At 43.0% G+C, this 67,815-nt stretch overlaps 1 protein-coding gene across 1 annotated transcript; it reads right to left on the minus strand.

The window, feature by feature from the left end:
* Nucleotides 1-46,842: 46,842 nt before the first annotated feature.
* Nucleotides 46,843-56,129, minus strand: LOC149308825 (syntaxin-3-like). Its single transcript, XM_089536526.1, has 2 exons — nucleotides 55,051-56,129; nucleotides 46,843-47,147 (listed from the first exon to the last, which is right to left on the minus strand). The coding sequence occupies exon 1, from the start codon at nucleotides 56,037-56,039 to the stop codon at nucleotides 55,140-55,142; it is 900 nt and encodes a 299-aa protein (XP_089392652.1). The 5' UTR covers nucleotides 56,040-56,129; the 3' UTR covers nucleotides 46,843-47,147; nucleotides 55,051-55,139.
* Nucleotides 56,130-67,815: the final 11,686 nt, after the last annotated feature.

Below are 67,815 nucleotides of genomic sequence, written 5' to 3' on the forward strand. Positions count from 1 at the left end.
GCACTCCCAAGCTTTCAAGAAGTGTTTGCGCAAGTGGTACAAACCTTGATCTGCATAGCTTGGTGACAAGGCAATTGTCACGCAGAACTGTTTGCAGAAGGTTCCAGATTCAAACTCTGTCCAGCTCCGTACAATGTCTGACCTGTCCAGCCAAATAGGATTGGAAAGTAGCAAGTGATGGCAAAGAGCTCTGTTTCAGAACCTGGATAGGCAGCTTCCAGTCACAAAAGACAACTAACTACGGAGCTAGATTGACTGACAGTCTCCCTCCATAGAAGGCAGCTCCAAACATGTTCAAGGGCTTCACCATTCCATACAATGTAGAAGACACCAATTTGAACCTTTGACTCCAGAGTCATTGCTCAGCACTCAAACCACTACACCATGCTGTCTCTTTCCCAGAACAATTTGCTATGTTTACATACTGAATTTCTGCCAATGCACTTGAGTCTAACCACCTCCTTCAAGACTGGGCAAGTTAGTGAGCAAAAACCAAATTAGAGGAATAGAAATGTATGATTTTACAACCACGGTTGTCAGTTGTTGCTCGAAATTTTCTCTTCCCCCGTACTCTGAAGGCACCAGATCCTGTGGGATCTAGGAAGCTAAGCGGAATCAAGTCTGGTTAGCACTTGGAAGGGAGATCTCTGGGAATACCATTAGTGTAGGCTATGTTTAGAGGAAGGCAAGGGGAGATCTCTGAAAAAAGCTTGCCAAGAAAATGCTATGATGCCGTCACCATAAGTCAAAATGCATTTGACGGTACCTAAGAACAGCTACTACCAATTATTTCCAAATTTATTCTGTACAGTTCCTTTTCTGCTTTGGAAAAGGAGGCATTCCCCATTGGTAGGTTGTCCTCTGAGTCTCTGACTATATGCTCTAGCTCTGAATTGGGAGCCTTCTGAAACAGCTGTGTGCTATAGCACTGACTTGGGAGCTTGGGAATCTGCCATGTGGAGGTGCCCCGATGGATGATGAATTAAGCCCCAAATCTGTATTGAATGAATCATGACAGAGAAAACGTGTAGGCGGTAACTACAAAATACTGGGTTCTCTCCATAGAGCAGTCTTGCAAATCTGACAGCTCACTTCTCGTTTTCATCAGCATGGTTTGTTTTTTTCTGTACTAATATCAAAACCAATTTAGTGCTCTGGAAATGAACTGTACTGTGAGGATGTAATTCACTCAGTGTGCCATCTAACGTAGTGCAAAAAAAGATAAAATAATATTGTAATGCTGAAACTTGTACTGATCACCTCTCTTTGTAGGTCATTTGTCCATATGTTGACTAGTGCCTTTGGGTATTTGGGGAAAGAATATTAAAAATGACCTGCTTTTAATCCAAGTTGTCTTGTTGCTTTGTAAACACGTTCATTTCTTGGGCAGTCTCTGGTACGTTGCTAGGGCTGTGTAACTGGTAAATAACTATCCTGCGAGGAGGAGTAAGGCGAGAGAGATCTTGGTGATATTTCTCCCAAAGCCTTGCCATTTGCAGGACAAAGTGGTGTTTTGGGGGGGACTAAAATAATCCTCAGACTCTCCCATGTTTTTAAAATATGGCCATTCAAAACCCTTGTTCCCTTGATAGCCTGCTACTGGTTCACTGTTTCTGTTCATATTGGGAAAGGGGATCTTTTGCCTCCTTTGGGTGGCATCCTGTTAGTAACCCATGCAAGTCTAAGTCCTAAGTAACCCCACCATACACACTGTTGTGTTACAACAACCCCCTTGATGGAGATGAGAGTGAGAGATCAGCTTCTTCTATCTGCTAGAGTAGAAGGTCTGTCCCGTCGATATAAACTTTTAATATGGTTGACTTCTTTTGGAAGGGATATGGAAGGAAACCAAGGGTGGGTCTACACTGGGCAGAATATTGCAGAGGCTATTCTAGCCGCAAAGTTGCCCTAAATTTCCTCCATTGCCTCCACATTTAGGAGCAATGCCAGGTGGCTGTTTATACAGTATCCCACTGTGGCACTTAATGGTGGCACACTACATGGGTCACTCCCTCTGAAGCCAAAAATGAGGTGTCCAGCATCAGTCACAAGGCTGGGCTCCTTGTTGTGACCTCAGAGGGAAAATCCAGAGCAAAAGGTAGGTCTTTTAAAACCATGCAAGGCAAGGATGGTCAAGATTTAATGCAGAACTGGCCTCACGTCATGAAGATAGTCCATAGCTGAATTGCATCTTGTGGTGAGTGTGCAGAAAAACAGATTCATTTGGCCCATATAGACATGCTCCAAACCACCTAAAGGATCATACAACACAGGGAAAGGCTTTAACTCATAGATGAACAAATATGTGGATATTGATATTGTTGGACTGCAGCTTCCATGGATACTCTACCCTGGATGATGGGAGCTGGCTTCCAGCAACACCTGCAGGCCACCTTCTCCAAACTATATTAAACCTTTCCTCTTTGCATCAAGGGGAGCTTCTTTCCCAGAATAATTTTTGGAATACATTTTGGAGAAAGAATTTTCTGTGGGATCCTACAGTAGTAAGAAGATATCACCAAACCCCTCACCCTGTGATGATAACAAAGATCGAACACATAAAATACATAGATGCCAGTTACAGCGTCCTTTTTAGTCCTTCCTCCTCTGTCTGCACATATCTATGGTCATGTCCCCTCCTTTTCATCTCTTGCAGCCACTTGGATGCTCTTGCATTTATTCTACAAGCTCAACCAGCTTTTCTGCAGGCAATCAGAAAAGGATCTCCTTTCCAAAACAATCCTGTACATCTGCAGGCTGATTCAATATTGAATCATGAAACTGATTCAGTCCCAACCTTAACTTTGGCAGCTATTAAGTCTGACTAAGGACAGCAGAATGGGAGGGTAGCCACCCCTTCATGCACAGAAAAGACAGTCTCTTTGACTTCCCATTCGCCAGAGACTCCTTTCACAAACTCTTTAGAGCTGGCAACAGCCGTCAAGCTACAGACCTATATCTTACTTGTTCTTTTCCACGTTTTATAGTGGCTAGAATACAGAAGTCTAGGTAAATGCTTTATGTGAACGCAGAATCATAGGGTCCTTTCACACTAGGCAATCATAGTGCTGCAATTGTATTTTAATGCCTACGGCTGCAGTTTATATAATCCTGGAATTTCCAAACACTAAAGCTCTTCGGCTGAGAATTGGGAACCATATTGCAATGAGAAAACCAGATAGGAAGAGCATCGACTCTTTTGAACAGTGGTGCTGGAGGAAAGTGCTGAGGATACTGCAGACAACAAAAATCTAAACATCACTTTTTCAGTTCTTCTCAATATGTTTTTCTTCCCCCACACAGCCAGAATCTATACGGATATATAAATGTACAAATATATATGGATACGTTAAAAATGTTGGTCCCAGTATTGACCCCAGAGGGACCTCCCTCCTGCTCACATCCTCCATTGTGAGAAGAAATTATTTATCCCAACTGTGCTCCCAGTTCTTTGTCCTTAAGACCATGTCCAAGATGAGGCATTCAGAAACCATCCAGACAGTAATAGGTCTGGAAACAAAACTCCGTGAGGAACAACTGATACAACTGAGTACTTGGAGAAAAGATTGTCATGAAGCAATTTCCATGGCCACATACTATTTATTTTATCATGAAGTCGAAGGCCTTCATGGCCGGCATCCATAGTTTTTCACCTGCATTTGTGGCTGCATTTGTGGCTGGCCATAGTTTTTCACCTGCATTGACGTTTCACCTGCATTTGTGGCTGGCATTCTCTGAAGATGCCAGCCACGGATGCTGGCAAAACGTCGGGAATAAACTGTTCTAGAACATGGCCACATAGCCTGAAAAACGCACCAAAAATTATTTCTTATATTATTTATTTATTGCTGTGCTGTGCAGATTTTAATGCTCATGCTGTTTTATATACAGAGATAGGGTCTTTCAGATAATCTGGACCCAAATCATAAAGGGCTTTAAAGGGCAAAACCAGCACTTTGAATACTGTTCGGAAGTGGACTAGTAGCCAGTGCAGCTGTTTCAGCAGGAGTTACACAATCCCAGTAGCCAGCCCTGGTCCACAGCCTGGCAGCAGCATTCTGGACTGGCTAAAGTTTCCAAACAGTTTCCATAGATAGTCCCATGTAAAGCAAGTTACAGTAATCCATATGGGTTGTAAACAAGTCATGTATAACTGTAGCCAGATTTGACTGCTCCAGGAACAGGCGCAGCTGGAGCAGTATGCCATCAGAGTGTGCCCGGGATTCCTTCCATACCATAAAGCCTTCTGGACAGACAGGGTGCATGCCTTCTTCCCTTCTGACACCCAAAGGAAGCATAGAATACATTGATGTGATTATGTTAGCTGTAACATAGTTTACACCAAAAGCCCATCTGAAAGCACACAGGAGAAAGCCTTGCAGATGCACTTAATAATAATAAAAAATAAAATGGGAAGGTTGCACATGGATATTTGTTCAGTCTGATGAACTAGCTCAGCATTTCCGGAAACATATTGGAGCCAAACCATTGCAGTGCGCAGACTGTGATCATAGCTTCTCACGTTCAGACTATCATGCCTTCATAGAAGATGCCACATACTAGTCTGAATCTCTCTTCATCCATATTTCCTTTCTTTTCATTTTTAACTTGTTCATTTTATTCCACTGTTGGACAGCACCCTGACTAACAGGAGAACAGACCTACGTGTTCCAGCTCCTGCCAGTATTGCTAGACACCATTCTGCTGTCAAGAGCATCATGTTGTCCATATGCTTTTTTATTTATTCACAAGAAGGAAGAAACTGACACTTTCAGATCCCCTTCAGCTGTCACTGTTGCTGTTTTCTCTGCTGTTTCTCTGGCACATTATTGCAAAACCATACAGATCGAGTAAACCTTCTTTGGGGGGGTATCACTGACATACCCTTATTAGAGGATCAGTCAGAGCCAGAGATGGGATCTCCCATCTTTCTTAAATTACACAAGGTATTTAAAATGTCTCATTGTGTTGTCTGTACAAAACGCACTGTCCAGAATCCTGTTGGTAACTTACGCAGATGTCAATCCAGCATGACAGCCTGGCAGGTGTAGTGGTTTGAGTGTTGGACTATGACTCTGGAGACCAGGGTATGATTCCCTGTTTGGCCACGGAAACCCACTGGATGACTCTGGGCAAGTCACACACTCTCAGCCCCAGGGGAAAAAAACCATGATAGGGTCACCTTAAGGTCACCATAAGGAGCCCTGGTGGCACAGTACATAAATGCCAGTACTGCAGCCACAAGGTTGTGAGTTCGATCCCAGGGCTCCAAGGTTGACTCAGCCTTCCATCCTTTCGCAGGTCAGGAAAATGAGTACCCAGCTTGTTGGGGGCACTTGGCTTGCAGACTGTAAACTGCTTAGAGTGCTAAGTTCACTGATAACTGGTATAAAAATGTACATGTGTGATATTGCTAAATGCTATTCCTACCATAAGTCAGAAATGACCTGAAGATATGCAACAACAAAGTCCAGCGTACAGCTGTGCATGGTCCCTGCAGAGGGCAGAATTCATCCCTCCTGTACACACTCAACCTGATGCTTGACTTGACCTCTTCTGGTGCTGCCTTGTCCTCTCTCATAGCCATTTGGTGGCAGTGATAACATACAGGGTGGCCATAGGGGCTCTTCTGTGCTTCATCAACTGGCCACAGGACAACCAAGGCATCCTTCCAGATGCCCAGATTCCTCTGAGGGTCTGGGAGGCTGGCATCATTTTCCTGCAGGTGGTTGCTGAAACGTGCCGTGGCCTTTGTAAAAGTTGGTGAAAACATCTGTGTTTCTGCCTAAAGAGGCTGTTCCCATTCTATTTTAATAACTGGTATCAAGCAGTTGGCTGACATCACAATGAGCCATCCTTTGACCAGCGGCAAGCCCTGCTTGTTCATTTCTCGCATGTAGTACCTCTAAACAGACTCAATGAAGATATTCATTTCAATCCAATCAACTGCCTTGGCGTTTATAGATGTCCTGACTGATTGCCAGACAGTAAATAATGCATGTGAGTGTCACTGTGACCTGGGGAATAAAAGACAGGAGAGATGAGTTAATCCATTGCTATGCCTCGTGATGGGCTCTGCAGAGGGCATAAAGGATGTCATAGAAGGGTTGAGTATCAATGAAGCTGGAAGCTGGAATTTAATTGCCACCAAGGATGGATTAGGAAAGAATGGATAATTTGCAACAATTAATAGTAATAATAGATTGATTAATAATCATTTGACCTAGAACACTAGGGAGTTTATCACATGGGAGGGAAGTGCCCAAATTCCATGGATAAATGGGGTTTAAATCCGTGAATATCCTGCAAGAGCAGGATTGTTTTCAGACAATGTCGCATGACTTTAGCATTAACCAGACATTAACCAATGCAAAAAGCGGCAAAATCGTGCCACTTTTTAACTATGGGAAAACTCCAAAGTTAAAAAATGGCATGATTTTGCTGCTTTTTGCATGGGTTAATGTCAGATTAATGCCAAAGTGACCTGACATGTCTGAAAACAATTCCACTCTTGCAGGATATTCACAAGATTTAAACATTGTTTATCTATGGGATTTGAGCACTTTGCCTCCCGTGTGATAATCTCCTAAGGCAACATTGTACATTGATTTCTTGTAAATTAGTCTTCTGACACTCTTCTTCTAGATTGTTCTTTAAATAAAGCTGGTCACCATTAGAGGCACATGGACCTGGCTTCTCTCTGAAATAATGGCACACATACAACACATCATTTTAATGTCCTTAAGTGATGCTTTACAATTTGCATTCCAAAGGAAATGAAATAGAAGCAGGGGTGACAACAGCTGCATGGGATGCACATGCTAAAACTTGGGAACATCCTTTTTTTAGTGATTGACTTTTGGTGGGAGACATGGAAAACAGAGGAGGGTGGAAGGCACTGGACTTGATCACACCAGAGAAAATCGGGGGCATTTTCCTGGGACAGTTGCATAATCGCAGCAAAGATTTTCACACACTTTGTGATTAAGGAGGATTTATCCCAGGAAGAACTAGGACTGCGCCAGCAACAAATCATTCATGGGATTTCCCATCATAAGTATGATAAAGTCCAGTGTCTTGAAAAGGGGTATGACTGGCTACCCGAAGAAAAATGTTCCACACGCCAATGTTTTGTTGCAAGTTCAACTTGTGGATTCTTCTGCCAAAAGAGAATGTAGAAGCGAAATGTCTTGGCCATCATCATTTTGGGTCCATCACTATAATTGGCCTGTTTCCTTGGCTTCCTTTATCATTAGCGGTGGCAGCGTGTATGGCTAGAAAGGTCACGCTGCAAACAATTTTATATGATATTCTCAACAGGGTCGCTGGGGTTTTATAACGTCCGCGGGTGTCTTAGCGGCAGATAACTAATGTAACAATTTACAAGACTGTTCATTAGCGGCATTGGAAATGTGATCTGTTGCCCTTTCGGTAACACTGGAAGGGGAAATTTCAAAACCACCACGATGTGAGCTCTGTCCTAGACTAGGCGGCCAGATGGATTGCAGGGCTTGTTTATACACAGCTTTCTAAAGACCAAGACAAATGCAGCGTGGTCATAATTCATATGCTCTCTGCATTCACATATAAAATGGGTGAGGATAACTTCATACCCTCCAACATTTCACAGATTAAAATCTGGAAGCAGGTGGACAAGCAACATCAGAGTGTGCACAAGATGGCAAAAGCTGCAAATGAGGAACAATACAGAAACTAGAAGAATCTGCAGCAGTTTGATTTTACCTGAGTTTACTGGGAAGGGCAGGGTTGTGCCATCACCTCTCCTATTGCTGGGTTAGTTGAGTGCAAATAAGCTGAGGACCAAAGGGGGAATGAGAGGAGAAACTGGAGCATTTCAAAAGCAGCTGAAAAAGTGGCATGGCAGAGGGTTAAACCATTATGCTATGCTGGCTGCTATCAGGATGACAGCTTCTATTGTTTCATCGTCGGCACTATTTGGATAACTGCCACTAGTTGGCAGGTACTGTTTTTATTTGCCCTCGATACCTGGAGAAATATGGTCAAGGGCTCTGTAGAAAATTGAAACTTAAAGAGCAACTTCCCTGTGCAAGGAATGTGTGTGTTGGAATTATAGAAAGGTGAATGGCAAAGACTGGGTAGGGGCTCTGCCATGAAAACAGCACTCCAGCCTGTGGATGCCACACGGCGATGCCAGTTTTGCAAACGTTTTATATCACAACATCTTTTCCTCCCTTCTCTCCAATTTGGCTTCACAGCCCACATACGTTTAAGGCCATCTTCCTAGGCCACAAGACCTAGAAATTTTGCTTTTGCTTTTGGGTGTAGTAACATAAATTTCTCTGTTTATTCTTCCCGATCCTGAGAACGGGCAAGAAAGGTGATTATTTTTGCTCCTCTTTGGAGAGTGAAATGTTTCAACTTGGCCAACCCTCACATGCAAGGACACCATTCCTGAAAAAACCCTGAAGAATGAGGGTCATAAAACACTCTGCTGTCTTTCCCTCCCAAACTTTGCTTGCAGTTAGTAGAATGAACCCAGTGTTGAACAAGAAAGGATGACCTGTGTTTATTCCCTCCCCGACTTTGTAGTAGGAGTAATTCAAATTGCCCTGACTGAGACACACAATTAAAATGAATGAATGAGGCACTCTTACTTTTATTACTTAAGGGAGGGAAATCCTGACTATTGAATGTCTCAGTGAAGTGCCCACTTCCATTGCTTCTTTTGCAAATGAAGTGTCTGCAAATTTGCACGCCTCAATCTAGCCAGTGCCAAATTTCAAGCTTGTAAATATTTGAGTGGAGCGTCAAGAAAACAAAAAATGTTGTATGTCATACATTGGGATTTGGTTTTTGGGTTTTGTGGGGGGGGGGGGTGTTTGTTTGTTTGTTTGTTTTACAAAATGGAAAATGATGTTCTCTGATGGAATCAGAATGTGCCATCACAATTTCTACACTTGCCCCAAAGCATGAAGGGATCTGCAAAACACGCAGTTTACTGTATATACTCGACTATACGTCAACCTCATGTATAAGTCGAGGGCAGGTTTGGTGGCCAAAATTATGCATTTTGATATGACTCATGGATAAGTCGAGGGTAAAATTTAGGGCCATGTAACAAAGGATCTAAAGATGAAGCAAAGGAAAACAATGTCAAAGAACATACAAAATTCCAGGAGGCATAACTGTTTGTGTTCATATTAAAAGCTGGATTGATGAGAGAATAGAGGGAAGTCAGTGCTTCCAGGATACATTACGCTCTTGCTTTTCACCATATATATATATATATATATGAATGAGTTAAAGTACAATACTTACATTGACCCGTGGATAAGTCAACTCAGGGTTTTGGGGTCACTTTTCTGACTAAAATTTCTAGACTTATACAGGGGTATATACTGTACCCTCTTTTATTGCTTTCACTTTACACACCTTGAAGGAACCCACAATCTGGTTGCTTTCTCTTGGCTATCAAATGAGGAACATCCTTCTGTTTGTATGGCTTCTCATTCATTCATTCTTTCTCTCAGAGACTCGAAAGATCTTTCAGGTTTTAAAAGTTCCAATTTAATTCAAGAGAAGACATTTAGATTCTTTAAATATAGCAAAATATACCATGTATATTAAAAAAACCTCAACAAGCATATTAATAATATTCTTGTGTGAACAGAAGCCGTCCGGACAGAAACTGCTGTCACAGAACTCTTGATTTACATCTTAATCTATTGGTTAATCTGTACCCATTTGTGTTGATCTGGAAAAAGTAATTATATTTGATTCATGTAAAAAAGGTAAGGTTGATTCATAAGGCATCATTTTCATCGTTGGAGCTCATTAACATGTTACAAAGGGAAACAGGTTCCTCTTAGAAGCAGGCTCAAGCTTTTAGCCAAATTGACGTGCAGCACCAAATATAAACGCGGTGATTGCTGATGTGGGGATGTAATGAATTTTAACTCGTTGTTTATTATTGTACCGGACGCGTTAAGAGCTTTTCTAAATTAGGAGCGAGGCCAATTGACAAAGAGAGCTCTCGCTGTCACTGGAAAGACTCAGTGGGAAGCTGGAGAACGGGCGTGCATTATGTTTTTGATGTGGCTTTTGTAGTTTGCCACAACAAACTACAGTTCCCAGAGGTCCATAGCACTGAGCCATGGCAGTGAAAGCGGTGTCAAACTGCATTAATTCTGCAGTGTAGATGCAGCCATCGCAACGTGATCCATGTTCATCTCAGCCTGTACAGTGGTCCCTCCACTTTCACTGGGGTTAAGGATGAAGGACCCCTTTGAATGTGGAAAAAAGCAAATAAAAAACCACTATTCCTTTTACCTTGGAGAACACATCTATGAATCTCCAGGTCCTCCAGTACAACTCTATGGTCAACATTAGGCAGAAGGTAATCATAGAATCATGCTGGAGGACCTACAAATGCCTAGAGAAGTGTGTTCTCTAGGAACTTTTAGGTTCTCCAATACAACTCTATGGTCAACTTCGGGCAGAGTTGCGCTGGACAACCTAGAGATTCCTAGAGAGGAACCAAAACCGCAAATAATCAAAGCTGCAAAAGTCCAAGCTGCAAAGGTGGAGGGCCAACTGTACATATCCCTACATGCACAAGTGAAGTTTTAAGTTCTTGCAGTGATAGAAACTTGAGGTGGAATTCCTATTGCCCTTGATTTAGTTGCACAAACATACACTATGGTTAATAGTGACAATATCTGAATGAAGGAAGTGGTTGTTATTGGCCAGAGAACAACCAATCTGTGTAGAACAGCATCACACACACACACACAAATCATATAAATGGACTTTCCATATCTCCCATCGTACTCCATCACATTTTGGCACAAAGCAAGGCCTGTTGCCAGGGTCATTTCCATAGCTACTGTTCCAGAGTTAGGCTGCAGGAAGGTTTTTGCAAGTTGTTAAGGACGGCTGACTCTAATGACATAATTAACCGAGTTAAAAGTCATGCCTGGGAGCATCTACTCTGTTTCCAGGGCGACCGGAAAGCTATAAATATAATAAAATAATAAAAAAGAAGATCCAGGGCTGCCATTTCCTCCCATCTATTGTCCGTCACAAAAGGGAGGTGCAGAAATGTTGCATTCTCTCACCATTCAGCCAGCAGTCATATTAGGTTGAATGAATAATGAAAGGAATGATAGAGTTCTTTTTCCCCCCATCGTGTTTCTCAATGAGACCCAGGCTGCATCCATATGGGGAAATAATCCAGATTGACACCGCTTTAACTTCCATGACTCAGTGTTAAGGGATTCAGGAACTATAGTTTGTCCTGGCACCAGGACTCTCTGAGAAAGAAGACGAAAGGTCTAACAAAACTACAAATCCCAGAATTCCATAGCATTGAGCCATGGCAGTTAAAGCAGTATCAAACTGGATTAATTCCGCAGTGCGAATGCAGCCCCAGTGAACAGAATGGGAAGGCATTTGGCTCAGTATACGGATCGCAGCAATGAAGTCTTCTTATACGTTAGGAAACACTGAAAAACCAAAAAACACTGAAAAACCAAAACTGCACTGGCAACGGGATTGGCTAACCTGGGGCCTTTTGTTTTTATGTTTTGTAATATTGTTATGATGTACGATTTTAACATGTATGTTTATTGTGTTTTAACTGTTGTAAACTGCCCTGATCTGATGGAAGGGCGGTATACAAATAAAAATTTTATTTATTATTTTATTAAAAATGCACATTGGGTTCCCCATTGTCTGCACATTCTGTGCAGAGTCTATCTAACTTCAAAATGAAATGAAGTGTAACAACAATTTTGGTACAGATGAAAGCCAAGTGGCTTTGTGTACAAACAGGAAAGCAAGCTAGAACTGATCATCCATTGACTTCTCTTAGATCTACTGTGGCATAGGCGCCCCATGGATTAGCATTTTACAGCTGTGGGTTATTTTGTCGTACTTCAGAATTAAGGAAATTATGAAAGTAACTCCAAATGAAACACGAGAGGCATTAAAAACCCCATTAAAATGAAATGACTTCTATGAAACCCAAAGCATCATTTTCCCCCTTCTGTTGAAGCTCTCTCACCATTCCATTAAAGCCCCATCGGCATATAAAACGCCACGAAGCACATGTTTCGAATGCACAAGCAGACTTGGAAGAATAATGATGTAACCAAAAATGAACTAAATATGAATTAGGGCATGATGCTTGAAAATACACAGTGCTATAAAGCGGCATATGGTCCAATTGTCCCTGCTGAGTATTTACTGAGGACTGTCCATATTGTATAGAAAATGTCCTTGGAATATTGTGCCCAGTTCTAAACTGGAGCCACGTGTCCAAAGGAGGGCAACTAAAATGGTGAAGGGTCTGGAAACCATGCCCTATGAGGAACGACTTAGAGAGCTGGGGATGTTTAGCCTGGAGAAAAGAAGGTGAAGAGGTGATATGATAGCCCTGTTTAAATATTTGAAGGGATGTCATACTGATGAGGGAGCAAGCTTGTTTTCTGCTGCTCCTGAGACTAGGAGAATGGGAAGGATAGTAGAGGTTCATCCATATTTGTAAGGACACAAGTTTCCATCCTTGTGCAGGGAACCTTCTTCAGAGCTTCTCTTTGGTCATGAACACACTCTTTCCTACTCTATTTTCATGGCTAGATTAGTACCTTTTGTCTTTTTTCTTTTTTTACGGCAAAGGAGTTTTTCTCTCTCAAATAGAACAACAGGAAGGTAAGAAAATTACAATGCCTATCAATATATTTAATACCAAAAACTGTAATGCAGGAGATAAAATGATCACTGTAACAAGGATTGTGACATTTATACTACTAATACTGATCATGTATACCAACAAAATTAAAGCCAGCCCACTTGGTTTTCGATAGCAGCTAAAAGCTCCATGACATAGGTATGGTTACAATGAATGACCAGCACATTGGCAGTGCAAAGCCTACAAGAAAAAGCAGACACCAGACTTCATCCAACTCTTAGTCCCAACTAGAGCTGGCCCATTAAATCCATATTTGCTTAACAGCCAAGTCCTGACCCATTGAATTTACTTCCAGATTCCCAGGAGTTGTGCATAGGTTTGCAACTTAAAAATCATGGCTGCATCCATTCATTTCAGTGCAGCTTGAGACTCTACTAATCTAAGAGTGGAGTCTTAAGAACAGACTGGGAAAGGGACTTCAGAACCAAGGAAGACAGATGACAAGGCAACCAAGGAAGACACAACAAAAATATATACATTTCAACAACAGGACTTTATTTATCTGTCATAAACTAGGACCTGCTCTAACTTCTGAGTCTCCCTGGGCTGGACCCTTCTAAGGAGGAGCCCCCCAGAAACCCCCTTTGAGCTCCTCTTGAGTTGCAAAGCAAGGTGAAGCATCTCAAGGGGAAAGCAGTGCAGAGAAGGCAAAAAACCTGTTTCTCCTCTGGGCCAATTTGGGATCAACAGGGAAAAATTCCTTCTCGGCTCCAATTCAGGCAACCAGCTCAGCCTGCACTGCCAACTCAAAGGGCGGGTGAGACGTAGTCCCTCAACAAGGCCTGACCAGGATCCAAAGGGACCCCCTTGTCAGGTCTACCTGCCTCAGGTGTCTCAGACCATCTGTTTCTGGGTTGTACCACTTGTTTTATGATCAGAGTTGTAATCTAGAATTGCTTAGAGCAATTTTTCTCTCTCCTATGGAGTCAGTCCTGTATTCTAAAGGGGTACAGCCCAAACACAGATGGCACTGAGTACCTCCTAGCACTGGGCCTATTATGCCAACCAGGATGGTTGGCATTGCTGTTGTCTTCTCCACCGGTCTTTACGACGAACCTGTAAGGGGAAAAAAAGAAAGAGATGTGTTATGCACAGAGCTCAAAGGACAAAAGAGGGGACAAGGTAGAACAGTCAGAAGCCACCACAAGACATCTCACATGGACACTCATGCGCAAACATACAAGAGAATGGCACAACCAAACAAGGCACACGTAGGCAGAAGAGCGGGAATGACAATGCCACACAGAGTATGCCACACACGGCGACAAAAGGATGCCCACTTACCAAACTTTGTGTCCAGATTTCTCCTTCTTCCTTCTTCCCAATGTTTGGTGTCTCGTCCGGTCTTTACGTTGCCTCCTATAACATTATAGGAGGGTAGGAATCGGCATTGCTCAGCGCATTTTTCTAGTCGCCTCTCAAGAGCCTCGCCCTTTGAGAAGCCAAAGGCAGCTGAGCCGTGGCTGGGAAGTCAAAGGCTGAGCTTGGCTCTTGCTCTGCAGGCTTTCAAACGTATGAGGTTGCATTATGACACGGGGAGAGGAGGCCATTGTGAGTTGTTGAGGCAGTTGAAAGTGGGAAGCTGATGGCTTTCAACAATCTAGAATCTTCTGTGCAACTGATGGCCTTCTGTGGGCAAAGGGAGTCAGAAAGGCGTGTTGAGAGAAGACCTGAACGGGTCTTCTTTCCACATACTTCAATCCCTTTCAGGTCTTCTCTCATAATGCAACCTCATGTATTTAAAAGCCTGCAGAGCAAGAACCAAGCTCAGCCTTCGACTTCACAGCTCAAGCTCAGCTACCTTTGGCTTCTCAAAGGGCGAGGCTCTTGAGAGGCGACTAGAAAAATGCGCTGAGCAATGCCGATTCCTACCCTCCTATAATGTTATAGGAGGCAACGTAAAGACCGGACGAGACACCAAACATTGGGAAGAAGGAAGAAGGAGAAATCTGGACACAAAGTTTGGTAAGTGGGCATCCTTTTGTCGCCGTGTGTGGCATACTCTGTGTGGCATTGTCATTCCCGCTCTTCTGCCTACGTGTGCCTTGTTTGGTTGTGCCATTCTCTTGTATGTTTGCGCATGAGTGTCCATGTGAGATGTCTTGTGGTGGCTTCTGACTGTTCTACCTTGTCCCCTCTTTTGTCCTTTGAGCTCTGTGCATAACGCATCTCTTTCTTTTTTTCCCCTTACAGGTTCGTCGTAAAGACCGGTGGAGAAGACAACAGCGATGCCAACCATCCTGGTTGGCATAATAGGCCTAGTGCTAGGAGGTACTCAGTGCCATCTGTGTTTGGGCTGTACCCCTTTAGAATACAGGACTGACTCCATAGGAGAGAGAAAAATTGCTCTAAGCAATTCTAGATTACAACTCTGATCATAAAACAAGTGGTACAACCCAGAAACAGATGGTCTGATACACCTGAGGCAGGTAGACCTGACAAGGGGGTCCCTTTGGATCCTGGTCAGGCCTTGTTGAGGGACTACGTCTCACCCGCCCTTTGAGTTGGCAGTGCAGGCTGAGCTGGTTGCCTGAATTGGAGCCGAGAAGGAATTTTCCCCTGTTGATCCCAAATTGGCCCAGAGGAGAAACAGGTTTTTTGCCTTCTCTGCACTGCTTTCCCCTTGAGATGCTGCACCTTGGTTTGCAACTCAAGAGGAGCTCAAAGGGGGGTCTCTGGGGGGCTTCTCCGTAGAAGGGTCCAGCCCAGGGAGACTCAGAAGTTAGAGCAGGTCCTAGTTTATAACAGATCAATAAAGTCCTGTTGTTGAAATGTTTATATTTTTGTCATGTCTTCCTTGGTTTCCTTGTCATCCATCTTCCTTGGTTCTGAAGTCCCTTTCCCAGTCTGTTCTTAAGACTCCACTCTTAGATTAGTAGAGTCTCAAGCTGCACTGAAATGAATGGATGCAGCCATGATTTTTAAGTTGCAAACCTATGCACAACTCCTGGGAATCTGGAAGTAAATTCAATGGGTCAGGATTTGGCTGTTAAGCAAATATGGATTTAATGGGCCAGCTCTAGTTGGGACTAAGAGTTGGATGAAGTCTGGTGTCTGCTTTTTCTTGTAGGCTTTGCACTGCCAATGTGCTGGTCATTCATTGTAACCATACCTATGTCATGGAGCTTTTAGCTGCTATCGAAAACCACGTGGGCTGGCTTTAATTTTGTAACCTGCCCTTGCAAAATTACACAACCGTTGTTCTACATGATCAGTATTAGTAGTATAAATGTCACAATCCTTGTTGCAGTGATCATTTTATCTCCTGCATTACATTTTTTTTGGTATTAAATATATTGATAGGCATTGTATTTTTCTTACCTTTTGTTGTTCTATTTGAGAGAAATAAGCTCCTTTGCCTTAAAAAAAAGAAAGGACAAAAGGTACTAATCTAGCAATGAAAATAGAGTAGGAAAGAATGTGTTCATGACCAAAGAGAAGCTCTGAAGGTTCCCTGCCCAAGGATGGAAACTTGTGTCCTTACAAATATGGATGAACCTCTACTACTACTACTATTATTATTATTATCCTTTATTTATAAAGCACTGTAAATTTACACAGCGCTGTACATACAGTCTTTTTAATTAGACGGTTCCCTGCCCTCAGGCTTACAATCTAAAAAGACACCACACAAAAGGAGAAGGGAGTAGTGGTGGGGAAGGGGATGAGGTCCAGCAGTTCCTTTCTACCTACAAGGCCTGGACCAAGGCAGATGGACTGGAGGGAGGGCTTGGCTTCATAATGGATGGTTAATCTTCATCCATGGAGGCAAGCGACAATTATGCAATGCCTGGGAACGCTTCTGTGAACAGGATGGTCTTCAACTCCGTTTTGAAGCTGGTTAAAGAAGTGATGGCTCTTGCTCGCGAGGGAAGAAGGTTCCAGGAGTGAGGGGGCAGCAAGTGAAAAGGGGGGAATCTGGGATGGGGCAGAGGAAATCCTGGGCTGAGACAGGAACCCTTGACTACCAGAACGGAGGGCCCTGGTGGGAAGGTGAGGAGAAAGAAGGTCTGATAAGTAAGGAGAGGCCAGCCCATGGAAGGCTTTAAACGTGGACAGCAGGAGCTTATACTGAATGCAGAAAGGGAGGGGGAGCCAACACAGGAGAGATGTGGTCAGAGCGGTGGGTGGAAGTGATAATGCGTGCAGCTGAATGCTGAACAGAGATTAAAGGACGGAGGTGAGAAAGAGGAAGCCCAGCCAGGAGGACGTTACAGTAATCAAGTCATGAGATCACTAGGGCATGGACTTGGCAGTAGAGGCAGAGAGATATGGTCGGATTTTGGCAATATTGTACAAAAGGAATCTACAAGCCTTGGCTGTGGTCTGGATCTGAGGGATACACGACAGAGAAGAGTCAAAGATAAAACCAAGACTGCGGGCTTGCTGGACTGGTTGAATAGAAATGTTGTCCACAGAGACAGAAAAGGAGTGTTGAAGGGTGGGCTTAGGAGGAAAGACAAGAAGCTCTGTCTTGGACATGTTGAGCTTCAAACACCGATGGCGAATCCACTGCAAGACAGCTGTGAAGCAAGACGAGACTTGCTGTTCAAGCCTTGGAGAAAGGTCAGGGGCGGAAAGATACAGCTGGGTGTCATCGGCATAGAGATGGTAGGAAAAACCAAAAGAGCTAATGAGTTTACCTAAGGACAGTGTGTAGAGAGAAAACAGAAGGGGACCCAGAACAGAGCTCTGGAGAACTCCAACAGATAAGGGAACAGGAGAAGAAGTCTGACCTCCTGCAACCACTGCAAAAGATCTGTCTGACAAATAAGATCTAAACCAGTCGAGAACAGAGTCTGAGAACCCAAGGTCAGAAAGTATATCAACTAGAATACAGTGATCAACGGTGTCAAAGGCTGCAGACAGATCAAGAAGGATGAGAAGAGAGTTAAGGCCATTAGCCTTGGCCCGTAAAAGGTCATTCGAGATCTTAGTCAGAGCTGTCTCTTTGGAATGCCTTTCCCATTCTCCTTTAACATGGAGTGGACTAGCTGGGGATGATAGGACCTGGAAGACCATAGATTTCATCTCCAATTCTGCTCTCTTACTCTCCAGCAGAGTAACCCTGAGCATGGTTATCTGTAGTGTTCAACAGAGCTTAAGGACCTGAATAGACTAGAAAGCTGGGCCAAAGCTAACAAAATGAAATTCAACAGGGAGAAATGTAAGGTACTGCACTTAGGGTGGAAAAATGAAATGCAGAGATATAGGATCATGGGGGACACCTGGCTGAATGAAACTACATGTGAAAGGGATCTGGGGGTCCAAGTAGACCACAAGTGAACATGAGTCAACAGTGAGATGCGGCAGCTAACAAGGCCAATGCGATTTTAGGCTGCATCAAGAGAAGTATAGTGTCTAGATCAAGTGAGGTAGTAGTACCACTCTATTCTATTTTGGTCAGGTCCCACCTGAAATACTGTGTCCAGTACTGGGCACCACAATTCAAAAAGGACATTGAGAAACTGGAGCGTGTCCAAAGGAAGGTGAAATGAAAGGAGGGTAAAATGGTGAAGGGTCTGGAAACCATGCCCTATGAGGAATGCCTTAGGGATCTGGGGATGTTTAGCCTGGAGAAGAGAAGGTTAAGAGGTGATATGATAGCCCTGTTTAAATATTTGAAGGAATGTCATACTGATGAGGGAGCAAGCTTGTTTTCTGCTGCTCCAGAAAATAGGACACAATGGAGCAATGGATGCAAACTGCAGGAAAAGAGATTCCACCTCAACATTAGGAGGAAGTTCCTGACAGTCAGGACTGTTCGACAGAGGAACAAACTCCTTCCTCGGAGTGTACTGGAGTCTCCTTCCTTGGAGGGCTTTAAGCAGAGGCTAGATGGCCATCTGTCGGGGATGCTTTGATTTGGATTTCCTGCATGGCAGGGGTTTGGACTGGATGGCCCTTGCGGTCTCTTCCAACTCTACGATTCTGTGATTCTATGATTATTTGGTATCTGTGGGGCGAGGGTCCAGAACTGAATCCCTGTTGATACAACGGGCTGACTGTACTTTGACATGTGGACAATCCAGTCTTAGCCTAAGGTTTGATGGCTTCTCCCAATCCAAGCTTCCTAGACCAGTGATGGTGAACCTTTTAGAAGCCGAGTGCCCAAATTGCAACCCAAAACCCACTTATTTATCCCAAAGTGCCGCGTCCCTCTGGCTTTCCAGTAACTAACTCTGGCAAAATCTGTGCTGGGGTGATGGTAAATGTGCCCACAGAGAGAGCTCTGAGTGCCACCTCTGGCACGCATGTCATAGGTTCACTATCACTGTCCTAGACTGTTCATAAGTAGATAAAATTTGAGCTCTGGAAGACAGATGTAATTGTGAAGTCAAAGGCTTTCATGGCCAGCATCCATAGATGTTTGTGAGTTTTTCAGGCTATGTGGCCATGTTCTAGGAGAGTTTATTCCTGATGTTTTACCAGCATTTGTGGCTGGCATCAAATTCACACATGGGTTGTTAATTTTTTCTGCACTGAAAAACAACACTTTCTGTACAGGAAACGGCTTTCTCTTCACAGAATATAATGCAGCCATGCCTCCAAATTTCCTGTGGTTAGGGGCATAGGACCCCCATGAAAATTGAAAAATTGTGCATAACTCTAGACACCCACAACCATATCCGACACAGACGAAAAGTGTGATCTGCAGATTCAAACCACCATGGATGTTTTCAAAGAGGAGGTGCTCCATAGTGAGGCAAAAGCAGGCAACTGGTGGGGCTTGCCAGTGCTTCTACTGCTTCCCTATGGCATTTTTCATAGGAACTTACAACCCTTGTTTGCAGTCTCTCAGTCTCGCCAAGGCTCACAGTCCCCATTTAAAATGGCACAGGGCAGCAGCAAATGATCCGGGAATAATCAAATTTACAAATGTCAAACCCACAAGTGTGGAGGGCCAACTGTATTTCTGGGAATATTGGTGCAGAACAGGTTATTTTACACACAAAAAAAAGAGCAAATTTTGCATGAATCCTTGCCTCTGATCATACTGGAAGCTGGCAGAAAATATTCTGGGGTGAGCCAAATGTGTGTGGATAAAACTGGAAAGAATGGAGGGCGGGATGAGAATTTCTGGTCTTTATAGTCAGTCTGGATGTGCCCTAGAACAAGGGACAAGATGGCACACTGTCCTTATTACTTGCACAGAAGCAAAGGGGAGATGCAGTTAAAAGAATACCATCTTCCAATGACAAATTACTTTAGAAGGCCCAGAAGAAGCCATGGCTCCAAAGGACAGTTAAAAAAGAAATACAGACAGCTATGTTAAACCATATAAACTAACATGTTCTAGCAGTTTTCATTTGTAAAAAAGGTTAAAAAGTAAAGGTTTTCCCTTAGTCATGTCCAACTGTAGGGGGTGGTGCCCATCTCCATTACTAAACTGAAGAACCAGCTTTGTCAAAGACGATCCCATGGCCCTGTGGCCAGCATGACTATACAGAACACTGTTCCCTTCACACCAATGTGGTACCTATTTATCTACTTGCATTTGCATGCTTCTGAACTGCTAGGTTGGCCAAAGCTGGGACTAGTCACGGGAACTCACTCTGTCACGTGGCGCTTGGGTCTTGAACCTCCAACTTGCGATCTTGCGATCATCAGATTCTTAACTGCTGAGCCACTGTACCCCTAATAGTTTCAGCTTTTATATTTCCCCCCAAAAGGGCTAACATCCTAGGAGACTCTCAAGAGTTTAGAGTCTCAATGATCAAAATAATTTTCCGTCTCTCCACCTAACCCTCATGCATGTTCTATTTTCCTTCCACTCAGACTGTTTTGTTCCATAGGGTGCCATGATCACCCTAGAGAGGAGATAGAGACGGACTAGGAAACACCAACAGTATGGGCTAAGGTGGTACACAGGGACTTTTTTTTGTTAAAACACCCATCATTTAATTCAAAACTGGAAAGCTTCATTAATTTGTGACATCCCTTCAGCGCTCTCAATTACACCAATGTACTTGCCATTGTTTCTGGGCTGCTAGACAGATCCCGGTCCTTGTAATCAAACCTTCTTTTTCATCTACACAGAAAACAATCCAGGCTCTATTGGCAGCCGCATCGCAGGCTTGCGAATGCTCATGTTCCTTCGGTGCTTCTCCCACATCCGCACTTCAGACCGTTGCTTCTACTGAATGCCAGAGATAATTACCCTTTAATTATCATCACTTCCATTTTCACCTGTGCCACCTGCAAATCCCTGGCACATCTTTAATTGGCAAGCAAGCAGAGAGTTCCCTTCCTCTGCTTTCCACCCCCAACTGGCAGCGGTTGGCCAAACATCATTTAACTGTCCTCCATCCAAGACAGCCCTTGTCTCTGGGGTTGCCACTTTTAATCATTGCATGACAGGGAGGACAGCTGTGTAACTAGAGTGGGATTTTACTCCTCCAGCCAATCTGAGTTTACAAGCATTTTATACACTACCATGGATGGAGGAAGGCAAAGGAACAAGGAACACAGCAGCAGAAGAAGAGGCTTTGGGAACTATTGCATGCCAAGGAAGGAAGAGTTCTTCTTTGCCTCTTGATGGCATGAAAGGCCCATTCGAAATGCCATTGCTGCCACTATTTCAAGTTGCTCAAGAATCCACAAGAAAAAAAAAAGAGGAGACATGTCTCCAACTGTTCTGTGGATGGTCTTTATTTTTTATTTTGAAATATGTTTTGGCCTATGTAAGCATTTCAATGGCCTTCTTCAGGGGCAACACAGGAAACTAGCCTCTTTGTGTTGGTCCAGCAAATGGAATGAGATTTTCTCCTCCAGAAATTTCTGCTGCATCTGAGGAGGCAAACTCAAGTCTACGAAAGCTCATGCTACCAACGTCTCCCTTTCATTCTGCAGAGAGATCTTGTAGCACCTTTGAGACTAACTGAAAGAAAGAAGTTGGCAGCATGAGCTTTTGTAGACTTAAGTCTGCTTCCTCGGATGCAGGAAGTCTACGAAAGCTCATGATGCCAATTTCTTGATCAGCAGCAACTTGATCGGAAAAAAGATATAAGATTATTTGGATCGGATTTGTTCTTGCCGAATCCATGCTGGCTCCTACTGATCACTGCATTGTCATCAAGACACTTGCATATGGACTTCGATATTCTGTTCTAATATTTTTACTGGCATTGAGGTCAGGCTGACTGTCCTGGGCTTTTTTGGATATTCTTTTTTGCCATTTTTGATGAAAGGGGACAATGTTTGCTTATCTTGAGTCCTCTGGCACCTCACCTCACCTCACCCATTCTCCAAGATTTCTCAAAAATGATGGCAAATGGTTCTGCGAATATATCTGCAAGGTCTTTCAATACTCTGGGGTGCCTCCTGGCAAGGTGACTCCTGCCAAGGAGACCTTTGACTGTAACCACACAGCATATGGCAGGGAGAGTTAGACCTAACTGCTTTTGCATACATCTATTTTGGGGCATTAATATGAGGAATAGTGGAAGGCAGTAGGAAGAGATGAAGGCCACGCATAAGATGGTTAGACTCAAGCTGGGAGGCCAAGCCTCTGAAACTGCTGGACCTGAACAGAGCAGTTGAGGACGGAGTAGTCTTGGAGATGTCACATCCTCAGGCTTGCCATGAGTCTAGGTCAACTCTAAGGCCAACAACAACAACAACAAATCTTTGGGGCTGGGTAGATGTTTCTCACCCTCTTCAAACCCAACGGAAGAGGAGCTTGGTTGGGCCTTGATCATCTGCCTTGGGCATCTGCTGGTACTCCTCCCTTTCATGCTGGCAAGATCTTGCTTCTCATCTGATGAATAGTTCTCAATGGAAGGCATGACAATATCCTTGAGTGGGGCAAGCCCTCCTATGAGAACAACCCTGGATTCAAATAAATATGCAAGCTTTGGGTCTTGTAAATGGAGTGAAGTTCTACCTTTGATTGTGACCCTCTTAACTTGCTCATACTTTTTTCCTCCCAGTCCTTGTTGTTGCTCATTCATTCCAGATGCATTATTAACATGCAGAGGCACAGGTTCCCTTTAAAAGCTGTTAATACTCATTAGCACTTTTGGCCTTAATACCAAGCAAGCATCTTTGTCACTGGCTGCTTGACACTAATGGCATTAATGCATGTACCTGAATAATGTACCATTAGCAACACTGACGTAGAGACTCCCACGTCGAATGGGGAGATGCTCCACAGTTTGATGTCACGACTCACATCACAGATGGCCTTCCACAGCCATCCCTGGAGACCAGGGAAATCTAGGACAGTAAGACATTTTGATCTACAGAGACATCCATTTGTTTGTTTGTTTTTCTTGCCTTTTAATTTCTCTTCTCTCCCCCCCCCCCCCCATCACACTATCATGACAACACAACACAAAAATAGGACATTGAATCTCTTTTAAGAAGAAGATAGGAAGGATACCACTGAGCAGTAGCATCACAGAGTAGAGGCATACCTCAGTTAACAAAGCCTCTGACAAAGAAGCTCCTTTTTACAAAGTCTTTTTATGCCTATTTGGCCTTGCTCCTTTTCCTCTACATTCTCTGACTAGCTGGAATATTGTTTAGCATCATCAACATTGGGAGGATGTTGAAGAAGGGTCGGAGAAACAGAGATGGTTGGTGCTGGCTTGCAGCAGCATGTTTGCAGCAAACAGTGCATCAGTGCCTGAGCTGGGATAAAATGTGATATTAATTGAGCAATTCTATTCTAGACAGTGCGTTTCATGGCTGAGCTGGGAATTGAACCCTGGTCCCCAGAGTCAAACCATTATGCCAAGCTGGCCCTATTTATTCATATCCTACCTTTTCCCCAAATCGAGACTCAAGGCACTCTTGCAATACTTCAGAGAAGTCCACAAGTGCGTATCTGGCCATTTCAAATGTTTTAAAGCCATGTTTTGTTTTATTTTTAAAATTTAGATGCTTATATGATTATACTTGAGGAGTCTGTGGAAGGTACGGTGATGTTTGGGTGTTCCTGCTTCACTGAGAGGCATTCCACCACGAAAGCGGACGGTGGTGATTCATGTGGTTGAGATCCTGATACAAGAAGCAGACCCCAGAAATTACAAAGCCCCAGGCCCCAGGGAAAGAATGGAAACATTATAGACCCGTGGAGGGGAGGTGGGAAGAGAGATTTTCACATTTAGTCAGGAAGATCTAGAGAAACAATGGCATAGATCTGACAGAGAATGGGGGCGGTGGCTGAGTCACATAACCTGGAGGAGATGCTGATGCTTTGATGGACACATCTAATGAGAAGTTTTGTGCCTGTTTTAGCTTCATTCGGGGTCCTCACATCACTTTCCTCTTTTTTCCTTAGTTTTGAAGGTTGTAAATTTCGCCATGCCAGTTACAAAATACCCAATTCTATCATGCAGAGCAGCCAAATGGCCTCTCTCCATTTCACAGTGGGTTTGTGAAGGAAATGACTTCCTCAGCTGGACTCAGATGCAAAAGAGAAAGGATGCCAGATTGGAGATGCTTCTTTAAAAAGAGTCATCAAATCTGCAACAGACCTGTATGTATTTCTACACAGGGGTAATCGTTGCCATTATTGGCTCACAGGTGTGTAAAGAGATACTCATGCTGCTCTTATCTTCCCAGTTACATCACCTCTTTCCCTGATTCTCATTTCAGGGGCTTGCATTGATTTCTGCGTTGCTCACAAATGCCGTCAGAAAGTAAATCATGGATACATTCTCCTCCTGCCTCTGTGCAATCTCTTCTTCTTCATGTTGCCCACGCATGATGAATATGTTGTCGCACCTTTGCTGCAGGGCAGCGCATCACCCAGCATTTCCAACTTATCCATCTCAGACTGATCAAAGAGCAAATTCATTTTCGCTCCCAGGCTTTCCCAGGAAAAGCTGACGGTGATGTTTGCATGAAGCAGGAATCAGTTCAAAACCTACCTGCAGCACCAGCTCCCACTCCTGGGACTTGCAAACAGCCTAAGAGAGGGAAATGTCTCTGACCATGTACATGCATCTTTGAGCAGATTAAATATGTCACATAACTACAAATCTGAGAATTCCATAGCATTGAGCCATCACAGTTCAAACGGTGCCAAACTGGATTAATTCTACAATGTAGATGCAGCCTTAAAAACAGACCTCTGTAATATACCCTCCACTAGTCAGGATCACAGTACAAGGAACCAAGCTCCATTGCTTGATATGCCCAGTTAAAAAAATGGATCTGGTTCACTGGGGAAAACCTCTGTTTTTCCAAAACTCTGAGAAATAGTAGACAATACTGGGCTAAAGGGATAATAATCTGACCCTGTACAAAATAGCTTCCTAGGTTTCTAACAGTGCAGTCTGTCCCAACAATACCTGTGTCTGTGTGCCTTGATCCTTTTGGCAGGAATAACCCAAAACATTTTGCAGCCTGAGCCAAACAAACAAGATGTCAACCCCTTTCCATTCCATGTGCAAAAGCAGCTCAGTCTTTCATTATCACTGGTGAAGAGCACCTTTCTGTATATATCTGAAGGCATCAGGTCATCTTGAGTCCAATACTTAAACCACTACACCAGGCTGGCTCTCCATACCATGCTGCCATACCTCGTCCAAAAAGGGATTTAACACATACACACAAGCTGCATTTACACATGTGTAAGTCACTGACAAGATGCAAGCTATTGTTCCTGATGCATTTAGTTTTCTGCACAATTTTTCCTATTGACTAAAGCATATCTGGGTATACTGTGCTGTTACCATTCTCAAAATATGCACATGGGTTTCTGTGTATTTTATGTCTCCAAAATGCACGGCCAGCTTATTTCTGTGTTGGTATCCGAATCGTGAGTTTCCCAGAATCGTGAGTCACCCAGCTGGTCACAATAGGAAACAGGATACTTGGCCACATAAACCTTTAGTCTGATCTAATAGGGCAAATTAAATGTCATCTTAACAAAGGGGTAAAGGATGAAAGAGAACCAGGATGGCATATTGGTTTGAGTGCTGGACTATGACTCTGGAGTCCAGGATTCGATTCCCAGTTTGGCCATGAAACCCACTGCTCTCTCATATTCAGGAGGAGGCAATGGCACACCTCCTCTGAGCAAATCTTGCCAAGAAAAGCCCATGATAGGGTCCCCTTAGGGTCGTCATACGTCGGAAACAACTTGAAGGCACGCAACAAGAACAAAAGGATGAAGGAAGCACTTCGCACAGCTCATAAAGTGTGCAATGCACTGCCACAAGATGCAGTGATGGCTACCGAGTTGGAAAGCTTTAAGGGGATGGGATAGAGAAAGTCATCTTCTTAACAAAGGGGTAAAGGATGAAAGAGATTCAGGGTGGCATGGAGGCTACAGCCATCAATGCTATTAAATACATCATTCTAATTGTCAAAGGCGGTATGGCTTGGTGTATCAGTTGCTGGGGAACATAAGATGGAGGGTGCGGTTGCACTTTGCTGTCTGCGTGAGCAAAGCAGAAGACTAGTCTTGGCTTTAGTGTCTCCCAGCAATGTTCTTACAAAGTTCTTATGTTATTACAGATTCAGACAAAGGTATTATCCAGTCCCACCCCATGAAAATCTCTTTACAGATGAGATTCCATTTACGGGTGTCGGCAAGGGGTCAATTCCATTTCTGGGTCTCTCCCTCCTGTTCCTTCAGAAATGAATTACCGGTAACAAACATAATTCAGACACCTTGAAAGAAATCCATCTCTGGTTCAGCGATGACACTGCCTCGGTTGGAAAGTTACCTTTGTAGCCATGGGGATCTTTTTTCCTCTCTGGCTTGTGCAGCCTTTTCCTTTTCTTTTTCCTTTTGCCACCAGCTGATTGCATTAAAGCAAAGTTTAATTGAACGGCTGAACTTCTGGGCTGGGCTTTATGTATCAAGCTAGTTGTTTAACAGTGTTCACAAATATAATCCATGCTTGACATTTAAAAGTCATTCAGGCAAAGATGTTTTCTTTCTCTCCCCCCTTTCACCCGACACCCTTTTGCAGCGCCTGAGAATTTTGCGTTGCTGCCAAAACTCATCCAAATCATATTACAGTCTAAATAATGTAGGCACCTAGTTAGTCTCTCAAGCTCTAATTAAAGTCACACATTTCTAAAAGAGACCAGCAGACGATGGATGGAAGGAAATGAGAGGGCTTCCAGATGACATCTTGGGGTGCATCTACACTGTAGAAATAATGCAGTTTGACATCATTTGTAACTGCCATGGCTCCAGTCTACAGAATCCTGGAAATTGTAGTTTCAGACCTTTGGAAGAGAAAGTGCTTGTAAAGCTACAAATCCCAGGATTCTATAGGATGGAGCTACAGCACTCAAAGTGGTTTCAAAGTGCATTATGTACACAGTGTAGATGCATCATAGGATGAGAAGTGGGCAACTTAATGCCAGGACGACTTTTTGCAGTCAATTTATAGTCAATTGTGAAAACCTATTTGCTTCTGATCCTCAGCAGCTACCGTTAAGAGAGACACAGAAAGAAAATCTGAAGGTTGTTTTCCTTGCATTGACCATATTCTCACATGAAATTATGTCATCATACCATTTTGAACACACTTTATCACTTCTAATTTGGGAAGCTAAGCCAGATCTGTCTTGTTTAGTAGTTGGAAGGGAGACCATTAGGGAACATTAGCTATCTTCTAGTAGGACTAAGGGAAAGAACTGCCTTAAACTCTGGGAAGACACTATTTGAAGTGAAAGAGAAAGAGAAGCTTCATTGGATGACAGACGAAACTCTTCAAACAGTTAAGGACAGGGGAGAAACACAAGTAAAAGGTGACAGAAATGGGGTTTTGTTATCAGCTGTCCCCATTGCAGGGAAATGGGTAACTAGGGCCTCATTCCCGCTACCTTTTAAACCAGTTTGCAAATCAGGTTGAACCAGTTTGCTGAAGCGATTCAGAGAGAGGAACCATGCACTAGACCCATTTAACCCACATCTTTTTGACACCGATTTTTTCCGCACCTTTTTAGATAAATCGATTCCGTGCAAGTGTGAACCAGATGCGGATTGGAATCGGTTTAATTTTGCCCTTCAGATGGCTGGAGCGGGTCCATTTTGGATCGATTCATTCGTGAATGTGAACCACAAGTGAGCTGTTCTATTTTTTATTTTTTTATTTTTTTATTTTTTTTGCAGCAAGAAAATGCAATTGGGGCAAATGTAGTGTGAACTACGCTCCTCTGCTGAACCGATCCATCAATTTATATGTGGCAATGTGGCCTAAGACCCCCATAGATTTACAATGACATGCACCTGTAAAGATGAAAAGTGCCACAACTGTTTTCTTGATACGAATCCACCGAAGAGCTTGCATTTCTGAATTCTCTTTAGAGTTATAGCTATGGGGACTTTCAGGATGAACAACTACACTTGAAAATTTGCCAGTACAGTATACTACTAGGTAATGGAATAACTTCTGCAGCCTCCAGATTGCACAGCTTTAAAGAATGCAAACATCATTCCCCTCTGTGTTCATTTCATTAATCTCTCTCTCAAATGCACACACACATACACACATTTTAAAATTACTCCAATTTACCCATGGTGACAGAACAGGATTTCGTTGTGGCTAGCAACTAATCTGAACATTTTACCCATGCTGTAAAAAGAACATGTCTCCCTCTTGTTTTCTCCAAACTTCCAAATGGCAGAAACTGCTCATCACTTCTTTAAAAGAAAAAGGTACGGCAGAAATGAATCTACTCCTCCGAAGTCCTGAATTATGCAGGGATGACAGCAACAACATCCTTTCTTGTGGGCGGAAGCTCTAATTTGGTCTCCCTGCTTCCTAAAGATGTTCTGACACTGTGTTCTGTGTATTACACCTACATTGGCTAGGAGCTACATTTGATCTAAAAAGCATTTCCGTTCTGTTTTCCAGCCTACACTAATAGTCAGATCAAGACTCAAATAGCATGAGAAATGCTATATGAGCCAACAGGGATTTCTGCCTTACTTATTAGGAAGTACTCATATGACTGTTCAGCCATGTGCTACCCAAGGCGACCCACAGTCTGCTCAAATCCATTGCCTCAAACAAGCAAAACCAGGATGGCAAAATATTCTGGAGCACAGCTTTCCTGAAGGGATGCCACTAAGGATGGATGGGAATTTCATTTCTCTTTATGGCTTATTTTGATTTGCAAATGTCTTCATCATTCAAAATGGAGACAACTTGGTTCACCACATCCAGATCTGGTGGCCTGTTCACCCCACACAATGGGCTTATACAGACAGGCCAAAATAAAGCTGCTTCGGGTCACTTTGGAGGTATGCTGTTTTAATGATGCATGCGTCCTAAGAGTCTGGAAGCTGCGCCGGAGCTGCGTTCCAGTCCTTAGGACTGGATTGTGGCTTTGGCACGGCTTCCGGACTCTTAGGATGCATGCATCATTTAAACAGCATACCTTCAAAATGACCCGAAGCAGCTTTATTTTGGCAGTCTATATGGGGCCTAAGTAACTAAGTACAAACTACTTTTGTACTTGAACTCAGTTTGCAAAGAATGAAGTAAACTGATGATAAAGGGAGATGGTGGGAAAAGACAGAAAGAGAAACTGGGACATTTTAAAAACAGCTGGAAAAGTGGGGTGACAGAAGACTAACAGGACTGTCCATATCAGATAGGGACAGTTGTATGTGGTTTCAGCCTATGGGATCTTGAAATCTGCATTCGAGGCAGAGAGTATTTCTCCCCAAGGCTGCCTCTCTGTAGGAAGACAGCTAGCCATCTTCATAGAATCTTTAAATAAACCCATTGAAATTAATTAAATAGATTGCTCTTAAAGGAAAATAGCCATAAGGATGGGTGAGGAAGGATAACAGCATTAATATTGCTAAGGCTTGCTTTGTGATAGCCAAAGGAACCTCTGAGTAATCCTGATGCCATTTGTTTTTTACTAATTTAGGCCATTAAGTTGATCAATAGAAAAGTCATCTGTTCTGGTTTAAATTCACAGTTGTTAAAACTATTACAAATGAGGCAACGAATGATGAATTATAACCCGCTGGAGTCTAATTTGAGGAATTCAAAGGGTAAAAGGCTCTTACCTGTGAGGCTTTTACTCAGAGCGGTTCTAATAAAAGTTTCTTTTGCATGGGCTTTCCTGGTCATTTAAAAAAAGACATGAAAAATATACTATTTCCATGCCGTCGAGAATGAAAGGGATGCATCCAACTATTTCCCTGTAGCATGCACTTGCACAGAAATGCATCAATGGCCTGTTACAGACTGCCAAAATAAAGCTGCTTCGGGTCTCTTTGGAGGTATGCTATTTAAATGATGCATGGGTCCTAAGAGTCCGGAGGTTGTGCCAAAGCCATACTCCATTCCTAAGCACTGGAGTGCAGCTTTGGTGTAGCTTCCGGATTCTTAGGGTACATGCATCATTTAAATAGCATACCTCCAAAGAGACCCGAAGCAGCTTTATTTTGGCAATCTGTAACAGGCCATTGAGTCAGAGCTCCGTTTCACAAAGGCAATGATGATTTTGTTTAGAAATAGTAACCATACCAATAGTTAAAGATACCGTGAGGTTGCCATATTGGACTCGAGCATCCACTTATCTCTCTGCCCCATCATTGTCAATGGTGGCGAACGCATGTGGCTGAGCTGATGCGACTGTGCGCATGTCATCATCCATTGAATATAATGGAGACTGAGCATGCATGTTTTTTCTCATCCATTGTGGGGGGTGGGGGGTGGTGGTGGTTAGGGGCTGGAACTGAACCCTCAGAGATTCGTAAGTGTGCACTGTATGTCTATTTATTTGCTAGACCAAAGTGATTCAATCCAACAGCTCAATGGAGATTTGAATCCTGGATCCAATAATCCAGTTTGATACCGGTTTAACTATCCTGGCTCAATGCTAGGGAATTCTGGGAACTGTGGTTTTGACAGAATTTAGCCTTGTCTATCGGAGAGCTCTGGTACCAGGACAAACTACAATTCCCAGGATTCCCTGAACTAGGGCAGTTAAAGCGGTCTCAAAGTGGATGTTTTCTGCCTCTACCTTAGTGCTCTAACCACTGCACAACCTTGCACAGAAATGCAAATATGATTTTACCATTCCAATGGAAGGAGCATTTGCATAGCTCAGCTAAGTCCTTAGAATGCAAAGTGATGTTGGCAAACTGTTATTGATTCAGTATTTTGACCACCAACTCCTTTCATCCTTTGAGGATAAAAGCAAAATTTAAATTGTCCTTATTATTTTTCCCAGATGCTATGAATGCGCCCAAGAATCCTTCTGAAAAAAATCTGATGCTTGTTGACCAAAGTGTGACAAATTCATCTTCTGTATTATTTATGCATGCAAAAACATCCCTCCAAACCATATTGTGTATTGTCTAATCTAGTCGCTTGTATTCGCTGTATGTGTGCTATTATTCATAATGCTGTAACCCTCTGCCACTTCTTGCTTTTTTTCCTCTCCAATTCTTGCTGGCAGAATAATATGATTATAAATTATTAGACTGCAGAGATGCTTTAAAAAGAAAAGGAGTTGGGGAGGAAAATGCATTTCCAAGCAGAGAAAGTTATTGCAAAGCTTGTTTTGAAAATGGTTCCTTTTAAGCAAATTTGGCATGTGTCTGCCACTCCGGGGCTGTTGGAATGGGTTAAGCCACCAAACAAAACATTGGATGAGAAAAAGACACAAGGCTTCTTGTCACAAATCCCTAGCAAAGACAGTGTCTAGACTGTGCTCTGCAGGGCAAGAACGAGTTGCAATTGCAGATTTGGAAGACTGTGAGCTTTCCAAGGTTGAGTTTGGCTAGGATTGCAAAGGACCAAGAACCAGGGCTCCATTCATGCTACAGAATTACAGCAATATTGTTCTACTTTAACAGCCATTGCTCCATCCTATGGAATCCTGGGAATGGCAATTTAGGGGGAAACATTTAGAAATCTCACCCAGAGAGCTCCAGTGCCTCTTCAAGACTACAAACCCCAGTTTTCCATAGGATGCAGTGCTGGTAAAGTGGAATAATAGTGCTATAATTGTGCAGAATAGAATGGCCTCTATGTAATCTAAAGCCTTGTCTGCAAAGGCCAAATAAAATGGCCTTACCCCGTCCTCTTAGCAGGGAGTCCAGATTAAAGGTGTGAAGGGCTATGGAAAAATTAGGGGGGAAACCATTTTTGTCCTTGTTTTTCCTGAATTGTGCTAAAATAAAATATTCTATAATTCATTTTCTTCCCCCAACAGTCTGGATGATGTCTAGCTCATTCAGCACCAAACATGGGTTATACAGTATACCCCTTTCAAAGGGTATTTTAAAAACTTCCCGTTTGCTCCAGATCTTCTCAGGAGATCCATAGCCAACCGTTCTGACATGACGTTGCTGCCTGAAACATTTCCCTTTGCACAACCACAGTAGTGGCAAGTTGCTTGCTCTGAGGTCAACGCTGGACTTAATAAACCTTTGGTCTCACTCAGCAAGGGCTCTCCTTGTGTTCTTGTTAGTGACAACAGCACCGTGTTCCTGCTTCCCAGTAACTTATCTAAATAAACCCCACAGTCTAGCCTCATAAAACAGCATGCCAGCACAATTACTTCTCTCATGTATTATTTATCATTGCATAAACTGATGATGGATTGGGAGCTGGCCCATTAGGGCCTCTCAGTTTTATTAAGTAAGTTTTCCAAAGCTTAACACAATACGTTTTTTGTTTCTTTTTCATATTCATGTGAGCCAGGGCATGGCTAGCCCTTCACACTGCCACTATGCCACTGCAGGTAACTTTGCCACTGCTGCCATGCCACCGAAGGCAAAAATGCTGCAACTGAGTGTGAGATATGCAAGATGTGTGAGATACGTTTCTTTTGCTTTAAAGCAGAATTACACATTTCCAATAGAGTAATTCTCCGTTTAAAGTGGCACATGATCTCTGAGCACCTCTTTTTTAAAAAAGGGAACTGCAATTTTTGCAGTCAGGGTGAGGTTTTGGAGGCAAGCAACCCTATGTTGCCCACCTTAGATGTAGCAGAGTATTTGATCCTGCACAATCCTTAGTTGATATGGCATAGTGAAACGTACCTGAAGAACTACAGGCTTTGGAAAATGATATAGGACCTGAACAGACAGGCCAAAATAAAGCTGCATAAAGCTGCTTTGGGTCACTTTGGAGGTATGCTGTTTAAATGATGCATTCATCCTAAGAGGCTGGAAGCCACACCAAAGCCACTTTCCAGTCCTAAGGACTGGAGTGCAGCTTTGGCACAGCTTCTGGCCTCTTAAGATTTGTGTGTCATTTAAACAGCATACCTCCAAAGTAACCAAAAGCAGTTATATTTTGGCCTGTCTGTTTGGGCCCATTGTTAGTCCAGTCAGCATACTGAATAATTACTGACTTTCCGATTGTCCCAGTTTTAGCAGAGACAGTTCCAACTGACCCTCTGTCATCCCACTTTTTCAACTACTTTTGAAAGGTCCCAGTTTCTGTCTTCTTCTTCCTCCTCCCACTTTCTTTCTTTGTTCTCACCTGACTTCAATTGCCGTAAACTGAGTGCAAAGTGCAAAAATTAACATGGCCCATCTTCTACATCAGAAGTTACCATTCATAATTTTATGATGGTGTAGCCATGTCCATTATAGGACGTGAAACCTTTCCACTTAGTTGGAACAAGGTATATTGGGGTATCCTTCATGGTGTCCTGTTGCACAATGGCAGTTTGTGTTTCCAATGACTCCCATAGCACTGGGTTCCATTTGCTCAATGGTGCCAGAGACATAGCTGCATCTCTGCACCCCTCCTGAGAATACAAGCATTGCACAAGGTCACAATTCACATTTACCTGATCGTAAGTCAGTTTCGGATGACGTAAATGCCTATCAGGATGGCGGGCCATGTTGTTTACTAGTCTTCTTGTTAACTCCATGGTCCATCAATTAAAAATGAGTCATTTGCCCTTCTTCATGTTCTGTTGACAGATGTGTAAAGGCTATCTTTGCCTTGTTGCTTTCCAAAGTGTAATGGAGTGGCTAAACCTGAGAGCCGTGTGCCGGTGGGCTGGGATCATCATAATATTAAAAGTGTAAATCTGAGCAGGTTTAGACAGAACGTTCTGCAAACAAGAGCATCACGACCAGGTTCCAAAAGCAGGTATTAAATTTACAATGTTTACTACGCACTATCAAATAGCTAGGACATAAAAGTCATACAAGTGTGGCATAAACTTCACACGGCGCTAATAGCTACAACAAGACCTCAGCAAAATGTAAGGGACAGATTCCTGCAAGGTATACAGAACATCTCACTCATTTTAATGTGAGTTGCATGAGCCTGGAAGGGAATCAGCCTCTTTCATGGCTTTGGGGAAAGAGCTAGTAAAGATAATGGCCAAGAATTAAGATGGCTATCCTGGTTAAGATCTTATTTCCAAGCTACGTTAAAGGCTGCTTGAACTTAAATGTGAAACCATGAAAATGCAAAACCTTCCAGGATTCATAGGGAAATCTGCAGGGACGTAGCCAAGGGGGGGGGGGGTTCTTGGGGTCCGGACTCCCCCTTCCGTTAGATAAAATGAATGGTGTGTGCTGCTGCGCCGCCACACCCAAGCCCCATTATAATGGTGGCACATAGTCTGGACCCCCCCTTCCCAAAATCCTGGCTACGTCCCTGAAATCTGTCAGTGTCACTTTCTGCCACATTTGAATTAAAAACAACAACAACTTCATATTCTTCTTGTCCAGAATAGGAAGAAATCTGTGGATCTGGGTAAGTTATGCCCAATTTCAACCTGTACAATACAATGGTGTGTCCTCCAAGATAGTCTCATGATCCGATGTAGCCCCAGCTGCCATTAGTTGTACACCTCTGCCTTAGAAGGTTATAATGAAGCTAAGAGCGAGATTTCTGTTGCATTTACCAAAGGGCCAAGTCTCCCCATGTTGAGCTTCTTATGTGTCCATCAAGAATCACTCACAGTGTGATTTAGAACTACAGTGTGCTGAATTTCTCCACCCCACTATCTCACAAACAGAGTAATTAACATTGAAATCAGAAGGTGAGCAACAACCAACCCCACCCCACCACCCAGCAGCTGGATGGGGAACATCAATGGGGCACTGAATGACCTCCAGTTTTTAATTCAGGCTTCAAAGGATGCTTAAACCCTGGTTCAAAAAAATACATTCAGCACATATGGACAGATCCTTTGGCAGCTCCTTTTGTTGTTGCTGCTGCCTGCTGACTTATGGCGACCCTAAGGTAAACCTGTCATGGGGGTTTCTTGGTAAGTTTCTTCAGAGTGGGTTTGCCATTGCTTTCTTCTGAGGCTAAGCGCTATCCAAAATCTGGAATGTATTCACTGCCTCACTGACACAGCGGCTGGATGGGGAACAGAAACTCATTGAGTACCTGTTATAGTTTTGATCCAAGTGCCTTTGGAGGGGGGTATCCTTTCTTTAACCCTTCCTGAGAAGGCCCAGCAACATCCCACCCCTTATCTCTGGCACTCCAATTAAGACATTTCAGTCTCCATGGAAAATCAGGAAAGCTTCTCAAGAAACATACCTCAAACATGTCCTCACAACTCAAAACTCTGTTGCCTCAAAGAAGCCAGAAGCTTTAGATGGTTGGATGCAGCACTCACAGCAAGGTGAGTAGGATTTGCCTCCCTAGCTCCCTAATAAATTAGGACTAGGACTAGGACCAGGACTCCTGCAAACCTGGGTTCAGATTTCTGAACAGCAAAGGAAACATACTGTGTGGCTTTGGCCAAGTGAAAAGATTGTTCATTTTGGGTTTCTCCCATCCCCGTTTCTTCCTACATTTGCTTTTCCAGGCAAAAACCATGTTCAGTTACCACTGGAAGATGTGGATGTGAATGCCATATTCCAAGTACTTTGAATAATGAGCTTCTCTATAGTGCTTTTATGGCACCTCCATTATTGACAAGGATGGTAGCACAATCTCTTTGACTGCTGTAATCTCTTTGAAAAACAGCCATGTCTTCACAATGTACATTGCAAAATCAAAATAGGATAAAGTATCCCATTTATTGCCGGTCTGTGCCGGATAATATTCAGGAAGTCCAGTATCCATCGATATATGGAACCAGAAAGAATTCAGAGAGGAGCATTCTGTTTCATCTGAACTATATGAGGCAGAAAGGGAAACAAACCTTCCCTGCATGAGTTCCTTTTCCTTTAATGAGATTCCATTCTTTTCTTTTTAAAAAAAATAGTTCTCTTTCATGCTTTGATTTTATACTGAAAATATTTTAGTATATCTGGCCATCACAGATCCTACATCTCTGTCTATGTTTTTTAACTTCACAAATCTGTAGCTGCATGGTTTGAACATTGGGCTATGACTCTGGAGACCTGGGTTCGACTCTCTGCTTGGCCATGAAACCCACTGGGTGCCGTTGGACAAGTTACATGCTCTCAACCTCAGAGGAGGACAACGGCAAACCTTCCCAGAAAAAATCCTGCCAAGAAAACCCCATGACAGTTTTGCCTTAGGGCCACTATAAGTTGCAAACAACTTGAAGTCACACAACACATACACACACAGCAACATTGCAAGAATGCAATAATATCTTTGTTGGTGAATTGCAAAGATGTGCATCCAGGCATTAATAAGAGTGTTCTTATTAATCTTACTTCTGATGCACGCCAAACACATATGATGCACTCCTGTTGTGATCTGATACTTCTTAGCTGGTGTCCAGATGCACATTGTGGAGCACCCTGATGTACATCAGTGACCATTGTGCATCAGGTGGTAGTACTTCAGTCACTTCACTGGCTGCCATTGCACAATGGATGCCCAAATGTTGCAACGTCACCGCAGGTGAATATGAACTCTGCAAATGCACCCAGTTCAATTTTGCACACAGTTAAGACAATTTGTGAAAACATAAGGCCCCAAGCAGATTGCCAGCTTCCTTTTAAAATATATAATACCATTTCAAAGTGCCACTCAGACATTGATTCGCTCTGTCCCTTACCTATTATATCTGTCTGTTCAGTTTATGGTACCTCAACTGCACATAGTTGTTACAGAGCCAACTGCACACATGAGTCAATTTCATTTTGTACAAACTGGAAATTGCTTCCCTCCTCAGAAATGTGTTTGAAGTAATTGCCAGGATATGGAGCAAAGGAACTTAGGTCAATGATGACATTAAAATATAATATACAGTTACGCTTGTCGGCTGCCATTCATGCCACGGGAAGAAAAAGAAAGTTGTGTGCTTCAGAGGGTTACAGATTATTGTGTGTGTGTGTGTGTGACCTGTTGAATAAAAATCATGCAGTCTGCAGCTTTCTGCTGGAGACAAGGAGAGATGGCTGTCTCATGAGCTTGTTTCTGATCAACTGCTTTGACCTCATTTTGATAATCAAGGAAGTAATTCATCCATTACAAAAGTTTCTAACCTTGGTTTTCTGACTAGGAAAAAATGCACAAGTATATTATCACAAAACAATGTGCAGATAGTGGATGAGTGAGATTGCTGGAATTTAAATAATGACTGGAATTCACTATTGCGATGACGAATATGTAACTTAGAGTTATGTCACTGCGAGTGACTGAGGTCTGTTGTCATATCAATTGGGGTGCAGCACACTGATGTTTCCACCCTGCTCCTGCCATTGATGTTTGGCGTAAGGAGAGATTGCAACAGGAATCTTGGTTCTGGATGTCTCACCAGAGATCGCTGGAGGGAGCATTGTGGAAATGTCAATATGCTGTGCCCTGATCAATAGGAGAGCAGACTCCTGTCGCTTGCACTGGCTGCTGCAAGGCGAAAATGGATTTGGTGGGGTTTCAGGCTCTGTGATTCCACTAAATGCCATGTCTGCCTCCTATGGAATCCTGGGGATTATAATCTGGGAAAGCACTCAAGATCTCTGTCTCCTAACACCCCTCCTTAAACTATAAATCCCATAATTCCATCTGATGGAACCATAGGAATTTAAATAGAACTATGGTGCTATAACTGTGTAATGTGAAAGTGCTCTACGTTCGGCATAGTCTAGAAAGCTCTCAGAATCTGGGATTCTGCAAATGTCGGGAAATGCCAACCATTTGACATACCACCCCTCTTCTGTTGTCCCAGGGAGTTTAAAAACTGAAATGGATGTGCCACGGTACTTCTGACTTGTCCATCTCCTGTGGTTGTTTTGGAAGGATTTTTGTGCAGAAGTCATACCCAGATAATAATACTTCCCAGCTTGTGTCACTGTGAGTCACAAAACATATTTTCTGTTTTCCCTGTAGCAGATGGCTGGGAGAAGTCTAAAACAGAAACAGTTTGGTTGATGCCAAGTTATTTGTCATCTCCCGCAGACAGTGAATCCACGTAGCACATTGCAGATGATGATACTACCAACATGGATTATTTGTACAGAAAGAAAATCTCCGTTGCCCCCCTCCTCTTGTTGTGTCCTCCCAGATTCATTAGAACACAACCTTCACCTCCAAAAGAGAGGTTCCTCTCTTGGAAAGTCATCTCATTAGGAGGAAAGTTGGTAACATTATGCCTGCTATGGAAAGAGAACGAAATTTCTCTGGCTGCTGCCACACTGCAGAATTAATACAAGTTTGATACTGTTTGAACTGCCATGGTTCAGTGCTATGAAATTGTAGGATTTGTCGTTTGTTGGGGCAAACATGTTGTGGCCATGTTTGTTGGGGATTCTACCAGATGTACTCCAAAAATGTAACTTTTCCAAACTCTGGAAATCAGTGCTACCCGATTAAATTGATCGGCAGTAGAGAGCCAGCAGGGCATACTGGTTTGGGCCTTGGACTATGACTCTGGAGACCAGAATTCAATTCCCAGCTTGGCCATGAAAGCCACTGGGTGACCTTGGGCAAGTTACATACTCTCAGCCTCAGGGGAAAGCAATGGCAAACCTCCTCTGAGCAAATCTTGCTAAGAAAACTCCATGATAAGTCTGCCTTAAGGTTGATGTAAGTTGGAAACAACTTGAAGGAATGCAACACCTTAAATTATACACCAAGTCCAGGGTGCCGCCATGGCAGCTAAAGCAGAATTTTAGTGATGTAACTGTGTAGTGTGAATGTTCTCCTGTCTATGCCACTGTGGCCTGAGCAGTGAATGTACCCTTGCTCTGCTACATAGACCTCAGACCATCTATGGTCAAAGACATCAAAGAGGGCCATTTTGGTGCAGTGGTTTGAGCACTGGACTATGACTCAGGAGACCAAGTTTCGAATCCCAGCTTGGAAATGAAACCCACTTGGTGACCTCAGACAAGTCCCACTCTCTCAGCCTCAGAGAATGGCAAGGACAAACCCGCTCTGAAAATTGCCAAGAAAACCCCATGAAAGGGTCACCATAGGTCAGAAACAGCTTGAAGGCACACAGCAACAGGACACTGAGGGTTGATGGTGATTTAAGGCTGTGGTTTCGACCTCTCAGCTTCCCTTCCTTCCTTCCATAAAGCACCAATGTTCTTAGCCTTCCACCAACAAACCCTACCAGTTTCTCTTAAGGCAAGGGATGCCTGCTAGGCTGCAGCATTGTCTACAGCCTGAGCATGGCTATTGAAACCTACTGGAGAGTCCCTATGACAACATGTTCCACTGAACAACATGTTCCCCCACCCAACAGCAAGACCATCCTGTCCCTGTCCTACTTCACCTTGTCTACCTGATCTGATGCCTGACCTCCAGATATCCATAAACATACCTTCAGCCCTCTAGTCTTGTTTCCCTCATCTGGCACTTGACCTTCTGCATATTCATAACCACACCTTGACATGCCCCATCTTTCCATGGTTGTCATGACCACATGGCGCAAGCTAGGGCTTCAGCCTAGCCAAGGGAAATGGACTTAAAAACAGACCTGACTTGTGAGATTTGTGGAGAATTGCATCTCCTGTCTCTTTAAAAGCTTGCAAAAATAATGTGGAAGTGTCTCTCCCTCCCTCTGTCTAGGATGCAGTTTTGGAAGAAGGGAATTTAAACCATTCCCATTGCTTTTGTTGTTGTTGCTGATATGTTCTTTCAAACCATCTCTGATGTGGGGAAATGTGCATTTTTCTTAGTACCCTTTTCAAATAAAAATCTCTCACGTACATCACTTTTCCTGTCTTGCCGACAGTTGCTGTTGGTTAATGAAAATGTATAGCAATGGAGCAAAACAGAAAAAGAAAAAGATGCAGAAAGCAAAAGGAAGGAGGAAGGGAGGGAGGGAGGGAGAACAATTGGCAGAAAATGGAGCATGAGGCCTCCTAGGTGTTTCAGGATGACAACTCCCATAATCCTTCACCATTGGCTATGTCGGCTAAGGCTGATAGAAACTGAAGTCCCACAATATCTCAGAGGCCATGTCCCATCGCTGACGTGAGATTTAAATATTTTTCTCTCTCTCTTTCTTTCTGATCTAATCTGCACTGCAGAAATAATACAGTTTAACATCGGGATTGTAGTTTGTTGTGGCATCAGAGCCATCTGACAGAGAAGGCTAAATATCTCACAAAACTAAAGGTCCCACAGGGACGTAGCCAAGGGGGGGGGTTCTTGGGGTCCGGACCCCCCCTTCCATTAGAAAAATGAATGGTGTGTGCTGCTGCGCCACCATGCCCAAGCCCCATTATAATGGTGGCACTTAGTCTGGACCCCCCCCCCTTCCTAAAATCCTGGCTACGTCCCTGAGTCCCAACATCCCATAGCATGGAGCCATGGCAGTCAAAGTGGTGTCACACACACTGCACTGTTTCGGCAGTGCAGATCGGACCGCTCTCCCTGTCTTTCTTCCCAATTCGTCCATCTGTTCTAGGACACGAGTTTCATATTCTGTCTTCAAAAGCGGTTCTTTTTTTAAAAGCCAATTAACATTTCAAGAGATCTTTGGCTGCTACTGTGGCTATAAATAAGTATATGCCATCTAGGTGGAATTGCATGGGTCCATTTCTCACGCTACAAACTTTTCCCTGGTACGATAATTGCTTAAGTTTCAAAATGCACAGTTTTCATAGGAAGATGTCCACAAATAGATGTGTCATTCTCTCTCTCTCTCTGTCTCTCTCCTGCCATTTGCCTGAGAAATTTCCCTAATGCTCAGAATGAATTCATCACAACTCCCACCCACACAGAGGACTGAAGGATCCGTGAAGCTCCCGGTGTACGTCAGAAAGAGCTATTGAAAGCCACTGCACTCAAGATCTATTGTATTTTATTGCAACGTTTGCCATCTGCTTGGCTGATTCTTATATTGCTGCAGGAAGACAGTCAGGATGGCACATTGCTCAAATTTCTGTCTGTTTTAAAGATCTTAAGATATAGGGAGGAATTTCTAAAGAAAACCAAAGACTTGTCTCTGACCTATGCCAGGTGCTGGAAACCAAATTTCCTTTTTGCATACCACCATTATATAAAAGGGCACTACCCTTTATGTTGTTGTTCTGTGCCTCCAAGTCATTTCTGACTTACGGTGACCCTAAGGCAAAGCTACCACAAGGGTTTTTTGGCAGAATTTGTTCAGAAGGGGTTTGCCTTTGCCTTCCTCGGTGGTTCAAACGTTGCCAACTTTTAAGAAGGCATGCCCCATTTGTCAAAACAGAAAAGTGTATTGGAGGAGTACTTCTCATTTCTCAATGTGGGGGACTGGTCATAAGTTTTTCCCCAGCATCTCAAGACCTTGTACAGTACTATATTTGTCCCCACTAAAGTCCCTTTCTTTTCTGGAAGTTCACCAGGGATGGGCAGCCCATGGCATGTAGCAGAAATAGATTTAGGGAGACCCACACAGATGTGGACAGCTGAAACTTAGGAAACAAAAGGAAGGAAGGAAGTTTATTATTTGCAGCATGCTCTTAACGTTGGTCCAGCTTGACACAGGAGCTGGGGATTATGGCACGGTTCACTGGGTGACATTTAACACAAGACCAGAGGCCGCTTTGCCCCTCTGCAAATGTCACATATGTCGGGAGGAGGAATTAAGTGAAGGCTGCCCTGATACCGTGCTTAGTGAACAAGGCATTGTGGAAGGCCAAAGGAAGGATTTTTCCATATAGCATCCCTCTGTACGATTTACGTGAGAAAAACATGATACAATATAAAAAGCCATATATAGGGGCCATGCGTAGTAAAATATACAAAGACATACATTTGTGCAATTACCCAAACACATGTGCATGCAGGCAAAAACAACTACACACATGCACACTGGTGGTAGCACTCTCCATCTGGAGCACTCTGATTCAGGTCAATAGACAGGTAGAAACAGTGTTGAGTTTTAAATTCTTCTTTAAAGTATACCCAGGCCTTCTCTTACCAATGTAGTTAGAGTGGTTAAATGCTGATACTCCAGACACAAGTTTGTGAGTTCGATCCCAGGAGCTCCAAGGTTGACTCAGCCTTCCATTCTTTCGTAGGTTGGTAAAATGAGTACCCAGCTTGTTGGGGCAACTGGCGTACAGACTGTAAACCACTTAGAGAGTACTGAGTTCACTATGAAGCAGTATAGACATGTACATGCTATTGCTATTATTTTATATTTTATTTATATGCTGCCTTTCTCCTGCCTCAGGCTATCCTGACATGGCTATTGTAGCAGATGTGTAATCCTCAATCTTCTTGTTGTTGTGTGCCTTCAAGTTGTTTCCAGCTTATAGCAATCCTCAGGCGAACCTATCATGCGTTGGTTTTTTTTTTTTTTTGCAAGATTGTTCAAAGGGGGGTTGCCATTGCCATCCTCTGAGGCTGAGAGAGTGTGACTTGCCCAAGGTCACCCAATGGGTTTCATGGCTGAGCTGGGAATCGAACCCTGGTCTCCAGAGTTGTAGTCCAACACTCAAACCATGATGCCATGTGGCTCTCCTCCAACAGTGACTCCTCAGCATAGATGTTGAAGGCCCTGAGCACTTTAAACCAAGGGGACTCCAACATTCCAGTTGTCTTAGGAATGGAGATTCTGACATACTAGGCTGGATGATACTCCTGCAGAATCTGGACTATGTCTCAGCCACCCACCTTCAATTAGATACACATGAATCTAGCAGACTGGGAGATAGGGCATGTGGTCAAGAAGGTGGAGTCACAACAGACCATAACAGACCACTGAAACGCCACTTCTCCCCGACCCTCAGACTCATCTGCTGCTGCATTGAAAATCCCAACAGGCAAAGCTCACACAAACACACACACACACCAGCTTCATCCAGCCTGGTCTCTGTGATACAAGCCAGTGCTCTCCAGTATTTTCCAAATGAAAACAAGCCCACGTGTGACTGAGCAACATCAGAGGGACTTTCCTTTCTCCTACTTTTTACAAGTTGGTTTGCTTACCTCTGGAAGCAATCTGGAGTCACACAGCACAAAATGTTGCGTTCCCAAGCTAGCAGAGGCTGCAGTGCTTTGCTGTTGCCTGACAGTATAAGGAAGTGCAAGGTTGCCCCTCGCCTATCCTCTTGCTCCAGCTAAGTTGTGTGCAAACTACTTGCACACTTTGGACTCAATTTGCAGCAAAGGACATAAGTAGGAAAGCGGGAGGAGGAAGAAACCAAGACATTTAAAAAGCAGGATGGTAGACGATGAAATGTGGATGGTTTCCCGCCAAACTAGAGCAACTGGAGGGTATGTAAACCGGATTGGCATACTCATCCAGGATAAAGTCTTAAATAATAATAATAATAGCTGTTGTTTCCCTGTTCACTGAATGACCAATGGTGAGAGATTCTGAAAGTTATAGTTCAACAGCAGCCGGAGCCCCTCTGGTTAATAACTGCTGCTCTAGATGTTGGATTACAACTCCCGTCTTCCCTCACCAACAACTCTTCTGGCTGGGGCTGATGAAAGTTGCAATCTAGCAGCCCCTGGAGGACCATGGTTGCTATGGCCTGGCTTTGAGTAATATTACAGCTCTCTTTATATCTCTTTGGCTAAAAAGAATTAGTAAATAAAATTTAATGGGAGAAAATTTGGGAGAGAGGAACATTCAGAAGGGGGCCTGGCTCTCATGCCATTGCTTCCTTCCTTCCTCCAAGGCTGTGGTCAATGAATGAGACGTACCCATGGGTGAATTATTTCAGACCACCATTTGCACTCAGAGTAACAGCAAAAGGAATTAGAAATCCACCCACCCACCCAAGTGCAAAAAGAAGTTCTAATCCAATAACACAGTCTGTTAAACAGATGAAATTGATTTTCCACATTGCCCTGGATTCTGGAAGCAAATTTGCACTAATCCCCTCTGCATTTGTATTTGTATTTTTATTCTATGCTACAACGCCAGGCCTTCTCCTACATTAATTTGAAATCCACTGATTGAATTAAGTGAACCCCTGATTCGCTGTGACGTCCCGATAGCTAATTGCTCATGGCCCTTGCCATTCAAAAACCCTCCAGTTCAAAGTGACACAGGTCACCATGTCTCATTTTCAGTATACCTTCAATTTACAGCTGAGCGGCTTATACAGTTACTATACAATTTACATCATCATTTGTGCTCTGATCTGGCAGGAGGTATGTACTGGAAACATACACAAGTTTGGCATTCAGATTCAGAATGCTGGATTCAGTGATTCACTAGATATCAATTAACTGGCCATTAGGACCAAGTATTTTTTTTCTCTTCTGAGAAACTTCTGAAATTCTTCCCATTTAAATTTCTTCCTGGATCTCGGAGCTATGAACCAACTGGTCTTGAGTTCAAAATGAAACCGGCTCACCAGGATTTTTCCTTTCCCCATGTCTGTCTGTCTCTCTCTGACTGTGCTTTAAGGGTTAGGATCGTACAATCGCGGAGCTGGAAGAGACCACAAGAGTCATCCAGTCTAAATGCGGTTGTGCAGGAATACACAATCAAAGCAAAGCTGCAAAAGTTTACGTTGTCCAGAGTGCTATGCATCCATCCACCCATCGCTTTATTTATGCCCTGCCTATTTCTCAAGCTGGGACTCATGGCAGCTTCTAAAGTAGAATTACCAAATAAGTGCCAAGTAATTACAAAGTAGAATAATAAAGGACAGTAGGCCCTTGGCTTCCATTGGTATCCAAGACCTGCCGTGGATACCAAAATCTGAAGATGTTCAACTTCCATTAAATACAATGGGTGATAAAAATGGTGTCCCTTATATAAAGTGGCCAAAATCAAGAAATTTGGCTTGATATATATTCAAGCTGTGGTTGCTGGAATCCGTGGATAAAGAATCCATGGATAAGGAGGGCTGACTGTAAAACTGTGGTTAAAAGCATACATGAAGTTATGATTAAGATAGTATTAAACTGCCCCCCAACTTGTTTGTAAAGAAAATTTTGTGGGGGATATATTTTATTTTATATTATATTATCATCATCATCATCATCATCATCATCATCATCATCATCATCATCATCATCATCATCATCCCACCTTTCTCCCAAGTTGGGACCCAAGGTGGTTCACAATACACATACATATATAAAACAACACTTTACAAAACAATTAAAATAATTCAGTTAAAAGAGTAAAATGTTTATACACACACACACACACACACATACACACCACTATTTTATTTTATTGTATTTGTTACTGTCACTATGCTACTGAAATCCACTCCACCTCTGTCCCTGGTTCAAGATCCACAAACCAACTGTAAGAAGAGAGCAATGACTTCTGTATGGCATAACTCAAGCTATGAGCATTTTGCTCACAGCACTGGATGCAGGAACGGTAAGGTGGAAAACATACCTTCCAGGTCTAAATTCAGCTTTAGAAGCTCACAGTGCTAGCCGAGGGTTGATATCTCCATAAGGGATATTCTCTTACTGATGGGGGAAAAGAATCCACCCCATTAGATCTCATTAATATTGGCAACCGGTGTCCAGCAGACACATGGGGAAGTCTTCCATCCCTTTAAAGTTCTGAATGGAAGACTGTTGTTCTCCTCCAGAGTCTTTCCTGTTAACATGACATTATGGGCAGAGGAGATAATAGCTTCTCCTGGGATAATTTGGTCTCTGAGTTTTTTCTTCTTTTTTCTTTTAAGATTTCAAGGCAATTCCAAAGGACGGTTGGATATTGTCCCCGTAACAAGCCGAATTATTAAAGGTTCTGCTGGTGCCTGGAGAATGAGTCACCAGGGCAGGCTGGACAGAGGAGATAATGACACAAAAGCGAATGACATCCAAGTAGCACTTTGAAATATCCTTTGGGGGGAAAAACACCCCGTTCTTCCCACGGACTTCAGAGTGCAGCTCTGAAAATGACTCTTCCGATACGGTTGGAGTGAACATCATTGGGGCAAAGCGCTTCTTTGGAAAACACCAGTCATCAACCAGTGAGGATGAAACCCTCGGTTAAAGGTGAAGCATCAAATGGATGTTGGAAGTGAAGAAAAAGCGTAGCCTACCCTGATCCAGCCAGACTTGTTGGTGTGTGCCTTCGAATCATTTCTGGCTTATGGCGAACCTATCATGGGGTTTCTTGGGAAGGTTTGTGTAGAGGTTTGCCATAGCCTTCCTTTGAGGCTGAGAGAGTATGACTTGCCCAGGGTCATCCAGTGGCTTGCATGGCTGTGCAGAGAATCGAACCCTGGTCTCCAGTCTTAGTCCTACTCTCAAACCCATACAATACACTCTTGGCATATGACAGCTATATTTAAATATTTGAAGAGCCGCCATGTGGACAATGAAGCTTGTTTTCTGCTGTTACAGAAAGTAAGTCCTGAACCAATGGATTCAAATTCCAGGAAAGGAGATTCGGACTAAACAGTGGGAAGAAGTTTTTAACAGTAAGAGCTTTTGGACTGTGAAATAGGCTACCTTGGAAGGCGGTGAACTCTCCTTCATCGGAGATTTTCAAAGAAGTCATTTATTTATTCATGTATTTACTCATCCTACTCTCTTATCCATATGCCACCTTTCTCCCAGAATGGTACACAAGACAATTTTGTTGTTATTTGATTCCAGGTCAACTTTGGAGACCTTATGAATGAGAGATCTCAAAGCTCTGCGGTCACCAACAGCCTTGTTCAGTTCTTGCCTATTCATAGCATAGCATAGCATAGCATAGCATAGCATAGCATAGCATAGCATAGCATAGCATAGCATAGCATAGCATAGCATAGCATAGCATAGCATATATTATATTATATTATATTATATTATATTATATTATATTATATTATATTTATTCAGGGCAGCCATTGATTGAATCAATCCACCTGAAATGTGTTCTTCCTCTTTTCTTACTTCCTTCCATTTTACCTGTCTTTTCCAATGAGTCACGCCATCTCATGTCCAAAGTATGATGGTCAAAGATTAAAAGCAAGATTATCTTAAAACCTGCTAATGAAAAGTTAAAACACAACCAAACAACCATTGCGTGAAAACACTATTAGGTTCGATGGCCACCTCTCAGGGGTGCTTTCACATTGGGTCCCTTCATGGAACAGGTTTGGACTAGATGACCTCTGGGGTGTCTTCCATGATTCTACGATTTCACAAAATTGCATTCTAGTTCTGAACTGCCTCGTGTTCAAACATCAGTTCTGTAAAGAGGAAGACAAAAGGACAAGATAACTGCTTTCCAGGAAATGAACCGCCAAAGAATAAAGTTTACTGATTAGGTTATCTGGATTATGTAAATCCAATCGCTTTGCTTTGCTGAAGGACATTTTTCACTTCAGTGCCAGCACATCTTGGCGCAGTCATCAGATGGAGACATGAGGCCGTTTAATTGTTAGATCAGCCACCCTTTACGTAAGACCTTTAAATACTCTTCTATTTGGCACCAACTCTATTTAGGGATCAGCAAAGGCTTGTGCACACAAATGTGAATGGCTTCTAGATCACACAATCACACATTCAAAAACTTAGTATAACTCTTCCTGGGTTTCAGTGGAGGTTCAAAAGCTTGCAACAAGTATATTGTGCATTTCGGCTGGCCAATAAGGTCTCACTGTTTGGTGGATTTTTGTTTGAATTTACTAACTGGCCAACACAGCTAGCCCTGCATGTCTGGGGTATTTGCTTTGCATACAAAAGGTCTTTGCTCTAAACTTTGGCAAGCCTCGGTATCACTTTGTGTCAAGTAGCCAGTGATGAGAGCCAGTGTGGTGTAGTGGTTTAAGCATTGGACTACGACTATGGAGATCAGAGTTCAATTCCTTCCTCAGCCCTGGAAGCCGACTGGGTGACCTTGGGAGAGTCACACACTCTCAGCCCCAGGAAACCCCCTGATAGGTTTTAAGGCCTTGGGGTTGTCATAAATCAGAAAGTCATAAATCAGATTTGAAGGCACATAACAACAAGCCAGTGATATCAGAAACCACAGGGAAGGCCCTTAGCATGCATTCAGACATTTGGCAAGGACAGTCCCAATTAATCCCCTCTTCTCCCACTTTCTGGGGTGCATTTCAAACGTCCCAGTGTTTCTGTCCTACTCCCACTCTCCCCCTTTTGTCCTCAGCTTACTTCAATTGCTGCACACTGAATTTAATGTTCAAATGTTTGTTGTTGCTGTGTGCCTTCAAGTCATTTCTGACTTACGGTGACCGTAAGGCGTAGAGGGTGGGATGATGATGATGATGATGATGACAATAATAATAATAATAATAATAATAATAATAATAATAATAATATGCAAGAAGGGGCAAAGTCTTTGCACTTCCCAGTAGGCTCCAGCAAAAGCAAACTGCTGCAGCCTTTCCTAGCTTATGGCTACTTCCTCATTAATAGCTTTTTCCATCTTTATCAGACTCTTATGTCACTTGGCTACAGTGTCCCAATTTTCATCTGTGAAATGTTTGAGGGTATGCTACCCTTATCCACATACTTCAAATGAGAGTTGCACTTAAATTCAGAAGTAATAGGGAAACTTGACTGGAAGTGGCTTAGATGGTGCCATTCTTTCACTGAATGAAAACATCCAAGTAATTCAACCCAACCAACCGTGGCTCCGTTACATTGTTTGAAACCACCCTCTTGTTTCTCCATGGCTCTCCTTTGACTTTAGAAAATAGCAGCCACGCTCAGCACCTGAGTTTGGTATTAGAAAGAGAGGTGCATCTTGGTGCAACCATTTACATGTCACACACCCTCCAACATCTCAAGATGAAAATCAGGATATGTTTAGCCAAGTAATGTCAGAATGTAGTCAAGATGCCAAAAGTTATAAGCAAGGAAGAACATGATAGAAGAGTCTGCAGCAGTTTGTTTTTGCCTGAGCCTACAGGGGAATGGAGCAGTCTTCCCTTTCCTCTTGTCTTCTCTCCTCTCCACTTTTCTTAGATGACTGAGTAGAAACTACTTTTGCACTTGGAACTCAGTTTGCAGCAACCGAAGTAAGCTGAGGACCAAGAGGGAGGAGGAGAGAAAAACTGGGCCATTTTGAAGGAAAATGAAAAGTGGGATGGCAGAGAATTACTCAGGTTTTCTCTGCCAGATGGGGACCATTGGAGGATATATTTTGTGGGGGAGCCAATTATTTACTTTTCTCAATGGACGTTTTGTTGGTTGCTGACATTACCAAAGCATGATTTTTTTCTCCAGTAAAGAATTTGAGAATTTCCAAAAACTACTTTTCTTTCATCTTGGAGGCCAGCTTGAATAAAGCATATTCTGGATTGCCAAAATGAGTCTACGTTCCTTGGACTGCGGAGTTGAATCTTTTTTAATACGGCTTCCTCCAGCGTGTTGGATTATGTGTGTCCAATTTGTAGGCAAGTTAATTTATATAGGAAAACCTTTGCGCAGCAGTGAGCAGCTTTTAGAAATATAGAGGATTCACTGCTCCTCAGCCATAATTCTCCTGCCGATAATGAGCTGTCAAACTCCATTCATTATTATGAATGCATTCATTCATTACAATGAATTGGATCTAAGGTGTCACGATGGAGGAGGGAGGCAGGGCGGGGAGAAGCAACCAAGAATCAGGAGATTTATATTTTACTCTAGCATTGTTTACTCTCTTTGTATAAAAGGTGAGCAACGTGCTGTTGAGGAAAAGGCTGTGTTGTCATCATTGCAGTTGTCATCATTGCAGGGTCACCAGGTATCAGGGCCTTGCCTTGTCTCTGGTTTTCATGGGACCATCTCCAGGAGGGATAGAAAGGTGCAAATTCTCCAGTTGCAATGACCTCAGCTCCAGGCAAGAGGAAAGAGATGGATGCAAATCTTGCCATATAGAATCATAGCATTGGAAGAGACCCTAAGGGCCATCCAGTTGAACCCCCTGCCATGCAGGAATACACAGTCAAAGCACTCCCTGTGGCCATCTAGCCTCTGCTTAAAAACCTCCAAAGACGGAGATGCCACCACACTCAGAGGCAGCGAATTCCACTGTCAAGCAACTCTTACCATCAAGAACTTCTTCCTAATGTTCAGGTGGAATCTCTTTTCCTGTAGTTTGAACCCATTGCTCTGTGTCCTAGTCTCTGGAGAAGCAGATAACAAGTTTGTACCATCCTCAATATGACATCCCTTCAAATATTTAAACAGAGCTGCCATGTCATCCCGTAAACTCCTCTTCCTCAAGCTATATGTGCCCAGCTCCCTAAATCGCTACTCATCATAAGGCAAGGTTTCCAGACTATTCACCATTTTGGTTGTCCTCTTCTGGACGTGCTCCAGTTTGTCTTGAGTTGTGGTGACCACAACTGGGCACACTTTTCCAACTGTACTTGGATGGGAGTCCGCCAGTGAGTACCAGGTCTTGTCAGTTATATTTCAGAAGAAGAAACGGGTGGAACCACCTCTGAGGATTCCACTCCTAAGAAAACCCAGTGAAATCCATGCGGTTGCCATGAGTTGACAGACAACTTGAAGGCACATACACACACAAAGAAGAAGGCAGTAGAAAAAGAAGAAGAACCCATTACAGATGGATAGGCTCAATCCTAGAAGCCACAGCCCTGAGTTTGCAAAGCCTAAGCAGGGCTATTGATAACACTTGGAGGTTCCTCATTCATTGAGTTACTATCAGTCAAGGTCAACCGGACAGCTGTTAACAATAATAGAGAGCAAGCCAGCGTGGTCTAGTGGTTTGAATATTGGACTAGGACTCTGGGAGGCCAGGGTTCGAATCCATACTCACCTATTGAGTGACCTTGGGCAAGTCACACTCTCTCAGCATGAAAGGAAGGAAATTACAAACCTCTTCTGGATAAATCTTGCCAAAGAAACCCATGTTAGTGTCATTTTAGGGTTTGCATAAGTCAGAAGTGACGTGAATGTACACAAGAAGATCACGGCAGGGAGTATTCAGTGTTTTAAATTCTGTCCCCAAGACAGGAAAACCATGGCTTAAATGCCAACTAGAGAATTAACTTCTAACTAGACACAACTACGGCAAGCCCACTGGGTCACTTGCTGTACCATAAGTCAACACTTATGTAAATCCCATTTATTTGATGGATCAACCTTAGCTGAGATGAGCAACCAAGTTTAGATCTATAGCTGCTGGATAAAGTATGCACATAAAACCCATTCACCCATTTCGACTATCGATTCTGCCTTTTTGTGGGTATGGAGCTACATAGTTATGGACCTTCCATCTACTCCTGAAGTTTAAGTAGATATTTCTTTGCAGATACAAGGGATAAAAGATTGACCAACATTAATGAAAGCTAGTATTCTTCTCAGCATGTTAAAGTATACACCTCATGCCAAAGCCAATGCTTCTGCAACATATCTGCAGAACTGAATTGACACTTGCTTACCCATAAATATCAAATATGTATCCGTGTCCATAACGGGTTTAAATATGTTACTCACACCATCATCTACTTTTGCAGTGACCCCTGGTTCTTCTAGCCGTAGTGTGAGTTTAGCCTCGAGAGTCTCATTAACATAACTGAAAGCAACACACAAAAACATCGCAATGACCCTTTGCAACCATGCTTCTGTGTTTGTGAGATAACAATGTTGTTTCGACCTCATGTTTTATCCTGGTTCTGTTTTTGTTTTTGTTTGGGGTTGGGGTTTTGTTCGTGTTTTTTGGGGGGGAAGAATGGCATTGACTTGTTCAAACCTCATTTATCGCTAAATCACCTTTCTTCCTCTCTCCTTTTGATTTCCACTAGAGCTGCCATTTAAGTGTATCTGGGGAAACCTATAATCTTTTGCACAGCTCCGAAAGTTCACTTCAGAGGATGAATATAAGCACATGCTGAAGCCATTTGCCACTGAGCTGTGGTAGGATGATGCCACCTCTGCTCAATGATGAGTGGCTTCAGCAAGCCATTGGCCTCATTCCCACTTACAAAAAAAGCGGTTTGAGATCCGAATTGATGGATCGATTCGACAGCAGAGTGTTGTTCCCTCTACATTTGTCCTGATCACATTTTTTCCCTGTAAAATAACCCACTTGTGGTTCACATTCATGAATGAATTGGTTCAAAATGGACCCGCTCCAGATGGCCGAAGGGCAAATTTAATTGATTCCGATCCACATCTAGTTCACACTTGTGCAGAATCGTCCAAAAAGACGCAGAACAGATTAGCATCATTAAAAGTGCAACATTTTAAAAAACCCTATTTTCTACAGTTTTCACAGAGCCTTCTTTGGTTTTATTCTGGAGTGTCAAAATGCTAAAGTACCATAGCAGTGTTACACTAGTTAAACATTGGGATGGTTTTGTTTTGGTGCCACCTTTTCTATTTCCTTCACCCGGTCTCTGTTGAATCTGTGTCCTGGAAAAATAGTTTTGTTTACGGAGTTAGTTTTGTTTAGTTAGTTCCAGAATAATACGGCCGAGCAGAGATAACATTTCATGTCAGAAAATGCTGGGCTCATTTAAACTGACATGGGGAGTAGAAATGAAGTGGCGTTGGCAATGCCAGGGGTTCCCAGAAAATGCTTCGGGATGAACACAACGTTTATGTAGATCTCCAAAATAAAATTAGTTTTGTGCAAGGAAAAAAACCCGGCACTCCAGACCAGAGACATTTTGCTCATTTGAAGGGGCTCTTCCTTAACTCTAATATCCTGATGTTAAATGAAAGGTGACAAAAACCGTCAAAAGATGACCCTGTTCCAATGGTGGGATAAATTGTGTCCTTGCAGATTTGGTTGGAACACATTTTCCTTTAGCTCTAGTTTTCCCTTGGGAAATCAGAAGCAGCAACTTATTAAGGTTAAAGAGTTACTTTTTTTGAAGCATACATGTTGGTGTTTTTTTAGAAAGGAGATGGCATCAGGACTACTAAAGCGGTTAGCAAGAAGCACCAAGGGGCAAGGAGTGGGCATAAGGGAAGAGGGCTTAGGCCATGCAAACTGGAAGCAATACTGTACCTCAAGACACATTATTATTATTATTATTATTATTATTATTATTATTATTATTTCCTGCCTTTCCCCCAAAATTAGGGCTCAAAGCAGCTCACAGTCTAAGAACAATACAAGGAAAACCATACAAAAGGCGAGCATTAATATAGAATTGAACTGTCCACAGTCTCATAGCATCTCCAACTTTTCACAGGTGAAAACCAGGACATGAATGAGAATATGGTCAACATCACAGACATTATAAATAAGGAAGAACACACAAGCAAGGAGAGGTTGCCACGGTTTACTTTTGTCTGAGCCCATTGGGAAGGGGAAGACATCATCCACTTCATCTCCAGCCATGTTTCCTCGCTGCTTCTGACTTTAGCTGCAGTTCTCCTTTAGGGCTGGGGTAGAGGTGGCATGCTCTCAAACATTTCACAGGTGAAAACCAGGACACATGGTGCCAAGTAACGTCAGAGCATGGTTGAGATGGAAAAATATATTACAATAAAGCAGAAGAGTCTGTAGCAGTCTGCTTTTGCCTGAGTCCACTGGGAAGGGCAGGTTTCCTCCCATTCCTCTTCCTTTGCTGAGCCAACTGAGTGCAAACCACCTTTGCACTTTGAACTCAGTTTGCAGCAATTGAAGTAAGCTGAGGACAAAGAGGCAAAGTGGGAAGAGGAGGACATTTTAAAAGGAGCTTAAAAGGTGGAAGGGCACAGGATAAATTGGGACTCTCCCTTTTCGAATAGAAGATGGTTGGAAGGTATGGGGTCATTATCCCACCTCCGCCCTCACACTACGAAAATACAAACTCAGTGGAGAAGACCTGTGTATCCTTGTGTAACAGGAGACCAAAAGATGAGGGATATCTCTATATTTACACAGAGATAGATAATGTAAACGTTGACACCCTTAATTCATACAGTATAGTATTCCCGATAAGAGGAAGAGCAATCTGAATCATGGTTGTGGAGTTCTTGGGTGTTTTTGCTTTTCCTTTAATGGTACAATAACCTCGTCTTTGATTGGAAAAACAGCCCCTCTCTTTGTTCATGTGGACATGGATTAAAACTACAGGGACACAAACGGTAAGAATTATCAGCAATTCCTTGCAAAAATAGTAATAAGGAGAAGAAAAGAAAGGCTAAGGCCAGGGGAGGAAAAATAGAACAAAGTTTGATCCCAGATTACAAGTGCATTCTTTGGAGCAGCCTGTATTACAGCAATTCCCAGAATTAAAGGCATGGCAATGTCAATCTGCATCACTATACAAAGGGATCTTTTAGCACCTTTGAGACTGGGAGGAAGAGGTTTTGTACTGTATAATAAGAATTTATTATTATCATTATTACTTTGTAATAGCATATGCTTTTGTAGACTCAGTAAACTTTAATAGATGCATTTCATAAACTCAGTATACTTCATGAGATGTACCTAATATGAAATAGGCTGAGTCTATGGAAGCTTATGCTACAAACATCTTTCTCAAAGCTGCTATAAGCGTACTCTCTATAGTAATATGTAGAGTTTAACTGAAGCTAGAAGTCAGCTACGTCAACCCTAGATATTTTGTTGGCTAAACTGAATCCCACATTGTATTCTGCAGCCCACTCTTAGATCCAAAATATTAAAACCTTCTGATGAATCCTTCAGAACCAATGTAGAATCCTGCCCACCCAAATCAGAATACTGTAGTACCCTAAGCATGTCCTTTTCCATGCTGGATGGCAGGACTATCCCTGTGTTTCCCAAGCAAAGTCTGTTTTGGAACAGACAAAGGCATAAAAAAATGAGACAGTGTCTGCAAGCATGTACCTTTTTTTGGAGCTGGATGGTGACCACCTGAAACATATGTTGAATCCTCCACTGCAAGTAAGATCTATCTATTGCTTTTAGTCACAACTAGCTGAATGGAACCTCCAGACGTATACAAGACACTGTATAACAGCCATTAGAAATGCCCAAATGGAGAGATGTGTCACCTCCACGGCCTACATAGGGCTTTGGCTGTGCATTGTCAGAAATAGGATACTAGGCAAAAATAATCTGACCTAGAAAACCTCTTCCTATGTTCTTAAAAACATAACAAAACACTTGACAACCTCTGTCAACACAGGAGTGCATTGTACAGTCTTTCTGGATGCATCTGCCCCAAAGATGCCCATTCACCCTGGACTGACCTGCATTGATGTGTAAATCAAATGCTCTGGAGTGCTATCTGCCAGTGCTTTTTCCCTTCAGAGGAAATGCCCACCTCCCAACTTTTGAGTCAGTGCACCACACTTGAAGTTGCTAGGCATGAAATACATGTGCAGCAGGCACAGAGGCTGAGTAATGCTGACAATGCCGCAGAAAAACGTGACTGCCGCTCGTATTTGAGGGCTTTCTTGACCTCCTCGTTTGACTGGGAGATGTAATCGAGGGTATGGAGGACATTGTACTCAATGCTGTTGATGGTCTCCCCCTGTTCGGCCACCAGGACCTCAAAGTGCATGAAGAGGGAGTGCAGCTCACTGATCTGGGCCTCCAAGTCAAGCAGCTGTTGGTGGCGCACTTGTGCCATGGCCAGGTGTTGCTTGGCTTTGAGCACTTCCAAGTCTTGGCCCACGATGCGCGGTGCCACAGGGCTCTCCACCAGGCGTTTGATGTCCTCCTCCTGGAGACTCAAGCCAGCCAGTTCTGTTTGTCTCCTGATTTGCTCCTTCAGCTTCTCGACGTACTGGGTCTCCTTGGCATAATGGTGGGTGATGATCTCGCGATAGCGGTTGATCAGGACGGAGAGCTGGTTATGGCGGATGCGGTGGATGGCCAGCCACTGCCGGCTGTCTCTGGTGAGGGACTCTTGGATGTCATTGAGCTTTGGCTGAAGGGTTTTGGCCTCGCTGGTGAAAAAGTCTTTAACCTTACCAAGCTCTTTCTTCTGTTCACAAATGCTTTCCTCCGTGGTACAGCACAGTACCTGCTGTTGCTTCTTGTCAATGTTCTCCGATAACTCTTCCAGCTTATCCAGAGCTAAGGAGAGGCTGGTAATTTCCTGGAACACTTTGCTCATGAGATTGCCTTCCTCTTCCTTGAAAATGGGGTTGTCGAAGGAAAGAGTCGAGTCCAGATCCCAAGCATCTGCGTCTTCATTCACTCGGTTCTTCAGCTCCTCTAATCTGTCCTTCATCTTCAGCTCTCCTCCAAGCTGGAGGCATCTGTACAAGAGGAGGAGAGTCAGGCATGCCCATTAGCTTTTACAAGGATTCTAAGAGAGTTTTGGAACTTTTGCGTCAGTGAAGGCCTTTAAAAAAAAGAAAGAAAGAATGAGAAAGGAAAACTTCCCTCCCTTAAAGCTATTGCAAATATTGACCCTGGCCATAAGCATCTAAAACCAGCATTTGCTCTCTATCACATGGTTAACTCCGACCGGCTGGACTAGATTCCATGCCAGGTGTGGGTGGCACGCAGCCCAATGGCAGAACATAAGCTTCAGGAATGAACTTTCTGAGTGCAGTCATGGGGAAACATGAAAGGGAGGGAGGGGACATTTCAAACCAGACTCAGCCGACTCCAAAGGTGACCCTACGGAAACATGAATTGCCAGCATTTAATAGCCGCAAGAAGCTGTGTGTGTATTTCATGAATCCACAATCACATTGTTCATGCACAGGAATGAATAAAAGCTCAGCTGATTTAAAAAAAAAACAAGTTGCCTCATCATCATCATCATCATTAGCTGGAAGTACCTTTTTATGTTGCAAATGGATGTTAAATTTCCTGGACTTTGAGAATCTCCCAGCTGCCGCATGGCCAGAAGGAGAAGGTGCCAGCGTGCAAGAGATACCCCTCCGTACCATCCGAACTGATTTGTAAAACAGCAAAATGCAGGCCTATGACTAACATCTTCAATTTTTTTCCCTCCTGTATGGTTTTTACTACCTTGCCTGATGAAGAAGCCAGTGGAGCTTTGAAAGCTTGCAACATGTATATTGCGTGTTTTGGTTGGCCAATAAAGGTATCACTGTTGGGTGGATTTTTGATGTTATTAAATTTGCTGCATGGCCAACACAGACCCCTGGATGTTTTCTGAAATCCTTTGGGTTAATCTCACTTAAAGTACTGTATAGACCCATTAAATGAATTGTTCAATGGTGAGTCAATACATAGATAAATCTAATTAATTCCATGGCTCCACTCTAGTTGAGGCTTTTTTGTTGTTCTTGCATCAATTTCAACTCATGGCAACTCTGTGGATGAAATGACTCCAAAACCCTCTGGCTCAACCTTCTGCTCAGGTCCTGTAGGCCTAGGCCCATGTCATCCCAAACTGAGGCTAACCATCAAGCTTGTTTTCTGCTGCTACAGAGAACAGGACCCAGAGCAATGGATGCAAGTGCCAGGAAAAGAGATTCCAGCTCAACATTAGGAGGAACTTCCTGACAGTAAGAGCTGTTTGACAGTGGAAGACATTCCCTCGGAGAGTGGTGGAGTCTCCTTCTTTGGTGGCTTTCAAACAAAGGCTGGATGGTCATCTGTTGGGAATGCTTTGATTGTGTCTTCCTGCATGACATCTCTTCTAACTCTATGCTCTTATGAGTAGTGTGGGATGCTGAGCCATTCTGAAATAATCTGGCCAAACTGGGCCACCACGCTGAGCCTCTTCAGGCATTATCAATCAGGTGTTTACTCAGCGATTAACCACTACAAATATTAAGGCAGTGATTGTCATTAAGCTGTTCAGCCTTACCAGAAATAATAAAGTCTGCCTGCAATCTGCCATATGTACACTTGCCTCAAAGTAAGCTCCACCAAATATATGGAGCTTTAAGTACACAGTCTACGCACATATTGTGTTTCGAAGACTCTTCCTATTTGAGGATGTTTCAATGACAACGGATGGGAAAAGAAATCCACCCACTCATTGCAAGCAGGCAAAATTAACAACAACCTGCCTACCAATGTCAAGGCCTTACAAACAGTTACAAACACCTTACAAACAGTTCTGAGGTCTATGGGTGCAGGCAGGGCTGGCAGGGTGAAAGTCGCCAAGACTGTTATTGTTGTTTTATTAGTAGGGGCTATGACATAATCTGCCACTCCTCTGTTTCCTCTGAGTTTAGCATTGATTCCCCACAGTGAATGGAGAACTAAATGGGTTTTCCAGCAATGGTGTGTTGCGGTATGTTCCTGGTTGAGATAAAAACTGCTGGGCATTGTTTTAGATCAACACAGCCACTTGTTCCAGGATGCCTTGCTGGGAAAACAGAAGCAGTTACCTGTGATTTGGGGTACATCCAGACTTAAAAGAGAGGATTTTGTTCCTGTTCTTTCCCCTTTTATTTTGGAGAGCCGTACGCATTTTGTTTGTCCCAGAATATTTTCTTTTAGTACCTGACCCGACCTTTATTTTACTCCAGTATAAAACCGGGAAAACGGGGAAAACAAACTGGAACTTTTTGAGTCAATTGGGATGCACTAAAAGATGTATCTGATCATGAAAGATGTGTAGTACCACCTCTCTCCATGGCCTACCAGGGAATTCTTAGGGCTTTAATAGTTCACGATATGAAGTAGCTTCTAGCAGATATATTGAGCATTTGTTTAATATTTATTCAGGTTTAGTGGAGATCCTGTGTATGGACACCAATTCCTCTGTCCATACATAGCACTTTGTGACATACTGGTATGCATTGTGAACATGGGAGGATGAGCTCCTACTGTATATTGGCAGGGAGATATATATATATATATATATATATATATATATATATATATATATATATAAAAATACCAGCCTGCAAAAGCTACCATGGCAATACTCTAAAATGCAAATCCCAAGATTCCACAGGATGTGGCTTTGGTAGCTAAAGTGGAATCATATCAGTACAACTGTTAGTGTGAAGGACCCCCCGATTACCCAGATACAGCCAGACTACCTGCAATTGAGCATCTCATGGTGGAAGGCTTCTTAGAATGGAATGAATGTGGGATGCATGTTCCTGTTCTAGAACTCTGCTGACTGCATTCTGCCAATGGTTGCCTAGACAGAGCCTCCACATCCTTCCATTCTTGTCCAGTTACATAGCTCATGTCAAATGAGTACAGCATTATCCACATTTTGGAATCACTAGACTAATGAGAGGTCACTAGTCTTTTGATAGTGAAAATAGGCATGGTCCATTTCATTCATGATGTATGATCCAGTTATAAGGTCCTGGATTTGTTCATATGAACATGTGATCACTGAAGTGTCTTCCTCAATCTGACTGCAGCGCTTTTCTGCTACTTGCAATGTTTTCTGGGCAAAGGCAATAGGGGCAAGTTAGCCACCCTCTTGTCTGTGTTCCATCCTACTCCATAGGATGAGGATGCTGAAATTATAGTGTGTCTTGTTCGAGCCAATGTTATGCACAAGTTATTGGTCAGAGTGGTTCTGATCTCCCAGAAAGCTTTTTCCTAACTTGGACTTGGAATAGGAACCCAGATCTCCCAAAATCCAACACCCAAACCACTACGCCATTCTATGTATGCATGCACCTTCAAGTCTCCTATTGACTTATGGTGACCCCATGAATTTCATAGTGTTTTTTTAGGAACGGAATATTCAGAGGTGGTTTTGCCAGTTCCTGTCTCTGAAATATAGCTTGCAGCACCTGGCATTCATTGACGGTCTCCCATCCAGTTACTAAGCAGAGCTGACCTTGCTTAGCTTGCAAGATCAGATGGGATTCAGTGTCTTTAGGATATCTAGGTTATTCCACTCTGCTCTAATATCTCTACAATCTGCCAGCTATTCCCTTTGTCATTCAGCAGAGAACGAATTATGCCAGCTGAGACATTCCGGCCATGCTTTGGAGCCGAAAGTAATTCATATGCCTCTTGAATACAATAGAAGTAGAAGGTACAGTCCATATGAGTGTACTTTGAGCTACTAAAGGGACTTTTGTGTTCATGCCTTTCTTGGAAGGATGTTAAAGATTTGCCAAGTTAGCACAGACTCGGTATTCCTGTTCCTTGTACTGTGTTCCAGTTGTGCTGGGAATGGTTCTTTTAGTTCCAGATCGGCAGCTTCCCCTCTTGCTCTTGCGATGCTGGTGTGTTGGTGGCTGGCTCAGTCTGTGATCTCTGTCAATGATTTACCTGTGCCTCTCCTGGGACTAAGGACTCAATTCCAGTTCCTAAGGGAAAAAAGAGAGAAGAACAAATCTAATTGAGATTTCTGAAGTTTATGGGAAGGAAATGCGGGAAGGAACAACGCAAGAGAAACTCCATTAAATCCAGAACAAAACCCACAACGGAGAGAAGGAACCCAGAAGAAGCACACCTGAGATTAGGATTGCAGTTTTTTGATAGATTGTGTGAGTTTATCACACAAAGGAGACTGGGAGTTTATCCCGTGAATATCCCAGAAAATTTGTGTAGTTATGCAAAACGATTTCATACAATCGCACAAAACCCACCATTAAAGTGGTCAGAACGATATCGGAGCAATGCGGGTCGAATGTGCGCTCAAATGGAAACGATGCAACCATGATTCACATCCTGATCCGCGTTATAAACCAGTGGGAATGGGGCCAAAGAAGCATTAATGCACATCTTTTTACTCTTGGGATTTCAGCGACAATGCGTTTCCGATATTGCTTTATCTGTACAGTTGTGTGTGATAATCATTCACACAATTATTCGCCATTTTCACTTTATTCGAGGGATGCTTTAAATCTGCTTTGGTCTTGGTCAATACTTTGAATTGCGCCCAGAAACAATCCAAAAACTGATGGAGCTGCATAGAAGTCTCAAGGAATGCATTCTAGCCATCTTGCAAAATTGAATCTGGGACCTTTTGGATGTCAAGCATGTGCTGCACTCCTGAGTTAGAAACCCTCCTCTTGATCCAAATTGCACTCACAGCAGCAAAAACATGGAGATGTTTAAGAATAGAGGTTACACAAGAAAGTAGATGTTTGTGTTGTTAATGGAATTTAAATTTCATTTCCTGGATTTTCAGATAGATGCTTTGTCTTCCAGGAAGGTGATGGCAAAGCTCCTCTGAACCAACCTTGCCACTATAGGTTCACCTTAGGGTCACCATAAGTCAGTGACTTGAAGGCACATGACAACAACATGGCCAGAACTTGGAGTGGCCTGAATGTATGGATATCCTAACATACCATCTTAACTGAGAACAACAAAATCTTAAAATGTGGGCCTATGACATTTTCTTTCTTTCTTTCTTTCTTTCTTTGTCTGATGAAGAAACCAGTGGAGCTTTGAAGGCTTGCAACATCTATATTGTGCATGTTGGTTATTCCAATAAAGGTATCACTGTTTTGTGGATTTAGGATGTTCTTGTATGAGAAAACGGGGGTCAGAGTAGAGGGAGGAAGATTTTTTAACAGCCAGCTTTCCCGAGGACTCTCTCTGGATTCCTCATCTCTGAAATTGCTATCATTTTTCAAGGAAACGATTCTGCCTCCATTTGATTTTTTCTTTATAAATGCCACTAAGTGAGATATGGTAATTCCCAAATTATTGAGATGTGTCTGTTTTTTAAAAGTGGATTAAGAGCACCAGCATTATAAAACAGGTGGCTTGAAAAATGCCTGTTTGCTGCATTCCTCCTTTGAATTAAGTTGACCAATTTAATTTTTTTTGTCTGTGTGAAAAAGGCTGCAATTTACCGATAGTTAGATCCATTTAAATAATCATATCAATGGTTTGACTACACGTTCTTTTAAACTTTTATTTTTGCTATTGATGCTCAAACCAAAGATTCGGCTGCATTAAATCTAGGAAATAGTTTACAGCCTCCTGCCTCTCAATTTGAGAAACTGATGATATAGTTCTCTTATCCTTCTTATGCCCTTTTCCTTCACACTCTTTTAACGCAGTACATCACGTCACACAAGTCGAAGGAGCCAAACAAAGCTGAATTGGGAGTATATTGGGAGGTTCAGCCAAGGCATAATCACAGTCCTTGATACTTTACCTCCATGCCCCTCAGAGATGTCTCTAGGGGAAAAATAGCATTGGGAAACCTATTAGCAATATTGTTCAAAGAGCCGAAACCAGATTGTTAACTGGAACTGACTATGGGGACCACACAACTCCTTTGTTGCAACAGGTCCATTGGGTGCCAGCCCATTTCAAGGCACATTTCCACAACAGTCCATACAACTTCTTTCCCGCACCTGAGGCTTAAGTCTACGAAAGCTCACACTGCCAACTTCTTTCTTTCAGTTAGTCTCAAAGGTGCTACAAGATCTCTCTACATATTCTTTCCCACAGTTAGTCCCAAAAGTCCCACAAGATCCCTGTTTATTCTGATTTTCCAGACTAATAGGCCCATGGCTCTGAATTCTACCTCTCAGTACAACAAAACATTGCCATCCATCTTCATATATTAAAAGGAAGCTGTTCATGGTTGCAGCCAACCATCCATGTTCTCCATTCAGAAGACTGCATCCCATTCCGCTACATTGTGATGTCTTTTGTTTGTTTCAACTTTAATTTACTACTAAATGGCTGTTAAGTGTGTTCACAATCCATGCAGTTATATTTCGGTGCAAGGTCACTCTCAGTTGGTAGTCTATCACACAATAGCGTGAAACCCCATGATTGCGTTTGGACTGACTTCCCATTGCCCGAAATTGCGTGTGGTAGTCTATCACACAATAATGTGAAACCCCATGATTGCGTTTGGATTGCCATTGGATTATACTTCCAATTTCCCTTGTCTGATAACGTCCTTTGTAAAAAGGAGCTTCTTTGTTGGAGGCTTTGTTAATGGGGGTATGCCTGTAGACAGTCAGCCCTCCGTATCCACAGCTTGGAAATATAAACTCATACATTCCAAAAATAAAAAGACAGTTAACTGTGGTTATCCAGTCAAAATGCAAACATGACCTGACATGCAAATATCACAAAGAGTTAATCATTGCCGGGTCTCGTAGCATAAAGAATAAATGGTGGGCTTCCCTAAATGCCACTTAAATCTATATTCCTTTAAGAAACGTTATTAAATGTTCATGAGGCTATCTCATAATTTATGAATCAAGCATAAGGGCACGTTGGAGGATTCATAAATATTCAGAAAGCAATCATTTCTTTGGCTGTTAATTAAGGAACAGTTCATAGCTACTAAGGCGATGTTTAATAATCTTCAGAAGTAATACGCCTAATTTGCTGAACTAAATTGTCATAGTATCTTTCAAGCTCCTTATTTATTTAATTTGGATGTATAACTTGAGTCGTCCAAAGAGCTCAGATGGAAAACAATTCTAGCTTCATTGTTTGGGTCCTGCCTTGGGGAAATTGTCTTTGGTTTTCCCACTTTCAAGTCAAGAGCAGGCCTTTTGAAAGTACTACCATCTTTTTCACACTATAAAGAGCACTACAATCTCTTTCACACTTTGCTATTCTATTGCACTCATCGCACATTGATACCATTTAACTGCCTTGACTGTGTCCTATGAAATCCTGGGATTTGTAGTCTGGCAAAGAACTAGGTCTCCCTAGCAGGGAATTCTAAATATCTTGCTGTTGTTGCTGTTGCTTCTGTTGTATTCCTTCAAGTCATTTATGACACACGGCAACCCTAAAGTGAACCTATCACAGTGTCCTCTTGGCCAGATTTGTTCAGATGATGTTTGCCATTGCCTTCCTCAATCCCTGGATTGAGGTTTAACAACAATTAACTGACAAACATCAGTTAAAAAGACATAAGTTAAAACACACATCAATTTAGACCAGTGATGTCCAAACTCTGGCCTTCCAGGTGTTTTGGACTTCAGCTCCCTGCATCCCAGACCATTGGCCAAAGTGGCGGAGGCTTCTGGGAGCTGAAATCCAAAAACCTGGAGGACCAGAGTGGATTTTTAAAAGCCCTAAGTACTTGGATGGGAAACCATCAATGCATACCAAGTGCTATTCACTATACAGTGGACCCTCCACATTTGCTGGGGTTAGAGGCACAGGTCACCCATGAAAGTGGAAAAACTGCAACTAAAAAACCCACTATTTTTCTACCTAAAAGAGCATCCCTTTAGGAATCTCTGAGTCCTCCAGTATCTCTATGGTCAACGTCTGCTTTACGTTGACCACAGAATTGCACCAGAGGACCTACAAATGCCTACAGAATTGTTCTCTCTAGGAATTTCTAGGTCCTCCAACATGGCGTCTGGCTGACTTTCACCACAGAGTTGTGCTGGAGAGATTCCTAGAGAGAACAAATCAACCGAATCCGTGAGTAATTAAATCCGTAAATGTGGAGGGATGACTGTATTGCAGAGGAAGAAACTGGCAAAACCAGTTTCTGAGTATTCTTGGCCTAAGAAAATCCTCCCAAATTCATGGGGTCACCATAAGTCAACAGGCGACTTGAAGCCACATACAAACACACACATTAAGGAAGATCCCAAGATCCTAGTTTTGACACTAGGATCCCAGTAGCTTCACTAGGATACTGGCTGCCAGCAAAGAATATCAAGATATGTAGCATAGCTCCTTCTTTCCTCCAGCCAATATCGTTGCAAAGTGATTATATATATTGTCACCAAGTGTTTATGTAAACCAACACTTGCTGCAAAGATAAAGTCAAGGCTAGATGGAAGATCCAGGATGTTGGATTTACAGGACGTCAACACCAATGCTGTTTGTTCTGGGTGGCTCTGGAGAGGTTGACTGCTATAGCAACGCAACTGGCTGAAGAATGGATTATATTCCCTAACAAGAGGACTGAGAACTTGTCAAGGGCAAAATATTTAGACAAGCTAAACTGAAAGTGCAAAGATCCTGGAATCAGTGCATACCCTCAGTAAAAGGCAGAGGTTCCCCATTGGTTTTGGAAGATTATTATCCAATATTGTTGTTACTGTTGTGCACCTCCAAGTCGTGTTTTGACTTGCGTAAATGTTGGACTAGGGCTCTGGAAACCGGGGTCCGAATGCTCACTTGGCCACGGAAACACGTGGGGTGACTTTGGGCAAGTCACACTCTCTCAGCCTCAGAAAAAGGCCAAGGCAACCCCATCTGAACAAATCTTGTCAAGTAACCCCTGTGATAGGTTTGCCATGGGGTCACTATAAGTTGGAACTAACTTGAAGGAAATGACATGGAGGCACATCACAAATGAAAATCGGGCAGACCTTAAGAACACTACTGGTTTAGACTACAACTCCCAGAATCCCCTAACCACCAGGGTTACTGCGGGGGCCTGGCAGGTGCCTAGGAAGGCCAGGTGCTGTTGCATAGTAAATCAGGATGGATGGAAAGGATGAAACAGGAGTCGGTGGACAGATGAGCAAAAGCTGCGTGGTTCAAGGCGTTCCTTGCTGAAAAACCAGCTGCTCCTTTGATTGCAAAGACTATAAAACGGGAAGATGAATTGGGGGGAGAGGAGACGCAGGCTTGACAAAGGGAATAAATAAAAATGAAAACACAGAAAATGAAGTAGGAGAGGAGGGCGAACAAGCTGGGAGATGAAGAGACTAAATTAGAGGTGCATTTGCACAAAGTGGAAGCCAGTCCATTTCAATGCCTCCAACGATTCATGCCTGCTTTCTATTATTTCTACTTCTTTCTCGTGCTGTGAGTCAGCTTTATTATCTGCTTCCTCAGCTTGCTGGAGACCATTGTTCCTTTTCTTTCTGGAGTAGGACTATATGGAGTCTTTCACAGCAAGCCCCATTGTAGGGACCAAAGGATCCATGCAGCTGGTGCTCCGGTTGGGTTTCACTCAAAAGAGAAGCAGAAAGATTGGATCCGGCTGTTCCCATTGGGCTCAACAAGTGCTGCGAGGTACAGAACTGTTTGTTAAGTTGGTCATCGTGACTTGCAGCCAAAACTGAAGAAGCTCAGAGAAGTTTCTATGAAGATGCCAGCCACAGAATTCCAACAAACTACCATAGAATTCCATAGAAATGAGCCATGGCAGTTCAAGCGGTATCAAACCGGATTATTTCGGCAGTGTGGATAACTGAGCACCAGAGATTGAAGGCAATGGCTGGAGAGGTCTAGTGCTTTCGAGACTTGCTTTGTGGGTTTCTGGACCTGTTTCTGCTTTGTGGGTTAGCCTCTGGAATAAAATAGGATGCTGGCCAAAGCTTGTGAGACCTTTGAGTGGATGGCCATTGTTCTTTATCTGTCCCAAAGAATCAACTGTCTTGAAATGTGTGAAATGATTCTTCAATGCCTTCCCTTCCCCTCCCATCATTTTCCCTCTCACAACAGAAAACTAAAAGTTGGCTACTCATATCGCCATGTTATGAAGAGCAGCAACGGATGACTCATGGGAGGGACAGGCTCTCCCAAGATGATGGATGATGGGAACTCTAGTCCAGGAACATTCAGAGGATGGTCACAAATCCCCTGCCCCTGTTGCAAACCATCTTCATCTCCACCAAATGAGGAAGCAGACTGAGGTCTAGGAAAGCTCATGCTGCCAACTTCTTTCTTTCAGTGAGTCTCAAAGGTGCTACAAGATCTCTCTACATACTGATTCTACAGTCCAACGCGGCTGTATCTTTGAATTCTACCTTGTAATGTTTTAATTCCCTTTGTGACAGACAAGGAGAAGTTCAAAGAAAGTTATTGGCTGTTGGTGTCGTGTGCCTTCAAGTAATTTCTGACTAAGACGAACCTATCACAGCTTTTTTTGGGGGAGGCTGAGAGTGTGTGACTTACCCAAGATCACCCAGTGGGTTTCCATGGTCAAGTGGGGAACTGAACCCTGACTTCCAGACTCAAAGTCCAATGCTCAAGCGCATGCTGACTCACTGAGATTTCTTATACCAACCCATAATTCCTATCATAATTTCTATCCTTAGCCTGTGGTCACACTGAGCAGCGGATTATTGGAGTTGTACTCCCCGAATGTACCTTTTCCAAGCTCTGTTGGGAGACTCCCATGCACATGCGACTACAAATAATGGTGCCACATTACTTGTGAAACAATAGTGATTATTCTTGATAATTAAGCATTTATAATTACAAACCCAGACTAACCACACAAATGGATAATAATGTTCCAGGACTTGTTGCATTTTCCACTCTTTCCTTTACGTTTATAACATTTCTTTTCTTTTAAGGAAGCAAGTGATTTCAATTGGATGCCTAATGAGGGAGGCAATTATTTTTATATCCAAGCTCTGACTAGACTGAGCGCTAGCTTCTGAACTGTGGGTTGTTGTTTCCTTTCTGCAGATGTGAGGGACGCAACCACAGAAGGGCACTTATGGCTGACCCAAACCTCCTCGACACCTTTCTCCTAAGTTCCTAGCTGTTGTGTCTAATTATCACAATGAAGAATGGATCTGGAGAGTAATGGCATGTCATGCAGAAAGGAGAGATCCAAAGGGCTTGGAAGTAGGGCTTGGAGGTAGTTCTCTGGGATGCTCTAGGGTCAGCTATTTGTCTCATTACGTGATGGAGAGAAGCAGGCGCCTTCTCTGTCATTAAAGGAAAAGTGCACAGAATAGAAGGGGTTGAGATGCCCAGTGAAAGGGGCATAACAAGTTACCATGGCCTGAGTAAGTCACAGTTCTGCACTGAAACTTTATCTCTCTTCTAACAGTAAAGGCTGCTGCTAGGTTGTCCACCCTAATATTCTGCACCAAACAAACAGTTTCATTTATATACTGCTTCATACCGAACTAACAGTGTCTAAGCGGTTTACAACTGTAAGCTAATTGTCCCCAACAATCTGGGGACTCATTTTAGTGACCTCCTTGGCAAGATGCACGCCTGAGTCGAGCTTGAGCCCCTTTGCTGGTATTGAACTTGCAATGTTATCGTTTTGAGTGAGTGGCCGCATTACAGGCATTTAACCATTGCACCACCAGGTTTCCATGCTTCAGATGTATTGGACTATAACAGGTTCGCCTCATGGTCACCATAAGTCAGAAGTGACTTGAAGGCACAGAAGAAGAAGAGGAGGAGGAGGAGGAGGAGGTGGTGGAGGTGGAGGA

This window comes from Sceloporus occidentalis, unplaced genomic scaffold (genome assembly GCF_023333645.1).
Source record: "Sceloporus occidentalis isolate IW3139 unplaced genomic scaffold, rSceOcc1.0.p SCAF_8, whole genome shotgun sequence".
Lineage (NCBI taxonomy): Eukaryota > Metazoa > Chordata > Lepidosauria > Squamata > Phrynosomatidae > Sceloporus > Sceloporus occidentalis.

What these genes read in the sequence shown, in the direction of transcription:
- LOC149308825 (XM_089536526.1), bottom strand. Translation starts at nt 56,039, where the DNA reads ATGAAGGACAGATTAGAGGAGCTGAAGAACCGAGTGAATGAAGACGCA.